This window comes from Aedes aegypti, chromosome 2, assembly GCF_002204515.2.
Source record: "Aedes aegypti strain LVP_AGWG chromosome 2, AaegL5.0 Primary Assembly, whole genome shotgun sequence".
NCBI lineage: Eukaryota > Metazoa > Arthropoda > Insecta > Diptera > Culicidae > Aedes > Aedes aegypti.
In genome coordinates this window covers 233425699-233497787 of record NC_035108.1, presented here as the reverse complement: position 1 = coordinate 233497787, position 72089 = coordinate 233425699, and the positions used below count along the sequence as shown (strand labels likewise).

At 37.4% G+C, this 72089-nt stretch overlaps 1 protein-coding gene across 2 annotated transcripts; it reads right to left on the bottom strand.

Annotated features, from left to right (window-relative positions):
• Positions 1-16398: 16398 nt before the first annotated feature.
• Positions 16399-58917, bottom strand: LOC5569115 (putative ammonium transporter 2). 2 transcript variants are annotated; one of them, XM_021844469.1, is made up of 6 exons: positions 58590-58917; positions 58324-58525; positions 23147-23542; positions 22857-23089; positions 17105-17361; positions 16399-17045 (listed from the first exon to the last, which is right to left on the bottom strand). In XM_021844469.1, the coding sequence occupies exons 1-6, from the start codon at positions 58828-58830 to the stop codon at positions 16617-16619; spliced, it is 1758 nt and encodes a 585-aa protein (XP_021700161.1). In that variant the 5' UTR covers positions 58831-58917; the 3' UTR covers positions 16399-16616. The 2 variants fall into 2 exon arrangements, with proteins under 2 accessions (XP_021700161.1, XP_001652714.2); XM_001652664.2 differs by lacking the exons at positions 58324-58525; positions 58590-58917 and adding an exon at positions 48934-49484.
• Between the last annotated feature and the right edge of the window lie 13172 nt (positions 58918-72089).

The following is a 72089-nucleotide window of genomic DNA, read 5'->3' as shown; positions in this document are numbered from 1 at the left end:
AAACGTCTTTGCGAGCCAAAATTAGACCAATAACTGAATGTAGCTTGTTTCTTGGTTTCTAACCAGTTTTTCCAAGCCTGCTTATTATTAGATGATGTCTGAACAGATTATTTGAATACACTTCCATTACTTCCTTACAATGGCGTCTTCGGCAAAGTTGTTCAGTAGCTCAAGGACTATCATTATAAAAGTTATGAGATTCAAAATTTTGCCACCAGGCGGTGCTAGTGAGCATGAAACTTTTGTTTTGCGGATATCTCAGAATCCTGGCCACTTAGAAAGATGGCGTCTTCGGCAAAATTGTTCAGTAGCTCAAGCGGTATCATTATAAAAGCTATTAGATTCAAAATTTTGCCACCAGGCGGCGCTAGTGAGCATGAATTTTTGTTTTGCGACTATCTTAAGATCCTAACCACTTAGAAAGATGGCGCCTTCGGCAAAGTTGTTCAGTAGCTCAAGGACTATCATTATAAAAGTTATGAGATTCAAAATTTTGCCACCAGGCGGCGCTAGTGTGCATGAAATTTTTGTTTTGCGGATAGCTCAGGATCCTAACCACTTAGAAAGATGGCGCCTTCGGCAAAGTTGTTCAGTAGCTCAAGGACTATCATTATAAAAGTAATGAGATTCAAAATTTTGCCACCAGGCGGCGCTAGTGAGCATGAAACTTTTGTTTTGCGGATATCTCAGAATCCTGGCCACTTTGGAAGATGGCGTCTTCGGCAAAGTTGTTCAATAGCCCAAGGACTATCATTATAAACGCTATGAGATTCAAAATTTTGTCACTAGGCGGCGCTAGTGAGCATAGAATTTTTGTTTTGCGGATATCTCAGGATCCTTATCACTAAGAAAGATGAAGTCCTCGGTAAACTTGTTGAGTAGCTCAACTTTGCCCAAGACGCCATGTCTATGTAGTCAGGATCCTGATATATCCGCAAAATAAAAGTTTCATGCTCACTAGCGCCGCCTGGTGGCAAAATTTTGAATCTCATAGCGCCGATAGTCCTTGAGCTGATGTACAACTTTGCCCAAGACGCCACCTTTTTGAATAGTCATAATCAAGAGCTATCCGCAAAACAAAAATTATATGCTCACTAGCGCCGCCTGGTGGCGGTATTTGAAATCTCATAGCTTTTATAATGATAGTCCTTGAGCAACTGAACAACTCTGCCGAAGACGCTATCTTTCTAAGTGGTCAGGATCCGGAGCTATTCGCAAAACAAAAGTTCTATGCTCACTAGCGCCGCCTGGTGGCGGAATTTTGAATCTCATAACTTTTATAATGATAGAGCTTGAGCTACTGAACAACTTTGCCGAAGCCGACATCTTTCTAAGTGGCTAGGATCCTTAGATAACCGCAAAACAAAAGTTTCATGCTCACTAGCGCTGCCTGGAGGCAAACTCTAAAATCTCTTAGCTATAATAATGATAGTCTCTGAGATACTGAACAACTTTGCCGAAGACGCCATCTTTCTAATTGGCCAGGATCCTGAGTTATCCAGAAAACAAAAATTCTATGCTCACTAGCGCCGCCTGGTGGCAAAATTTTGAATCTCATAGCTTTTATTATGATACCGTTTGAGCTACTTAACAACTTTGTCGAAGACGCCATCTCTCTAAGTGGTCTGGATCCTGAGATATCCGCAAAACAAAATTTTTATGCTCACTAGCGCCGTCTGGTGGCAAAATTTTAAATCTCGTAGCTTTAATAATGATAGCCCTTGAGCTACTGAACAACTTTGCCGAAGACGCCATCTTTCTAAGTGGTCAGGAAAGCACAAACAAAAGTTCTATGCTCACTAGCGCCGCCTGGTGGCGGAATTTTGAATCTCTCAACTTTTATAATGATAGCGCTTGAGCTACTGAACAACTGTGCCGAAAGCTCCATCTTTCTAAGTGGCCAGGATCCTAAGATAACCGAAAACAAAAGTTTCATGCTCACTAGCACCGCCTGGTGACAAAATTTTGAATCTCATAGCTTTATAATGATAGTCCTTGAGCTACTGAACAACTTTGCCGAAGACGTCATCTTTCTAAGTGGTCAGGATCCTGAGCTATCCGCAAAACAAAAATTGTATGCTCACTAGCGCCGCCTGGTGGCAAAATTTCTAATCTTTTGGTTAGAATAATGATAGTCCTTGAGCTACTGAACAACTTTGCGGAAGACGCCATCTTTCTAAGTGGCCAGGATCCTGAGCTATCCGCAAAACAAAAATTCTATGCTCACTAGCGCCGCCTGGTGGCAAAATTCCGAATCTCTTGGCTAGAATAATGATAGTCCTTGAGCTACTGAACAACTTTGCCGAAGACGCCATCTTTCTAAGTGGCCAGGATCCTGAGCTACCTGCAAAAAAAAAATTCTATGCTCACTAGCGCCGCCTGACGGCAAAATTTCGAATCTCATAACTTTTATAATGATATCGCTTGAGCTACTGAACAACTTTGCCGAAGACGCCATCTTTCTAAGTGGCCAGGATCCTGAGCTATCCGGAAAACAAAAGTTTCATGCTCACTAGCGCCGCCTGGTGGCAAAATTTTGAACCTCATAGCGTTTATAATGATAGCGCTTGAGCTACTGAACAACTTTGTCGAAGACGCCATCTCTCTAAGTGGTCAGGATCCTGAGCTATCGAGAAAACAAACATGCTATGCTCACTAGCGCCGCCTGGTGGCAAAATTCCGAATCTCTTGGCTAGAATAATGATAGTCCTTGAGCTACTGAACAACCTTGCCGAAGACGCCATCTTTCTAAGTGGCCAGGATCCTGAGCTATCGGGAAAACAAAAATTCTATGCTCACTAGCGCCGCCTGGTGGCAAAATTCCGAATCTCTTGGCTAGAATAATGATAGTCCTTGAGCTACTGAACAACCTTGCCGAAGACGCCATCTTTTTAAGTGGTCAGGATCCTGAGCTATCGGGAAAACAAAAATTCTATGCTCACTAGCGCCGCCTTGTGTCAAAATTTTGAACCTCAGCGTTTATAATGATAGCGCTTGAGCTACTGAACAACTTTGCCGAAGACGCCATCTTTCTAAGTAACCAGGATCCTGAGCTATCCAGAAAACAAAAGTTTCATGCTCACTAGCGCAGCCTGGTGGCAAAATTTTGAACCTCATAGCGTTTATAATGATAGCGCTTGAGCTACTGAACAACTTTGTCGAAGACGCCATCTCTCTAAGTGGTCAGGATCCTGAGCTATCGGGAAAACAAAAATTCTATGCTCACTAGCGCCGCCTGGTGGCAAAATTCCGAATCTCTTGGCTAGAATAATGATAGTCCTTGAGCTACTGAACAACTTTGCCGAAGACGCCATCTTTCTAAGTGGCCAGGATCCTGAGCTACCTGCAAAAAAAAAATTCTATGCTCACTAGCGCCGCCTGATGGCAAAATTTCGAATCTCATAACTTTTATAATGATATCGCTTGAGCTACTGAACAACTTTGCCGAAGACGCCATCTTTCTAAGTGGCCAGGATCCTGAGCTATCCGGAAAACAAAAGTTTCATGCTCACTAGCGCCGCCTGGTGGCAAAATTTTGAACCTCATAGCGTTTATAATGATAGCGCTTGAGCTACTGAACAACTTTGTCGAAGACGCCATCTCTCTAAGTGGTCAGGATCCTGAGCTATCGAGAAAACAAACATGCTATGCTCACTAGCGCCGCCTGGTGGCAAAATTCCGAATCTCTTGGCTAGAATAATGATAGTCCTTGAGCTACTGAACAACCTTGCCGAAGACGCCATCTTTCTAAGTGGCCAGGATCCTGAGCTATCGGGAAAACAAAAATTCTATGCTCACTAGCGCCGCCTGGTGGCAAAATTCCGAATCTCTTGGCTAGAATAATGATAGTCCTTGAGCTACTGAACAACCTTGCCGAAGACGCCATCTTTTTAAGTGGTCAGGATCCTGAGCTATCGGGAAAACAAAAATTCTATGCTCACTAGCGCCGCCTGGTGGCAAAATTCCGAATCTCTTGGCTAGAACAATGATAGTCCTTGAGCTACTGAACAACCTTGCTGAAGACGCCATCTTTCTAAGTGGCCAGGATCCTGAGCTACCTGCAAAAAAAAATCTATGCTCACTAGCGCCGCCTGGTGGCAAAATTTCGAATCTCATAACTTTTATAATGATAGCGCTGAACAACTTTGCCGAAGGCGCCATCTTTCTAAGTGGCCAGGATCCTGAGATATCCGCAAAACAAAAGTTTCATGCTCACTAGCGCCGCCTTGTGGCAAAATTTTGAACCTCATAGCGTTTATAATGATAGCGCTTGTGCTACTGAACAACTTTGTCGAAGACGCCATCTTTCTAAGTGGCCAGGATCCTGAGCTACCTGCAAAAAAAAAAATCTATGCTCACTAGCGCCGCCTGGTGGCAAAATTTCGAATCTCATAACTTTTATAATGATAGCGCTGAACAACTTTGCCGAAGGCGCCATCTTTCTAAGTGGCCAGGATCCTGAGATATCCGCAAAACAAAAGTTTCATGCTCACTAGCGCCGCCTTGTGGCAAAATTTTGAACCTCATAGCGTTTATAATGATAGCGCTTGTGCTACTGAACAACTTTGTCGAAGACGCCATCTCTCTAAGTGGTCAGGATCCTGAGCTATCGAGAAAACAAACATGCTATGCTCACTAGCGCCGCCTGGTGGCAAAATTCCGAATCTCTTGGCTAGAATAATGATAGTCCTTGAGCTACTGAACAACCTTGCCGAAAACGCCATCTTTCTAAGTGGCCAGGATCCTGAGCTACCTGCAAAAAAAAACTATGCTCACTAGCGCCGCCTGGTGGCAAAATTTCGAATCTCATAACTTTTATAATGATAGCGCTTGAGCTACTGAACAACTTTGCCGAAGACACCATCTTTCTAAGTGGCCAGGATCCTGAGCTACCTGCAAAAAAAATTCTATGCTCACTAGCGCCGCCTGGTAGCAAAATTTCGAATCTCATAACTTTTATAATGATAGCGCTTGAGCTACTGAACAACTTTGCCGAAGGCGCCATCTTTCTAAGTGGCCAGGATCCTGAGATATCTGCAAAATAAAAGTTTCATGCTCACTAGCGCCGCCTGGTGGCAAAATTTTGAACTTCATAGCGTTTATAATGATAGTCCTTGAGCTACTGAACAACTTTGTCGAAGACGCCATCTCTCTAAGTGGTCAGGATCCTGAGCTATCCGCAAAACAAAAGTTCTATGCACACTAGCGCCGCCTAGTGGCAGAATTCCGCAATTGAATGACCGCCACATGTTAGCCCTTGAACTACTGAACAATTTTGCTGAACATCATGATCCTCTATTTTGAATACTTTTCAAGATAATGATCATTTATAAAAACGGTCGTTAATCTGAATTTCGGTCGTAAAAAAGTGGTCGGAAAAAGAACCGTCGGTAAAAAAACGGTCGTAAAAAGAGGTTGGAGTGTATTTCGAATTCCTGGAGTACGTTTTACTGAAACCATTAAAAATCACTTGGTTCAGTCTGTCTGAACACCGACCATTTGGTCATCTTTATATTTTTCTTGGAGAGGTAATGGAGTGAAAAGCAAATAATGAAAGTTTCATTTAGATCGAAACATATTCCAACCTCCTGGAATTTTTAGAACATTTGTATGGACAATGAGATTGAAAACTTCTTAGTCAATTTTCTCAATGCCTAATTTTCACAGATGGATCTGACTTGCGATTTGCGGCAGTTTAGGTGTACTTTCAAATTTGTTATCTCAGCATAGGCTTATAAGAACAACTAATGTTGAAAAGAAAAGCATTAAAACTTTGCAACTAGACAAATAAAAATATGTGTTTCTTACTTGGTAAATTAATCCTTTCATGAAAATAATTACTCGTTTATTCTCTTTTTCATTATGCTATTCTACTTTATCAAATAAGGTTGATAGTGAGGAAAAATGTCATTGTTTTTCATTGAAATTTAGTGGTTTTCCTCGTATTCTACGTACATTTCGGGAATCCCGGGAATCCCGGGATGTCAGAAATAAAATCCCGGGAAACGGGAAATCCCGAAATTTGTCAAATCCCGGGATTTTTTGTCTCGGGATGTCCCGGGATGGACACTCTACTAGAGAGGTTGTATTGATCTTCTCCGATCGAGCTGAAATTCAGAGGAATTGTTCTCCTATATGAAAGAAGAAATTTCGCAAAATTTCAGATTTTTGTATTAGGGGGAAGTGGTACAAAACAACCACCAATGATTTAATATATAAAATATACAAAATCAATTAAACTGCTATAGTAAAAATGCAAGAATTTGTGTAAAATTTGGCATGTTTACTTTATGTTATATGAAATTCAAAATAAGCATGGTTCTTCTTCTTCTTCTTTCTGGCATTACGTCCCCACTGGGACAGAGCCTGCTTCTCAGCTTAGTGTTCTTATGAGCACTTCCACAGTTATTAACTGAGAGCTTACTGTGCCAATGACCATTTTTGCATGCGTATATCGTGTGGCAGGTACGATGATACTCTATGCCCTGGGAAGTCGAGAAAATTTCCAACCCGAAAAGATCCTCGACCGGTGGGATTCGAACCCACGACCCTCAGCATGGTCTTGCTGAATAGCTGCGCGTTTACCGCTACGGCTATCTGGGCCCCCGCAAAAAAATAAGCATGGTATTTGGATTAAAAAAAATGTTACAAATCGAAAAAAAACCTGTTTTTTATATTTTTGTTTTTCAAATCGACTTTTTTTTTGTCAACTGAACTAGGTTAAAAAAAAAACTAAATAAGAAGGAGCTTTCATTCGCGGTGTACCGTAGTGAATCAAAATTCGGACGGTACCAATATTCGGACACTCTGATAATATTTACCAATAAAATGCTAAATTGAAGGTTAATATGTTTATTTTATATTTTTTTTGTTATAAACATGATTGATCATTTTACACGCATTTTATTATTATTGATAAATAATTAACAAAAATTAAAACGTTACTCCAGACGAACTTCTATTCTCCGTTGTGAACTTAATGATAGTGCCGACGAATACACCCACAACATTTATACAACTATATTAAATGAAAAATATGCTGTTTTTTGTAGTTGTTACGACGTATTGGCCTTCCGGAGGTCTTATTAATGTCCCCGATGAGATCAGCTCAAAGCTATAAATTTATTGGTTAGAGATATTCGTATAGCAGATTTTTGTTACATGCATTTAGTCTCTTACTAGGCAAACAAATTCAAATTTTTAAATTTAATATAGTGTAATTCAGGGCGCGATCTGTAATTATTTAGTTTTAATAGAGATATAGTAATAATATAAAGATTATAATTCACATAATGAACGATTTTGCATCCACATCGATCTATCAACAGTGACAAGGTATTTTTATCAATTCTCATTAGTTTTTCCCCCAGTCATGCGCATGGGTGGTATCTATTCGTTCGAGTTACGTTTCGATGGAGGCAATCGTCGCAACAGTAGTGATTGTAACATAATAATGTACAAAGTTATAGTTTAAAAGTTTAGTGACACCACATTGCAAAAATATGCTGTAAATACAGTTTAAAATAGTAAAAAAAGGCTGTCCGGAATTGGAGCCAAATGTTTTTTAATCCGGACATTGTATTGGAATCGTATGTTTCGATGCCGTAAGTACACAATTTTCAAATAAAACTGAAATAATACTTTGAACATCATCAACACATGAGTAATATGTAATAAGAGCAGTACTGTGCGTCGTTTAATGCGGATTCATTGAACCAATCAGTGATGATTGCAGTTCAAACCACCAACATGTCTGTCCAAACAACTAAATCACAAACATTGCTTATTTTTGTATTTTTAAACGAATACAAAGCACATGCATTCTACTTCTTATTTAAGGATTGATATATTTAGTTAATTTTGAAAAGCTATGCATGGTTCAATTTTACAATTTCATGTTAAAACATAGTTGTTCGGATTTTGATTTGAAAAATATCCGGATTTATAGCCATGATTTGCTACATTTTTCGTTGTAGTGTTTGAACTTAGTCAGGTAACCAAGTTACGATAAGCAAAATTCAAAGCTTGTTAACTAACTCATAATAATCTATAGTTTTGAAGGTGTGTTTATTACTATTCAAAAAGAAACCCATTTGGCAGAACTACACTTTTCATAAGAGAAAAGTGGGTCAAAATGACCCCCAATATTTGAGTGTCGAAAAATACACAAAATCACAAGAACTATTGTAACGTTTAAACGGATTTTACTGAAAAATATGTTTTTTTTTTATAAAAATACACCATTCTTGTGGAAAAATGCAATTTTCGAGAAATTTGCAAAGTAAAGGTCAAAATTCCATTCAAGATATAAACAGTACATTGTCTCATAGCAGCCATGTGTGCAATCAGTCTAAACTAAGCTAAACTCCATTATTTACCAATTAATCTCTAGCAATCATACCATCATATAAGGTATACACATATATGTGGCCCTCCCAATCAAACCCATCAAAACATTACCCAAATTAAAAAAAAATACGGTAGTTGATTCCCAACCAAACAGCGTGAGTAGAAACAACGCTTACTACTGAACCGCCGGGCCTGCTAAAACATTGGTACAATGCCCTTTTGTTTTCCACATCATCACTTGCAAGGAAGTGACATTTCTTTCAGATATGGCAGCAGCAACACGGTATGATATAATCGGTATTACAACTACCGACAAGAGGCCTTTATACGCTGCTCGTATCGTCCGGATTTTGATTCACCACGGTACACCGCAAATGAAAACTTCATATTTAGTTTTTTGACCAAAAATAAGTCGATTTGAAAAAGAAACTAATTTTTCAAAATAACAGGTTTTTCTCGATTTGAACAGGTTTATCCAAATACAATGTCCATTTTGAAGTTCATATAACATAAAGTAAACATGCCAAATTTCATACAAATTCGTGCATTTTTACTATAGCTATAGCAGTTTAATTGATTTTGTATTTTTTATATATTAAATCATTGGTGGTTGTTTTGTACCACTTCCCCCTAATACAAAAATCTGAAATTTTGCAAAATATCTTCTTTCATATAGGAAAACAACTCCTGTAAATTTCAGCTCGATCGGAGAACATCAATACAACCTCTCTAGGCAAGGTGGTTGCGGTACTCGCAAAATGGCTCAAGTTCAAACACCAGCCCGAAAAAAAATTTTTTTTCGAAAATTTTTGAAACGGCATATCTGGATTACACCTCAATTGAAAGTCCATGAGTTGCCCTACAAAACGTCATATTTAGTTTTTTGACCTAGTTCGGTTGGTAAGAAAAAAATCGATTTGAATATCACTAAATTTTATATGAAAAACTTGTTTTTCTCGATTTGAAGTACTTTTAAAATGCATATACCATGCTTATCTTAAAGTTTATATAACGTAGAGTAATCATGCCAAATTTCAACATAATCCGTGCAGTTTTACTATAGTTATATCAGTTTTTGTGATTTTGCATGTTTAGTGACATGAAATCATTGGGGGTTATTTTGTCCCCCTAATATAAAAATCTAAAATTTTGCAAAACATCATCTTTTATATAGTAGAACAATCCCTGAAATTTTCAGCCTGATCGGAGAACATCAATACAACTTCCCTTGGAAAGGGGGTTGCGGTTCTCGCGAACTGGCTCTTAAAAAGTCTCGTCTTTTTTCGTTTATTCACTAAACATGGTTGCAACTACAAACAAAAGGAAGGGTGAATCTGAAGATCTCTGAATTCACAACATCCTTCCAAAAAAGTGGGGTTTAAACGTGGCAAGAATGGAAGAAATGACGTTTCTTCAGAATGCATACTTCCAAGGGTGAAATGGATAATGTTGATAATTGCATCGAAATCAAAACCAGTTCGATGCTCTACATCAATTTTCCGAATTGGTACTGTTGGAAAAGCGTATGTGAAAATTTCAGCTCACTGGATCGCATAGAACTGTCATCCAGTGAGGTTAAGTAGGTGGATTTCTTATAAATTAATATTTCTTCAAGAAAGTTTCGTCTCGGCATCACAGGAAAAAGTTAACCATGAAATATATCAGTGTAAAACTGTTGATCTATTGTTGGAAAAGCGTCTGTAAAAATTTGAGCTCACTGGATCGCATAGAACTCTCATCCAGTGAGATAAAGTACAAGAATTTCTAATAAATTAATATTTCTTTAGGAAAATTACAAATATCGTCTCAGCATCATAAAAAAACAGCCATGAAATAATTTCGTGGAAAACTGTTAACCTCCCAAAAGGGGCTGTGAAAATTTCAGCTCACTGGATCGCATAGAGTTTCCATCCAGTGAGATTGAGTACGCAGATATCTAATAAAAAATAAAATTGTCGTTGATTCGCGTTGAACCATACTTAGATTGTGCAATTTCCATGTGTTTTCATATTATATGTGACTCCGGAACTTGAATTTCCATGCTGTATATACTCACTGGATGGTGTGATACTGGATATCTGCCTGTTCCAATGAACTGGTTAGAAGTTAAGTATCTATGACTCATGCTAGATAAAATTTAGCTTTCAAAAATCACATAGATAGCCCCCCGCCAAAAGTTACAAATAAATAGAATATTTGTATCCACTTATTAACAGAAAATCGAAACTTTGTCTGTTTATAAGACTTAATGTCCAAACAAATTTTCAGTCCAGCTATGTTGTATGCTGTACCAATATGGATTAGCTGTTATTATAATACCAGGAATACCAGGGGCCTTCCTTAGCCGGATGGTTTGAGTCCGCGGCTACAAAGCAAAACCATACTGAAGGTGTCTGGGTTCGATTGCCGGTCGGTCCAGAATCTTTTCGTAATGTAATTTTTTTTTTTTGACTTTCCTGGGCATAGGTTAAGATCATTAAAAAAGTGATTGTTTTCTCTTATAAGTAGGTGAATTCAATTCACCTGTAAAAATTCTGAACTGCTACGGCAAATGTAATGCAATGCGTTGTTAACCAAATTTTAACATATAGTTTTACCAAACTAGAATGATAGTGCTACCTAATACAGGCCACCTAGTTATAAGGAATGAATGTAATGTTTGAATTAATTGGTACTAATGAAGGAATCTAAAAATAAATGTGCTAACAGTGGGGACATGCCGTACGGAAGCTAAACGCATGATACGTGGGGGTTCTTTCCACGCTAATGACGTACAGTACTGGATAGAATAAAGTACGGATTAGTCATTTTTTACGCAAAATGGTCAAGTTTGTAAGCTTGGAGATTGACTTCTAGTACTTCGATTGATTTGAAATTTTTACCACAGCTTGGAAATTACTTGAAATTTTTTCAGCTGGAAATTCACAATGTTGAGTTATTCAAATCTCTAATTTAATCGAAAAGGTGAAGTTTTGAATTGGCAATAATTTTTCAACAGATCTATAATGAGCAATGTACCTTTTTGTAAGCTTGTCACGTTTTTTGTAAAATTATTTGTTTTCCAACAATTCCAAAACGATAATTCGGGTATTAAATAACAGACTTGCAATAATTAAAAAGTTTGATAAATCACTAGACATCAAGATCCTGGCCTCTAAAAGAATACCAAAAAGTTTCCATGTGCAAATTGCGGTGGCAACCATATGTCCAACTTTCGGAATAGCCTTTTAAACGAATTGTGAAGGCTCGTTCCAGGCAAATAAGTGGAAACGTTGATCGTACCCGTAATTCTGTAGGTAGAATCTCTAACAACTTTCATTCTTAAATTGTAACGTTCCGTTCAGTTCCTTAAGCTGACGGCATAAGCTCCTTACAAAAAAGGATCGTCAGCTCAGCTACATTACTCGGAAGAGACTGCCTTCCTCAGGGCACATCAATTACTGGAACGAACCGATGCCGAAAATTAAGGAAAGCCCAATTTCCTAACCGTGTATGACGTTTCATATTCTTAATTCTATCTCAACCCGTATCAGCCCAGTAAATGGACAAAGTTAAAAGTTCTGCCATTTTGTCATTTGTTGACCTTCATTCAAGCTCCAATGGAATCATTTGAATGCCTAGTTATTTTTTAAGGCCGTTGGAAGTTTTGAAAATGTCCACCTATCTGAAGTTATTCCGTTGGATCACTGAGTCAGATCGGGTAAAAATGAACCCAACTTCCTTTTTCGTCAACATTCACCCTCATTGGTATAAATCTGACTCCAATTCAACTTGTTTTTATAGTTTCGACTACGGATGTTATGTGAGAGAAATATTAGACAATGGTACCAGCTTTGGTCATGGTTACTATCGGACCTTCGTGGAACCGGTCACAATTTTGTTTCTCTTCTAAACTGGCAAATTTGGATGTCAAACTTCATTTTTCACAAAAATAAGATTATAACTGACTGAGATAAACCATTTGGACACCCAGACAATGAAAAATAATCATCAAAATATCCTGAGGTCGGAATCTCCCTATTTTGAAAAAATCTTGTTCACAGCAAATTCACTGGACTTGCCATCTATGTGATATTGGTCACTTGGAATGAAACTATAAAAACAAGTTGAATTTGAGTCAGATTTATACAAACAAGCTGGGTAAATGTTGGGGGGCATTTTTTTATGTTCTACAAGTGTTTCATAGACTACTTTGATGAGATATGAGAATTAAAAATGCTGGAGAAATTGCGGCGGGAGGAAGGTGAGTGGCAGCGTCTTATATGAGACCTGATTGTATACAGCCTTATTTATTGTGAATTAGTGTTATTTGTTGTTGTTGTTGTAGATATTTATGGTTTGACCATAAAAAGTATCAAGATAAATAACAAAATTCGAAATAATGCATCTTTTAGCATGTTCTTCATGAAATTTGTATATCGTGAGCGGAAAAGTTTTTCTCGATTCAATAGCTATTTTATTTATTTTAACGCATAACTTCCATTATATGAGCGGAATCTGGTGCACTGATAGTACATGTTTTATAAACAAAATAAACACTTACATTATAATTGGATTTGATTATTTTTCTTCGTGAAACAGTGATTTTTTTTTTCAAAAATCGGTATCAAAGGTAACTTGAAGATCTGCCATTGTGAGCTTCCTGTATGAATATGATGATGATGGCCATTTCATGACATAGCATATGGATATATGGGGATTTTTTTTATTTCCGTACAAAGTGGGCCGAAGGGTCTCAGATTTTCATGAAACTTTTTCCACAGGCAGGGCTCATCAATATATGAATAAAAAAAAATTGAGAAAAATTCAGGGCTGCTTATTTTCCCGGAAAACTCAGTTGGATTTTTTTTGTTTTCCTCTGACACTACTTACTTTGAAAAATCATAACTCAAGAACGAACCATCGTAGAAACAAAGTTTTTTTATGAAAATGATAACAAATTTTCTCAGGAATAACAAAAAAATATTAACTGGAAAAAGTTTTCCACAAAATTTTTCACCGTTGAGAAAATTCGTAAAGAAAAGCCGGAAAAACTATGCTCCAACTCGTGGAAAATTTTCAGAAAAATATTTTTGAGAAGATAATTTCGTAAGCTTTAATCGCTGAAATTTTTGAAATGTACTTTTTTTCGTTTTTGAGTTATGGCCAATTTTGTAAAAAATGTGCAAATGTGCCATTTTGAGACTTTTCCTTTAAAAATCGTAACTCAAGAAAGAAGCATCGTAGAAACAAAATTTTTTTATTAAAATGAAAACAAATTTTCTCAGGAATAAAAAAAAAATATTAACTGGAAACAGTTTTCCACAAAATTTTACACCGTTGAGAAAATTCGTAAAGAAAAGTGGGAAAAAATTTGTTCCAATTAGTGGAAAACTTTCAAATATATATTTTTGAGAAGGTAATTTCATAAGCTTTAATCGCTGAAATTTTTGAAATGTACTTTTTTTAGTTTTTGAGTTATGGCCAATTTTTATATATACCATATAAGCCTTTTCTTTGAAAACCCATATTTCAATCGAAGCATCGGAAAAACAAAGATTTTTTATCAAAGCAATTGCATATTTTCTAAAACATCTTAAAATAAAAAATATGGGATTGGTTTTAATGAAGTAAAAGTCGGAATGGATGATATTTCTCATGAAAAATTACACCGCTAAGAAAAACTGAAAAAAAACTTTTTCTGCCTCAATTTTTCATTACACTGAAAAGGGATTCTTTCTTTTCTATGGAACAAATAAAATTATTATTATTTTTTTCAATTTTATTTATTCAATTATTCAGTATATAACTTACATTTTCATCTTAATACTATCTATTTTTTTCAACCGGGAGGATTGTCTTTGGTTGCTAACACCAGAAGATTTTCGTTTCTGGTTAATCATAATCATGCACTTCATGCAGATTTTCATCTTTTCCGTAATCCACCGAACTCCATTCGAATGAAACTTGGTCATGAGACCATGGCTAATCGAGCGTAAATTTGTCCTTACTGATTTGTGGCCGTCCAGTCCGAAGGGGTTACCGCATAGCGAATAGTATTCGTAGTATTGAACTTTGTCCATTTCAACAGCTTCGGTAATAACGAGTAATATACAGCTGACAACACTTGCACTTTCTCACTGCTCTTTGTTAGTTTTTCGGTAAACTTATGATTCTCAAGCCATTTCAACGCTTTAAACCAGAATTGGTAAATACCTAATTGCCATATTGTCTACCCATTGATTTACCTGTCAATTTTGTAGTTACCTAACAGGTAGCTGGAAAAAATGCCTACATTATGATTGAAGAAATCTTTGTTTCTATGCTGTTTCGTTCTTAAGTCGTTTTGTTTATAAACTTATAAATTTGAAAATAAGCTTTATAAATGTATAAATTTGTAAACAGCTCATCTTGGCAATATTTGATCATGTTTTAGGAACGAAAAATGATCGTATTTAAAAAATGTTTAGGATTGGAATTTATTAATCGCTCTTTTCAAATATACTTTGTTTGTAAGCTGGAATAGCTAATCGGGTTATCATTATTTATTTTCCTTAACGGTGAAAAATGTCCTGGGAAACTTATTCCATTTCAAAAAATCTCAAAGTTTTGAGAAAATTTGATTCCGATTTGACAAAAAAAAATGTTTCTGTGACGCTTTTATCTTCAGTTATGATTTTCGAACGAAAAGACTTGTACGAGAAATCTGGACATTTTTCACAAAACTATGACCAAACGCAGGAATTAAAAAATAGTACATCTTAAAAATTTCAGCGATTAAAGCTCATTAAATTATCTTCTCAAAAATAATTTTCCACGAGTTGGAGCATAGTTTTTCTGGCTTTTCTTTACGAATTTTCTCAACGGTGGAAAATTTTGTGGAAAACTTTTTCCAGTTAATATTTTTTTTATTCCTGAGAAAATTTGCTTTCATTTGCATGAAAAAACTTTGTTTCTACGATGCTTCGTTCTCGAGTTATGGTTTTTCAAAGTAAGTAGTGTCAGAGGAAAACAAAAAAATTCCAACTGAGTTTTCCGGGAAAATAAGCGACCCTGAATTTTTCTCAATTTTTTTTATTCATATATTTAAGAGCCCTGTCTGTGGAAAAAAAAATTCATGAAAATCTGAGACCCTTCGGCCCAAACCCGTACGGAAATAAAAAAAATTCCCATATGATACCTTGCTTTGGTTAAAATATGTATAAAAAATAAGTTAGGTGAAGCATAACCTAAAAACCATTGTATTTGTAGAAAAAGTCGAACGAAAATATTTGAATGGCTATCCGTGAAGATTGTAATTCTTCAGAATTTTATACAATACCATTTAATACTTCAACGATTCAACGATTTGTTGGGGCATGCCAATTTGTCTTAATTTATTTGCAATGGCAATCATTTTAATTTGCATAATTCATTAAGATCTGATATTCAACATTTTAATTGAAGACATTATAATTGAAGACCAGACGTGGCCAATCGGACTTAATGCCCTTAAGAATCGCCATAGATACTAAACAGTTTCAATTTTCTATAAGTAGAGATCAAACACAATAGTTCACTAAAATGCGTTCCCATAAACATGACACAGATATAAATAATATATAATATATAAATAACAATTATTGACCACTTTATCGTAAATTTAAGGCGTCATTTGAAGGATTAAACAAATGCAGGACACATGGTTATCCAATTCAATCGTTTCTCAGAAGATTTAGGCTGATGCGTTTTTCTAAAAATTCCTTGATATTATCCTGGCCAATTCCGGAATTTATCTGTGACTTGAAATTTGCATACCTGCAGGGGGACAGAAGCTCAGCACCCTTCTTACCCGACCTGCCCCAGTGAACCACCCGAAAAACTCCGACCACATGAACATTCACGAGATCCTTTGGTCACTTTTAGAAACTAGATATGTGTACTAGATATGTATATTTTTAGTTCGTATACTTTCACTCAGGCCAGTAAGTACCAAGAATTAAACCGAGATCTCTTCAGCATGGATTTGCTATACAGCAGTGGACTTTATCGGAAAGCGAATAAAAGCTCTTAATTGAAACGTTTTTTTAATTATGTTTTATTATTTGTTAAAATACCTGTAGAAAAGTACACTGTTTGTTAAGTCACTATATTATAACTTCATCAATTTGTATGGGAACTTTGTCCTACTACTGTTATGTGATATACTATGTGTTGCCACACATGCAACGAAATTGAGTCTTTTCTGCTCATAGTATCATCATGTTTAAAATGAGTTCAGCATTCAGTTGCCCACTTATTGTGTGATCTCAATCAATCCATGCAAAATTTTGATCATTTCTTTCACTTTGATTATTCTCACCAGATTTCGTCATCGTGAACAATTGATTTCCTCCAACTCGTAATCCATTTTCCGCCCCACTGGTAGCATGAGAGTATTTTCCTTCGTAACCGTGATTGTCGGTACCATTCCTATTTTTACGATTGATGTTCCGAAGCTTGAATGAATTCTTTCCAAGACCAGGGTTATCCACGACTTTAGGTTGATCACTTGCTTTCTTCTGGGGGGACATTTTATCCATAAATGATCGCCACTCATACAATTTTTGACTTGCAGCTCGCACTTCATCAATACATTGCTCATGGCCGGGGTTTCGTCCTATCGGTGGGGCATTTATTGCATCGTCTAAATCGATTTTCAGCGGAGCCAATGCAGATAAGGCTCTTGAAATTCCAATCTTGAAAATAAGAAAGCAATTAAATACGTATGGATTTGAATAGCATATCTATGTTTTACCTGAGAATGTCTGATCCTGTGCTCCATCAAGTCTGCTCCAAGAAGTTCCTCGTTGGGATCCATTCTAATCGGTACAATTTTGTTTATAATCCATAAGAGTGCCAACGTAACGCAAATGCCCCAACAAATCAAACAGAGTGCGGACAACGATTGGACTCCTAGCAAATACCAGCCGCCACCTTTGAACAATCCAGATCGACCATTCGTTGTGTCCAGGGGAATAGGGTTATCAGCAAACAATCCTACAGCTAGGACTCCTTTGATAAAAAAAGGATTGAAAATAAGTTAATTAGATGACTGTTAGCAGTCAGACAGTAAAATAATAGTGAAATGAGTGGCTAAAATGAGCAAAATGATGACTGAAGAGTGACTTCAAAACATAATCATTTGTTCAAAGGGGGGCATATTATACCGTGTTACCCTACAAAAGACTTAAAAACTTAACAACTAGTATTCGAAATATCTTTATACAAGTATCTACAATAGGAGATAAGAATCGTGATGCGGAAAAGTCTGCCTAAAAGATATTGCATTGGACATCTCCCTTTTTATTTTTCTGCTGGGTAAATGTAAGCTAGGCATAGGCTTTTTCCATAGAAAAGATTGGGAGGATCCTAGTCGGTACAGACCTATTAAAAATTTTAAATCTTAAGCATGGAATTTATGGAAGAACTTTTAGTAGAACTTTTAGAAATTTTTCAGTGTAATCTCTGTCAGAATCCAGAAAAAAATGCAAAGAAATCTCAAAGGTCCCAGCAGGATTTTCCGGTGATGTTTCTGGCGTAATTTTAAAATTATGAATATGTTTCTAACACGATTTTTTTTCAACGAATAACTGATTATATCTTAAGAAAAAAAAAATAGATGAAATTTTCCAACGAGTATTGGAAAAAATCCTTGATTTTTTTTTGGTTCGAACTGCACGGGAGTTTAGTTAGTATTCCTTCAAAAGTTTCGCGGAAGATTACTCTATAACATCTGCAATTCAGTCAAATTCGTTTCAAAATTGTGCATGATATTTCACCACAAATTTCTCTAAGTATTCCGGCAATAAATTTCAGACATTCACTACAAATGTCTATCCTGAATTCTCACTCTAATTATTCAAATAGTTCGCTTGGTGGTGGAAAGAATCATGCCGTTTACGCAAAATGAACCAATATTAAGCAGAATCCACGTTCACACGCTCACGAACCAACAACGACCGATTTGTTCACAGATTCTTGCTTCGGAGAACCAGAACAAAACAAATGTAAAAAGAGCGTGATTGCTGGATGAGCAGAGTCTGCTCACAGCCGTTCTTTTTTTCCGTTCATAGCTATTTTTGTGAATAATTGGATGGATTATGATTATAATAGATAGATTACAAACTAATGCACGTCAGTATCTTGAAAGATGACCGATATAAGGTGTTATTGTAGAAATATCACAGGGAATCGGATGCTTGAGTGCATGTCAAAATGAAATGATGCGATGCCCTTTACAGTATATGTGTTCGGGCGATCGTGAGCAAAGAAAGCAAGAACGTAATCGCACAAAATGAACCACCGATGCGGTAGCATTTTTCTGGTGTGCATGAACAGACTCTGTTCACCGTTTTACAGCACTGGTCTCTAGCACAACGAAAATCTATGAAGTATAATTGCTGTTGATAATCTAACTCAGATAGTTTTTTTATCATCAGAACTCAAAACACTGACTTTAGTGATCATTTTTGTTAACCCGTATCCGCACAGCAAACGGAAAATAGTTCAAATTGCTGTTATTTCAGAAATTCATTGTCATTGGCTTTTTTACATTTTGGAAATGTGCTCTGCTTTGAAATTATTCCGGTGGGTCATTGGGTCAGATCGGGTAAAAATGAAACAGACTATCTTTGTAATCAACTTTTACTGTAGGCTGACCATACGTCCCGTATTTAACGGGACTGTACCGTTTTCATGACCCTATCGAGCTGTCCCGTCGTTTTATTGACAATGCTCAGATTGTCCCGTAATTTTGACCAAATGTATGAAAAAGCACGGCTCCGAAATATTGCGAGTCTTATGACTTATTCACCTTTTTATGTTCAGATTTGATTTGCGATATTTTTAAGCAATATGCACTTCTGATAGATGTTCGGTGTCATCCACTAAGATAAAATTGTTGAATAGCGATAAATGAGAGATATTCTCAATTTTCTCAGAACTCAACCCCTGATCATAGGATTTAGCTACTTCTTTATGTTTACTAGAAGAAGAATGCTTCACATTAAATATTTTAAATAATCTAGAAGATTGACTACTCTGGAAATAATTATCTATGATGAGAAGAGAATGTCAATCGTTAGGAATATTATAGTAGACAAATTTAAACTTTAAACGACATGATTAGATAAATTTTCAGAAAAAAAAAATAAATTTCTCGGTCGGCTAGTTTGGTAAACCTAAAAATACGTAGTACTTTAGTTATGACCAGAATTTTCATGAATATGTAAACTTTTAATGAAAATACGCACAATTGCATGCAAAATATATATAAAGCTAAAACAAATGTTCTAAATTTTGATTTTGAAGCCAGATATCATGTATATCAGGTATACGCGCTTTACATCAAGAGCTTGTGATTTGTGCCATGAGTACGAAAATATAATCGCGCTCTCGGGCACGTGCTGTTTTGAGACACATTTTTTTTTAGATCTCAGGTAGCAATCTACTAGCTCAAACGATCACATCAGCACTGGCTCATGCGCCGTCTCATGAGAAAATCTCAATGTGACAGTGCATTTGAGACTCGCAGGCTAAAGATTCAGAAGCAAGGGACCATGGATTTAACTGTCCGCAGGCAGTTTCAAAGGGCTGAAATTTTCTTTCAATGCGGTAACGATTTTTGCATCAGAATTGATAAACTTGGGCTAGCCATCAAAAAATAGGGATAGACCAATGCCATATGCATCAGTGGGACTATTGCACCAGGCAAACATAACTGCACAGATGTGATTCTGGTAAGCGCATGTGACGAGCCTCACGAGACGTCTCATGAGACTCGCTCATTAACCCTCTAATACTCAAATTTTTATTTTCAATCTAAATATCATTTTTCGTTATCTAAAATCGTTCTAAACACGTTTTGGGCAATGATTCATTTTTATGCACGAATTTATGATTTTTGGTTTTTGATTTTTATAATTTTTGTTTAAAAAAAAAGACAATTTACACCGTCTTCAGCCAAAGGCTGCACAGACTGAACACAATCACGAACATTAGGCAACGGACAACACAGAACACCCAGTAGCCCAGTGATGGATTTTTCGTTTGACGAAAAGTTTCCACCGACTGCACTGCACTGAAGTATGCAGTGCGGGAATAGTCATTACGCAACTGAAACCAGTGCTGTAATGATTCATTACGCGACTCAAAATAGTTGCGTAATTAATCACAGCACAACAATTTTTCAGAAATTTTAAAATGATGGTGAATGTATTCCAATATAATTTCTGATACCCTCGAGTGGTCTTCTACGAAAGCCTCGTAGGATAAATTTGCGACTCTTAGGATAAATTTACGACTCGTGCTGTAAAAATCATCATTCTGCAAATTGTTCCGTAAACTATATTACGTATCTGCATCTCGTGCTTCACATAATCTGCGAGATGCGATATGAAATATCGCATGGTACACTAGCTCATTTAGGTATACATGCGAATTACGACACTCTGCTTGAAGCTGCAAAATTAAGGAGACGATTTTTAAACAATATATAGGGCCCTATTTTATAAGTCGAGTCGATCAAAAACGACTCGACTAAAGTCACTGTCGACCAAAAATTTCGCTCGACTTGGCTCTGTCACTCGAGTTTATCGACAGTTGTCACTCTATGTGACTGGATTACTATGGGAGTCGAAGCGTGACATCTGAAATATGCATGCTTACTTTGATCGACAATGACTACAGACGAGTCACGTGAATTCGGTCGAATTATAAAATAGACCCCATAAATTCCTGTGATTATGGGCCCTACACAGAAAGAAAAATCCATGTATTTTTCAGCGAAAAATCATGCACATAAAGGGAATGCCAGATATGTCGCAAATTTACACGTCACATCGTGTATAATTACAATAACATCATGTAAGTCTCCGCTACACATCGTGTAATCTAGTATGGACTCTAACTGATTACGCGACAATTCGCATAAATTTACATGATGTTGATGTAATTTTACACGATGTGTCATGTAAATTTGCGACATATCTGGCATTCCCTTTATGTGCATGATTTTTCGCTAAAATTTACATGGATTTTTCTTTCTGTGTATTTTAAAAGTCGAGTCGATCGAAAACGGCTCGACTGGAGTCACTGTCGACCAAAACTCTCGCTCGACTCGGCTCTGTTACTCGAGTTTATCGACAGTTGTCACTCTATGTGACTAGATCACTATGGGGAGTCGACGGGTGACATCTGAAATATGCATGCTTACTTTGATCGACAATGACTACAGATGAGTCACATGAAACCGCTCGATTTACAAAATAGACCCCTATATTATTTTTCCGTTTGGTTCATGCCTGATTTTCACGACAAACGAAAATTTTCATGACTTTCGAATTGTCTCGTTTTTGTTTTTCATTTGTCCCGTTTTTATCTTGTTAGCATATGGCCAGCCTAACTTTTACTCAACTTATTGGTATAAATCTGACTACAATTCAATGTTTTTTATTGTTTTGAATATGAACATCATACGCTAACTATTGTGGCGCTAACTCTGAAGTGAAGTCGCTGGTCAAATAATTTACCTCCACTGTTGTTACTATACGTTAAACAAATTGTCGGAAGTAGTTTGCTGCATTAACCATCAGATGAACTATACAGCGCACTACTTACGATGTTATGTTTAACGTATAAAAACTGCAGCAGACGTCAACGATCAGAAATCGTAATGCAATTTAGTACTAGATCAACAATATATTAGATAATAGGACCAGCTTTTTCCTAGGGTAATTTTTCAGTGTTTTATGGATCATCCATGGAACCAATCTCAAATGGGTCTACATATATTATTTAACTTTTCAACTAGCATATTTGGGTGCTAAACTTAATATTTTAAAGAACCAGTTCAGACCTGAAGACTATTCTAAGTATATTACTACCTAGAAATAAAAAAAGTTAACGATATTCTCTGTGTTCGAAGTTTCCCAATTTTCTACAAACGAATCCTAATTCACAAATAAGTCGCTAAACACGTCATTTAGGTGACCAATATCCTCCACATGATTCCCCAAGACCATGTCTGAGTTAGTTTGTGGAAATGATGAAGTTTGACACCCAAATTTAACAGTTAAGAAAATAATTGACTTATCTTGGGCTAAAAAAATACCCAGGGCCAAAGCTGACCTCAATATCTGATTCAGTTCTCACATGTGGTCTTTAGCCGAAACTATAAAAGCAAGTTGAATTGGAGTCAGATTTATACCAATAAGTGGGTTAAAGTTTATTAAAAATAAAGTTGAGGTCACATTTACCCGATCTGACGCAGTGACCTACTGGAGTAACTCCAAAACGGTGAACATTTCCAAAAATTCCAATGACCCTCAAAAACTAGACATCCAGACGATTCCATTCGAGCTGCAACGAAGGCAATCAGCCGAAATGGTCAAAATGGCAACAATTGGAACTTTTTTCCATTTGCTGGGGTTAAGAAAGTGACTTTTTGTTGCGAATAATAACTAAACTAAGAAAAACTGTAATAACTAAACCAGCGTATAGATACAAACCCCAAATTCCAGCAACACCATGTACAGCACTGGCCCCAACGGGATCGTCAACACCCATTCTGTCAAACAAGGGCATACTCAAACAGCACAGGGCTGATCCTATTATACCAATTACAATTGCTTCCCATGCGTGATATAAGAAACAACCCGCAGTTACTGAGACCAGTGACGCTAAAATGCCATTGATGAGATCCACGATATCCAAACGGCCTTCGTTTCGAACCATAGAATATCTAATGGGATAAATCAGTTAGTCAAATTAACTATATATATTATTCATTCAAACCTACATTATACTGAAGCTTCCTCCGCCAAAAGAACCCATCATAGTCATTACTGCTGCCCTAGCAGCATAGATCCACTTGGCTCCACTTACACCGTATGTGCTGCCTGAGTTGAATGCAAGCCAACCCCACCATAAAACAAAAAGTCCCATGCATGCATTAACGGGATTACCCAACGGCAACGGATCCGTCCCTTTGGCATAACGTCCAAGCCGTGGGCCCAGCATCATGGCAGAGGCGAATGCTGAAGAGCCTCCAATCAGGTGTACGGGTCCACTGCCTGCAATGTCCACAACCCCCAAGTTACTGAGGAAACCATGTTCACCCCAAACCCACCCGGCCGGAATGCAGTACACAATCGTATTCAGAAACGAGAACAGGCAGTACGCCTTGAAGTTGCATCTGTAAAAGGAAAACAGAATAAAACGGTTAATTCATCATAATAATTAGATTCCTATTTGCATTATTATATTTTATGATTTACATCACTATAGTTGTAGCACTAGATAAACATACATAAAGATAGTGTCAATATCTCAACTGATTAGAAAAACTAAGCTTAAATTGCTTCGCCATATTAATATGTTGCGATTAAGTTATCATCCCAACCAGCCAACATTTTATAATCAACGACATCGAAATTCAGAAACAGAAAAATGAATTACCAACATTGGCGAGCGAGCATCAACTGACGATAAAAGTATAATCTAACTTATCTTCGCATCTCTCAAGACGACGCAACGTGTTTTGCACATGTTTAGGGAAGAACGTTCCAAAAGAAGGGAAAATGACTCTAGATGAGCCATCTATTGGATAACCAACTCAAACCACCCAATACCGGATATCATCGAAAAAATGGAGCAATCATGGTCAAATCAAGACGGTGTATTGAACGAAAACAAAGCTTTTAAAAAGAGCAACATTAGCATAGAACCGTGGTCGCCAAAGTGTGTCCCGCGGGCCGCACGTCATATCTGTATCTCTCAAATTTGATAAGTTACGATTTTGTTTTTCTTCGGGAAGCTGTTCTACTCCCAATCTCCATCATTTACTATTGTTTCGTTGATACCACTTGAAGGAGAACTATGTTTTTGGTTTTCTGACAGCTGAAAAAGCTATAGGAAAAAATGTCCACTCGGGGTAAGATCGACACTTTCATTTGTGGTAAAATCGAAGCCTTTTCTACTCCATAATCTAAATTCAGGATATCTTTCTTGTCGCAAAACTTTCTCTGTAGTTTATGTAAGTCTTTTTTTTTTCGAATTCCAGTGATGCTCACGGAAGGCGAATCTGTTAACATGTAAAATATGACACTATATGACTTGCCACCAGAGCCGGATTTACAAATGTGGGGGCCCTTTTCCCAGAAGAACATTTTGATACTTTATAATAGACTAGTTATTTTTAATGTTCTTTGTAAGGTTTTCATTATCAGGGATCAAACTATTTTAACACGTTTTAAAATTTTTTTTAATCCCTTATGAACGTAAACCAATTTTTATTTTAAATAATGCAACTAATGTTTTTTTATTATTTTATGTATGTTTAATGTTTTTATATGTTTACAGGATAAATTCAATATTTGTGGGGCTTTTTCGTCAACGCCAAATTTTATTTTAAAATTCTCTTCTTATTGGCACATTAATTCAAACTATGCTTATTCTATTCATGTTTCAATATTAAAGTTGTTGATACATACAAAATCACTTGCCAGTTTTGAGTTGAAGAAGTCTCTATTTTAATGAAAGTCTTTCAAGTCAGTCTGTGTGCTTCGTGGCCTTGCGGCTAGCGGCGTCAGTCGTCTAGGCGTATTGTGCCACGTGGTGTGGGTTCGATTCCCACCCCAGTCGGTGAAAACTTTTCGTCAAACAAAAAATTCATCGCTGGGCTACTGGGTGTTTCGTGTTGTCCGTTGCCTTGTAACTTGCAGGCCGTGTTACTCCCAGCCTAGATGAGACCCCCGTCTCCAAGCCTCAGGGTCGGCGCTACGCTCGTGACACTCCGCGAAAGAAAACACTTACAGATTGGCTCAAGTAAAACTCCCTCTATTTCGTGGTCTCGTGTACACTTATATTTCCACTTCCTTGACGTCCTACTTCCTGTACTTCTCCTGACTTTCCCTTCTCTATCCTTGCGTCCGTCCTCAAGAGTAGTGTTTGATCTTTCGATCTTGACGCTTGCTCCTGCGGGGGCGAGCGATGAGGGCAGGATCAAACATGTCGCGCGTCGGTAATGAAGCAGTGAAAAAGTGATCGGTTCGTTAGTAGTGTTTGATCTTTCGATCTTGACGCTTGCTCCTGCGGGGGCGAGCGATGAGGGCAGGATCAAACATGTCGCGCGTCGGTTGCTAGGAGTGAAAAAGTGCGCGGTCCGTTAGTAGTGTTTGATCTTTCGATCTTGACGCTTGCTCCTGCGGGGGTGAGCGATGAGGGCAGGATCAAACATGTCGCGCGTCGGTTGCTAGGAGTGAAAAAGTGCGCGGTCCGTTAGTAGTGTTTGATCTTTCGACCTTGACGCTTGCTCCTGCGGGGGCGAGCGATGAGGGCAGGATCAAACATGTCGCGCGTCGGTAATGAAGCAGGGAAAAAGTGATCGGTTCGTTAGTAGTGTTTGATCTTTCGACCTTGACGCTTGCTCCTGCGGGGGTGAGCGATGAGGGCAGGATCAAACATGTCGCGCGTCGGTAATGAAGCAGTGAAAAAGTGATCGGTTCGTTAGTAGTGTTTGATCTTTCGACCTTGACGCTTGCTCCTGCGGGGGTGAGCGATGAGGGCAGGATCAAACATGTCGCGCGTCGGTAATGAAGCAGTGAAAAAGTGATCGGTTCGTTAGTAGTGTTTGATCTTTCGATCTTGACGCTTGCTCCTGCGGGGGCGAGCGATGAGGGCAGGATCAAACATGTCGCGCGTCGGTTGCTAGGAGTGAAAAAGTGCGCGGTCCGTTAGTAGTGTTTGATCTTTCGACCTTGACGCTTGCTCCTGCGGGGGCGAGCGATGAGGACAGGATCAAATATGTCGCGCGTCGGACGAGTAAAGTGAAAAAGTGCCGCGTTCGATTAGTCCTTATATGTTTATATGATTTTTCAAAAAACTATGAATGGTTCGTCACTGTGAGTGTCGACATAAACTCTGATTCATGAATTATTAATATTTAACTTTTTTTTTTCAAAGCACCCCTTTCTTTTTACCTTTATTTTTGGAATTAAAAAAACTTTGAATGGTTCGACACTACAAGTGTAGACTTCCGAAAGGTTCACTTTATTCAACAAACTTTGGATGGTTCGTCACTGTAAGTGTCGGCATAAGAATAGGAGTGTTAGGAATGTTACATTTAGGTATTTGTTCAACAAACTTTGAATGGTTCGTCACCTCAAGTGTCGGCATAATCATGTTTATATCTCACAAATAATTATTTATCATGGTCTAATCGCTTATCAAAGTGAATCCTGTGACCCAACGATCCTCCCCATTAACAAACATCCCTCCCAGTAACCTTTGTGGAGATGCAGAGGCAAACACGGTCTCCAAATAGCAAAGGTTACACACTAACATTCCTTCCCCCAATCCCACCTGACTGCAAGGACGTGGCCGGCGCCGTTATTGACCATGTATAAATAGAGGCACTGAATTATGCACACTGAAGAAGATTATGGCCAATCCCAGTCAAACTTCTAGTTGATTCTTTGTGCATTTTCACTGACTTCGGTCAATCACGGAATAGCAACCATTGATATGTGTAGTCAGTCTAAGCTAAGCTAAGCTAAGCTCTATCCTTGCGTCCGTCCTCAACACCGGACGACGCCTCCCACTTTCTTATCCTACTCCTACCTTACAATTCCTTCACTTCTTCGGGGCCCCGCGCACTACAGCACCTTCTCCACTCCTCCTTCACCGACCGCTCAGACGTCTCCTTCTCTTCTGGCCAGGGGCGACGATGACTCCTTCCTTCTCCTATTTCTCCTTCGTCTGCAGCCTCTCGTCGACCTCGTGCCTGTCCCGTGCGCCCCTCGAGTATGGTGACGGACTCGAGGCTTCAGTGATCCGTGGATTCACTGGAAAGCCTGGGTTTCCAAGCGCACTTGGTTGTCGTTCTGGGGTACAGGTCTTCACGGATTCACAGGGTCAACGCAGGTAGGCTACGGTGGAAAGGCTCAAACCGCAATGGCGTTTTTAAATAAAAACCGCGAGGTCCTGTGGGCACGACGAGGGTTCAAAATGGTGGGTTAGGCACGATACGGTCGAACTAGGTTCAGGGTTATTTTGGGACGGGATTTACCTGGATGTCCAGTTTCTCACTCACTTCCTCTCTTCTTCCTTCTGATCTATCTTTCCTCTTACTTATTTTCACTTCTTGAACTTTAAACAACTGCTGTAAAGCGCGACTGTTCTCGTTGAAGATCACCAGACTTATAAAGTGTCTTGCTGGTGAACGTTGACCCCGAATCTTTGGCCGTTGACCCATGTCCATCTACGTCATCGATCCGCCTCATCATGGCCACCCATTTCGCCACCCCCATGGCCGCCCATTCGTGTGGTTTAGCGCAGCCCTGGTGGTGACTAGCGGTACTACACTCGTCCTTCTATTGGGTGAAGCTGTGTTGGCTGCGTTCGTGGGAGCTTTCGGGACATCTTACTTAAACCTATCTACAAACGTTTTCTTTTTCTCTACAATACATTTACGAAAATAAACGCGACAAATCTCATCAACACTAGACATCACACTGACACTGGTTACACTCTCCCCCCGCTCGGGTAAAAAAAATATTAGTGGAGCTAATATTTTTTTCATTTACACACTCAACACTCTGACAACTTAACACGTACCTCTGAACCTGAAATTCACAAACTTCGTTGACAGACACTTATTTTTTTACAATGAAATAGACAAAATCTTGACACACTGCTCCACTCCTTCAATTTCAAAAATCCACCTGGGTAAGAGAGCATTTTATTTTAGCATATACATGGGACAGGGCATGATAAGGCATCATCGTTGGCTTAGCCAACTCCACGCAATTTAAAGGTTCAACCTTCTACTGACCATCAACGTACTAAGACTCCGGTCTCCAACGTACCCAAGATACTAAATTTTATTGACCAACATTGATGAGAAACAATTTAAAAATATTTACAACGAATTAAAAAAAATATCTATCACCAAATAAAAATGTTGCCTATACAACTTTAAAAATACTACACAATCTACAATTGAAACTACATGCAAAATAATCAAACTAAATTCCGGAATTATTATTTACAAAAACAACGTTGCAGAGATACCCTCTACTATGGTACGAAACATTTCGTTTAGTACTTTGCAATATTTCTCAGTGTCGGAGTTCACTGTCGATCGTCCGATCTACTATTATATACGCGCGTTATCGTTATCATGATCAACTGTGTGCTGTTCGGGAAGATCGAGCTATACTTATGGACTGCATATGTGGCTATTGTTAGGACTTGGTAAGTATCCAATGTGGTTCTGGCTAGGAAAAATTTGTAAAAATAGGCATTTTAGAGCGTTTTTATCATTTTAATGACATTTCGTCGACGAAATTTTGGCCAAATGATCATTTTGATGGTTCAATTCTCATAAAAAGGCCTAGTTTTCCAGGTTTATTCCTGACTAGAAGCTCATTGTGGTGCTTGCCATGAGGCATGATTCCAGGTAAGTACCTTTCATTGTACTGTGCACCGTTAAACTATTGTGAGCGTTTAATTGGTTATCCTAAATTTGTTTGTCCATTGATGTGTTTCCTACAATTATTGTGGTAATAGTTTCTGTGACTCGATCTTGCCTAGCCCATTATCTATGGATATACTTTTTATCATGCTCACTCTCATCTATCACGAGCAAAGCAACCTTAGACTGCTTCATTTACAAGGAGGCTAGCTAAATGGTAGAATGTACTTTGCAATCGATTACATTTCTCATTCTATACTTTTACAACACTTACGCAGTTTAAAACAAACAAATTAAAAAAGCAAAAAATGAAAATAACACATTAAAATTTTACTTCACAAAACTATTAAAATATTCTACGGTTTCCTAGGATATTCGAATGGATGCGACACCTCGTTCATTGACGATGGGCATTAATGAATGAATGCATCTGCAGCTGCACACATTTGAATGTGTCCGTTTGTTCCATCCCCGAATAGAGCTTATGCGAATGGTATCTGACGTGACTTCCTGATGAGGATTTTACGGAAAACCTGTCGTCAACCGATTCGACCACTCAATTCTCAAGAACAAGACGTACCATGGAGTGTTGACTACGCCTTTAGATCTGCCGACGAAAAGACGCCGAGAGATTTTCCATTCATGTCGGAGAGTTCGTATGAGCTGGATCCCTTTTTGGCGACAATGATGCAGGGAGTGTAGACTGGGCCGAGCTTGGCGTTGTAGTCGTGCCCAGCTGAGGATTGTCGGAATGACCTCTTATACACTCGCTGTCCTACATCGAATGTGGGTGAGTACCTCTTGTGCCGTGAATCGTACTGCCTTTTCGTACTCTCGTGTGTCCTTTTTAGGTTTCCTACAACCATCTCCCACACCTTTTTGGACACACCTCTCATCTTCTCCATACGAACTTCATCGGTGAGTTCCTCGTTACTCTCTAAACGGTGATCAGATCCACGAGTCATGATCTCATTTCCGAACACGATTCGATGTGGAGAGAATTTGGTTGACGAGTGAACTGTGTTGTTCAACACGTATTCCATCCCCGGCACTTTAGTGTCCCACAGACGTTGATCTGATCGGACGTATGATCTGATCATCGCGTTGATTGTACTGTTCAAACGTTCCGCAGGATTCGCCTGACTCCTGTGACGAGCATTCGCCCAGTGTTGAATCTCGTACTTTTTTAACAGATCTTGGAACTCTTTCGACAAGAACGTTGTTGCATTGTCGGAAATCAGATATTGGGGCACCGACAACTTTCGCAGCCACAACTCTTCCACGATCTTGCACAGACTAGCGGACGAGATCTTCTTCACCGGGACAAGCAGGCAATACTTAGAGAAAATGTCAAGAATGACCAATAAGTGTGCATTTCCCTGCTTGCTCCGGGGTAAAGACTGAATGTAGTCCATACAAATGATCTGGAACGGCTTGGTTGCGATTCGTTGTTGGCCCATTTGAGGTGCAGTAGAAATTGTCGACGGTTTGTTTTCTTTGCACGAAACGCAGTTGCTTATATACTTTTTTAGGTTGGCACTCATTCGAGGCCAGTAATACCGTCTTTTGAGTTTTTCCACACATTTTTCGAAGCCGATGTGCAAGTTATCATCGTGCTCCTGCCTCATGATTTGTGGACGAGATGATTCTGGAACGCATTCCTTCCACTGGAAGCTGTAATCCAGGACATCTGATCGGGCTGACACTAGTTTGTATAATTTGCCATCGTCTATTCGGAAATCCATATAATTTTCGGGGTTTTCTTCGACAGCATTGTACAAATTTTTGTACCACTCGTCATAATCCTCTATTTCTAGAGCTTCGATAGATCGAGAAAGGGCATCCGGTACAATGTTGTCCTTCCCTTTCCTGTGCTTCACTTCCATGTCGTATTGTTGTAGAGTAATACTCCACCTGCTCAGACGTGAAGATGATCTCCATTTGGCCTTCATTATAAAGGTCAAAGCTGACGAATCGGTCATTAGAATAAAGTGTGTGCCTTCAATGTAGCACCTGAACTTATCAATGCAGCGTAAGGCGGCTAGGCCCTCCTTTTCCGCTGCATGATAGTTCAGTTCTGCGCCCTTTAACTTTTCGGAATGGTACGCAATCACCCTTTCCTCCCCATTCTGGACCTGGGTAAGAACTCCAGCGATTGCCGTGTCACTTGCGTCTGTTTGGACACAAAAAGGCAGACTAAAGTCTGGGTTGGCCATCACAGGCGCTGATATCAGCCTCTCTTTAATGGCCTTAAAAGCTTCATTTGCTGCGTTGTTCCACTGCACTCTCTTCGGCTTGTTTTTAAGCAAGTCGGTGAGAGGTGCAGTGAGTTCACTAAAATTGTCGATGAACTTACGGTAGTAGTTGACCATACCGAGGAATCGCCTTAATGAACGCACCGAGTTTGGGACCTCAAAACCCAATATCGCTTGGACTCGATCTGGGTTAGGTCTAAGACCTGCTCGGGATAAAATGTAGCCCAAATAGGGCAGTTCTTGGCAGCAAAAGTTAGACTTCTCAAGGTTTATGTAGAGATTTGCCTCCTTGAGACGTCTCGCAAGTTCTCGCAGTTTTTGGATATGATCCGCAAACGTATGACTGGCCACTACAATATCATCCAGATATACAAAAATGAATGGTTCCAGGGCACCGTACCCTAAAACACGGTCCATAAGTTTGCTTAAGGTGGCTGGGCTGTTTACCAGTCCAAACGGTAAACGTGTGAACTGATATAGACCCTTCCCTGGGACTGAGAATGCCGTAAATTTACGAGATTCTTGCCCCAAAGGCACCTGTAAAAAGGCTTGGGATAGATCTATAGTGGACAGATACTTAAATGGTCCTAGGTGGCTCAAAATGCGATTTTGGTGGGGGAGGGGGTACGCATCCCTTTTTGTGCGCTCGTTGAGCTTTCTAGCATCAAGGCACAACCTTACTTCTTCGCTGTCGCGTTTCTTTACTGGCACTACAGGTAGAGCCCAGTCAGATTCAGAAGGTTCGATGATGTTGTCTTGGAGCATTTTGTCGACGGAATTATGGATTTTCTTCTGTATTTCTGGACTCCAGGGGTACGGATTCTTCCGAACAGGTTCCGCTCCCTGAAACTCCTCCTTAAAATCTATACGGTGTTCAATAAGATCCGTCTTTCCAAAATTCCCTGGACTGGCTACCAAGAACAACTTTTTCACTTCCTCTAACTGTTCAACCTGCTCTTCGCTCAACTGTTCTTCTTCTTCTAGCTCCCTGTTAGTGTCTTCGTCAACGGACTCGACAGACTGGCTAAACGTCGGACGAATCCCAAATTTTCGCCAAAAATCGTACCCTAGAATGCATCTACGATTGAGTTTTGGAGCAATCACTACGGGTAAGATCTTCGTTTCACCGTTAAAACTAATTGGAATGTCTGCTGAACCAATCACCTCTAACCTTTCTCCAGCTGCTGTTCTCAGATTTGTGTTCGTGGGTTTAATTTTCAGTTTTAATGAACTAATCAGCCTCCTACTTCCTACACCTAATACAGTCCTCTCCGCACCGCTGTCTAACAAACCTATCACAGAAATACCTAGAATCTCAACCTTCGCAAATGGTCTCGGGTCGTTACTCAGCGTGACAATGGTTGCGATCTCTTCACTTCCTGAGTTCTCACCGAGTACCTGCTTATAGCCGAGTTGGTTCAGTATTTCTGGAGGTTGTGACGCGACAATTTCTTGAGGACTTTCTACGTTATCTGGGAGACTGACTTGCCTCACTGAGCAGTCTCGTGCATGTTTTTTGATTGGCAGTATGGGCAGTTTTTCAATGTGAATCCAGGGAATCCACATTTGAAACAAAACATATGTTTCTCCTTAGGACATTCCTCAAAACCGTGGTCATTTTCATGGCAGTTTAAGCAAACACCCTTCTTAATTGGAATGTAAGCCTTGACAATGCGCTGTAAGGCACTACTTCCACTCGGTCCCGGAGTTGGTCTTTTCTGTCTATGGGGATTGTGAGTTTTGTTGTCTGATTTCTCAGATTTCTTGTACTCATCCCTTTTTTGGTTTTCCTCACCTAAACTGCGCTGTTTCCAAAAGCCTTTCTGTCCATTACCTTTATTGAAATTCTGCCTGAAATTTCCCGATTCCTTCCTCCTATCTGGTTCATTTTTGTTGTATCTATCCTGTCTATTTGGGAAATTCTGTCGGTGGTAATTAATCTCATCTACCCGAATTGGCCTATTATTAAAAAAATCTTTCATTTCGCTGGTATAGTTGCCAGTTTATTGCATCAAACTTCTTACCGAATTCTTTCATTTTAGCTACGTCGGTCACGTTGGCAGCAAGCATGGCGATACGCACGTCCTCACGCGTATTGCGGAAGAGCACATCAAACTTGCGCCTATCATCCCAGGGGTTGGACACACCTCGGAAAATACGGGCCATGTCCAAGTAATAGTCCTGAAACTTTTCCTTGGCGCCCTGTTTCCGATTATACACCTGTCTTTCGTAGACGTAATCGATGTCAATCGGTAAGAATTCGTTTTTAAGTTCGCGAACTAACACTTTCCAAGACCCTAATTCGTAATCACCATTCACCTCCATGAACCAAGCTCTGGCTTTGTTAGTGAACAGGTGATGAGCACTCTGAAACAGTTCATCTTCAGAGAACCCTTCTGAACGAGCATTGAACTCAACCTCCTTCACAAACTCATTCAGGCGTTTACCGTTGTCCATGCCGTCAGACCGGATCGTCCATTTATGCACCGGCAAACGGTTGTTGTTTACCTTCGACCATTCTCTCTCTGACGATTTCGGTTGGCTAGGATCAACTACTACCTTTCTCTGTTCTGCTAACTGCTCTGAACTATCCATTGAACTGTTTCTGTCTTTCAACCACTCCAGAAAATCTGTCGGTTTTGACTGAGAAGATTTTGGTGGAACCTTCTCAGTTTCGCCTAAGTGGGTGTTGTTGAAGGTTTTGGCTTGTTGTTCTTGTATCGCTCGCTTTGGTTGCTGAGCCTCCAAAACTTCGATACGTTGAAGCAACTGGCTGACTACCTCTAACAATTGCTTGTTTTCGGCGGACAGCTTTTCCTGTTCTTTCTTCAACTTTTCTACATTTTCGTCTTCCTCAAGATTTCCTTCAACGGCATTTTCATTCTCATCTACTCTTTGCGTCTGCATTTCTTTCTCCGTTACCGCCATTCTACGTTCCTGTTCTCCTACATTCTCATCTCCATCTAAGTTGACTAACTCTCCTATTTCTTCTTCATGCTGTTGATTTCCTTCAACTAACTCGTCTCTCATACGATTTAAACTTTAGTTTACAATCGCTATCTCGGCTGCTCTAACCTCCGGAAGATGTGAGGTGGCAGAAAAGTATGTGTTTAATAATCGCAAGCACTCCCCAGCAATTACAGCCAGGCTATTCATACACTCTTCGCTCAACTCCCGATCTTTCAATCTTTCCATACGAAATAGAATGTGAAATAACCTGCTCTTGAAAACCTGGTCTGGAGCTTTCTTCGATCGTCTGTTCTCCAAAAACGCCTTGATCGAATTCAATTTATCGTCACATGTTTCTAACTCTTCAACAACATTTACTTTGGCAAAATCGTATGAAACATTTGACTGACTATCCTCTTCTTTCAGACGACTACGCAACACTCTCTCCAAACTGGCGCGAGGTGCAAGTTTGTCCATGCGGCGGATTACTAACTCATGTTCGAGTTCATCCACGGTGAGGTGGGCAGTATTCAACGTACTGTACTGTGCACGCAACACTGACATCTCCATGATTGTAGCTCTATCCACCGGAAATCAGTAGAATTAAATTAAAAAGAAACCTATTTCAGCACAAAGCTGTAAAATTTGAAAAAAAAAAAAAACTAGTTTTGTAAACGCTTTCGTTTTTCGAAAGCTAAGTTAATTTGAAAAAGTACCTAAAATTTGTTCACGCTTCCTAGCAAAAGCTCTAAATAATTTGAAAATCCTAGAAAAATGCTGACCAAGTCTGATTGGTTCACTCGGTTAAAATTGAAATATAATTCCTAGATTTGCTCGGTGTTTCTCTACGCTCTTCTCCGAAACATACAGGTCAAGATAACTTCCGGAATTCTATCGCGAAATTTTACAAATTACTCCGATTCTGTTTTAAATTCGTTCTCAACAATGATTGGTAGCTATCTTGCCACTTGGGAATTCCAAGACCTCCGTTATGGTAACAATGATTACAAGTTCTGAACAACTCCAAAGTAGTTCGTGACGTCAATTTTGTAAGTGACTTCGGGATGTTTTCCCAGAGACCTCCGCAAAGAAAAGTTATCAAATCTAAAGTGTTTCCCTAGCACGGAATGCCAAAGACAATTCACGTTGGGTGCCAAAGTATAACTTGCAGGCCGTGTTACTCCCAGCCTAGATGAGACCCCCGTCTCCAAGCCTCAGGGTCGGCGCTAGGCTCGTGACACTCCGCGAAAGAAAACACTTACAGATTGGCTCAAGTAAAACTCCCTCTATTTCGTGGTCTCGTGTACACTTATATTTCCACTTCCTTGACGTCCTACTTCCTGTACTTCTCCTGACTTTCCCTTCTCTATCCTTGCGTCCGTCCTCAACACCTCACGACGCCTCCCACTTTCTTATCCTACTCCTACCTTACAATTCCTTCACTTCTTCGGGGCCCCGCGCACTACAGCACCTTCTCCACTCCTCCTTCACCGACCGCTCAGACGTCTCCTTCTCTTCTGGCCAGGGGCGACGATGACTCCTTCCTTCTCCTTTTTCTCCTTCGTCTGCAGCCTCTCGTCGACCTCGTGCCTGTCCCGTGCGCCCCTCGAGTATGGTGACGGACTCGAGGCTTCAGTGATCCGTGGATTCACTGGAAAGCCTGGGTTTCCAAGCGCACTTGGTTGTCGTTCTGGGGTACAGGTCTTCACGGATTCACAGGGTCAACGCAGGTAGGCTACGGTGGAAAGGCTCAAACCACAATGGCGTTTTTAAATAAAAACCGCAAGGTCCTGTGGGCACGACGAGGGTTCAAAATGGTGGGTTAGGCACGATACGGTCGAACTAGGTTCAGGGTTATTTTGGGACGGGATTTACCTGGATGTCCAGTTTCTCACTCACTTCCTCTCTTCTTCCTTCTGATCTATCTTTCCTCTTACTTATTTTCACTTCTTGAACTTTAAACAACTGCTGTAAAGCGCGACTGTTCTCGTTGAAGATCACCAGACTTATAAAGTGTCTTACTGGTGAACGTTGATCCCGAATCTTTGGCCGTTGACCCATGTCCATCTACGTCATCGATCCGCCTCATCATGGCCACCCATTTCGCCACCCCCATGGCCGCCCATTCGTGTGGTTTAGCGCAGCCCTGGTGGTGACTAGCGGTACTACACTCGTCCTTCTATTGGGTGAAGCTGTGTTGGCTGCGTTCGTGGGAGCTTTCGGGACATCTTACTTAAACCTATCTACAAACGTTTTCTTTTTCTCTACAATACATTTACGAAAATAAACGCGACAAATCTCATCAACACTAGACATCACACTGACACTGGTTACAGCCTAATGTTAGTGATTGTTCAGTCTGTGCAGCCTATGTGCTGAAGACGATGTAAATTGTCTTTTCAAAAGTCTCTATTTAAAATGGAAGGTCTCCATTTATTCAAAAAGGTCTCTGGAGTCTTGTTTTTCCTTATTCTGATTGCAGTGAATCTTGATGCAGCATTCTACAGGCTCCAGAGAAAAAATCCAAGAATATAACGCGGCTGTTCAGCAGGTTCTTCAAGAATTTCGTCTTACATGTCTCAAGGAAAAAATTCAAGAAATCTTCTAGTGATTTGTCCAGAAATTTCATCTGGAATACTTTCAGAGAGTCATACAGGAATCTCTTCAGAAACTTTTCTAGAGATTCCTCTACCAATTCTCCCACAAATTATTCCAGAGATTTTTTAAAGGATGCCTAGAGGATTTTCTCCAGGAAAACTTTGAACACGCCTACGGTACTACCTGCAGTAATTTCCTCAAGGATTATCCACATTTTTTTTTCAAGGACCATACTAAGAACTCCTCCAGTTATTTTTTCACTAATCTTCTTCTTCTTGGCATTAACGTCCTCACTGGGACAGAGCCTGCTTCTCAGCTTAGTGTTCTTTTGAGCACTTCCACAGTTATTAACTGAGAGCTTTCTTTGCCAAAGTTGCCATTTTCGCATTCGTATATCGTGCGGCAGGTACGATAATACTCTATGCCCAGGGAAGTCAAGGAAATTTCCATTACGAAAAGATCCTGGACCGACCGGAAATCGAACCCAGACACCTTCAGCATGGCTGTGCTTTGTAGCCGCGGACTCCAACAACTCGGCTAAGGAAGGCCCCTCACTAATTCTTCACTAATCCTTCATCCAAATTCTACATTTGCTGCTCTAGGAGACCTTACAAAGATTTTTAGAAGATGTTCTAAACGTTAATCTTAGAGGATGTACTAAGAAAATCTATGGAAGAATCTCCAGATAAAATCCCGCAGAACTTAGAGCTTCCTTGAAAAATATTTAAAAAAGACTTAGGAGAAATTCCTAATGAAAACTCATAGGTAATTTCTTTTGAGAAACTAAAAAGTAGATTGGAGTATTTTGTACCTTTTCCGCCCAAAATGCAAATCTTTGACAGATTCGCATATTTCGACAACCACTTGCAGTCTTCTTCAGTGTCAGTTACTGAAGAAGACTGCAAGTGCTAGTTGAAATACACGTATCTGTCAAAGATAACCATTTAGGGCGGAAATAAAAGGTACAAGGTACTCCAATCTACATTTTAGTTTCCCTATTGAGATTCTGCTCAGAGGATTCGAATACATTAAAAAAAGTTAATTTCTATTGCTATCCTTGGAAAATTCAAGGTTATATCCAAAACAATATTTTTGGAGAAATTCATTAGGAAAACTTTTGGAGGAATTCCACAGGATATATACACTTAATGAACTCCTGGAGTAATTAATGTTCGGGATAATCTCGGAATCTTTGGCAAAATACCTAAATTCTCACGAAATTCCTAGAGAAGATCAGGAAAAAATACACACATTATTACGAGCAGTTATACTGTCGTAATGTCTCGAGAAATTACAAAAAAGAGAAATGTCTGGCTTGATTTCATTTGTTTTCTTTTTCTATTCGGTCCATTTTGGTTCCTTTCTGATTTTTTTAAAAGCTAGAGGCCTCCAAAATTCCTATATTTAAGTGCCATTACTTGATCTGCAGATATATAAATTGCATTCGAACCTAGTCTTAAACTAAGTTTAAAAAGTTTTCGTTACAGTTGGAAATGTAACGTTAGAAAATTGTTAGAAACTTAAGCAAAAGTATGGTACTCTGCTTGTACACTACCCGGCATAAGTATGGAATCGCGTATTGCAACACTCATACTAAATATTGCAGCACCTTGAAAAGTGACCCATGACCCCTCGCATAGCCACACCACCCCCCCAGAAAGGGGCCCTACTTGTCAAAATATATTAATAAGTATAAATAATTGTACTTCTATGTTATTACGTTTAATGCGATCTTATGTGTTCCGTCACATCCCAGACAACCAAAATGTACGTATAACGAAATGACCCGGAGGATTTGTATGTGCAAAATTTCACTTATAAGATGTCGCGAAAAGGCTTTCTACATACAAGTGGAGGCGATATGCGTGCATATATTATGTGATGAATAATAACATACAATGCGAGTGTATAAATATTTTTACGAACTAACCTATGATCTTATGCGACTTAACTTATGATAACAAATGTTGATTTGACAGCTGCTACGTATTGATTCGACTTACTTTGTACGAGTGTACGGGACGAAGCAAAATGTACAAATGAACTCAGAAAAAAAGTGTTTTATGCGAGGAAACTCATCAATCTGACAAGTTTAACCACGGTGTTTTGCGGGTATGATGCAATTAGTATGAATAAACGAGTTATAACGTGAACTTTCATGCGATTTCTGGTTGTCTGGGATATGCATGTTTGAAATGCAGCGCAATAATTAAAGTGATGACAAAATTTTTCAACGAGAATCGAATCATGTAGTCCATCTAGACACCTGCATAATGAGGCGAAAATAGTTATACCGTCGCACAGTGCTTCCAAGGGCCTAAATTCGTGATCGAAAATGTTTTGCACCAGAAAAGTTGGTTTTAGAGGTATGGTGTCTTCAGAGAAGTTGTTCGGGATGTTGAAGCCCTTCTTAAGAAAGAATTATTTTTGTGATGAATCCACCTAGCAGTGAGATAGATTTTCACTTTTTTGCAAAAGTGGAGATACAGCAATGGTGTCTTCGGCAAAGTTGTAGATAATTTTACTACATGAAAATTTGCTGAAGACACTTTAGCTCTATCTATTGAATTTTAAGAGATATGGGTCATTTTTTGTGAACGACCCCTTAAAACTAGTTTTTTCGTTATATCTCTTTCTGGGTATTTTTAAGATTTTTCACATGTTCTACAAAGTTGTTTTAATTGATAAAATACGCATTTCTTTAGAAGTCATAAAAAATGTATCTCTTATATTTTCGGAGTTATATGATATTTTATGTTGAAAAATCGACTACTTCACCTTACTCTAACATTTACAGGGGCAAAGTGGAGCAACATTTTTAGCTTGCATATGAAAGAGCAATTTAATAGCTATCAAATCCATGGTAACTGACACGTGGCACTGCTTTCCTTGACTACAAAATATGTTCCGTAAAATGTTGAAAAATTAAAAGTATGCAGCTTTTAATACCGTGTATTTTTAAAATACGCCATTTTTCATGGGTCTGGGTCATTTAGCATAAAGCCATTTGGCATAAGTTCATCTGGCATCAAGCCGTTTGTCATAAAAGACATTTGGCATAACGGTCATTTGGCATAATGGTCATTTAACATAAACACATTTATAAAGAACAGGTATATTTTGAAAGAAAGGATTTTATTCTAGTTATGCGAAATGACCGTTATGACAAATGGCCATTATTTCAATTGGAGTTATGCCAAATGACCTTATGCCAAATGACTTTAAGCCAAATGAACCGTTCTCATTTTTCATGGCTGAGTGGAAAATTTTCAGGTCTTCTAGGATATGATATATTCGGTTATGACTGTAAAAACGTGATCTCTCAAATACTAAATATTTTTGAATATTGTTAACGTGAAATAGCTAGTTATCTTAAGTAAATATTGCACTAAAATTTTTAAGACACAAATCTGGCGAAGTAGGCATCGAACAACAGTGATTTTTATTTTAGCTTTGTGCATTAGTAGAAAGTATAAAATAAAAATATAATGCTTGTTAATTCAATATTTGTTCAGTTAAGTGCTTTTAGAATGCGGACAGAGATATGGTATAAGTCGGCCATTGAGATGACCATCTCTAGATTCCGATATGTTTCACTTTAAGCACAGTGGATAATGTAAATAATCAATTCGCCTAAGACTTCATATCATCATATGAACACTTTTGTAATAATAATAGTTAAAAGATAGTCTTTTTATGGAGAAAGAAATTGTTGAGAGAGAGGATCAAAGAAATAATCTACATAGGCAAAAATATTGAGATGTGGATAGTCGACTGTATTATCACAAAAAGGGTCTTATTTTAAATTTTCTTCTTCACATTCACAAAAAGTAGTATTAAAAATACACATAACAGCGAAATATATAGCTTGTTCATGGTAACAAATGATAGTCCGTTTGAAAACCATTCTGTTCGTATGTCACGCCACTTTAGTTTTATTTATATGGAAAGATGGATAGATTTATAAAGATTATGTTCTCTTGTAAATACAAAAGAGCAAAATACCAAAACTAAAGAAAACATTCTTTCCTTTAATATTGTTATTATTATTATCATTACTATTATTATTATTTTAAGCTTAAATAGGATGACTTCTGTTTTCAGGCAAATAAATTACTAACATTATTCTATATGCTTTATAATACGTTCATTATAGAGCTGATGTTACGTAATAAAGGCTATCTCTTAGAATTCATACATCTAGTTTTCACTGTAAATGAGAAGTATGACGTTTGATATCAAGATATCCTATCTTAGGCAATATCAGCATTAGCCAAACCGAATATATCATTGCGTAGAAGACCTGAAAATTGTTACTCAGCCCTGAAAAATGGCGTATTTAAAAAATAAACGGTATTAAAAGCTGTATAATTTTAATTTTTCAATATTTAACAGAACATATTTTGAAGGCAAGGAAAGCAGTGCCACGTGTCAGTTACCATGGATTTGATAGCTATTGAGTTACTCTTTTATATGTAAGCTAAAAATGTTGCCCCAATTTGCCCCTGTAAATGTTAGAGGAAGGTGAAATAGTCGATTTTTCAACATATAACTCCGAAAATATAAGAGATACATTTTTTATGTCTTCTAAAGAAATGCGTATTTTATTAATTAAAACAACTTAGTAGAACAAGTGAAAAATCTCAAAAATACACAGAAAGAGATATGACAAAAAAACTAGTTTTAAGGGGCCGCTCACAAAAAATGACCCATATCTCTTAAAATTCAATAGATAGAGCTAAAGTGTCTTCAGCAAATTTTCATGTAGTGTAATTATCTACAACTTTGCCGAAGACACCATTGCTGTATCTCCACTTTTGCAAAAAAGTGAAAATCTATCTCACTGCTAGGTGGATTCATCACAAAAATAATTCTTTCTTAAGAAGGGCTTCAACATCCCGAACAACTTCTCTGAAGACACCATACCTCTACAACCAACTTTTCTGGTGCAAAACATTTTCGATCACGAATTTAGGCCCTTGGAAGCACTGTGCGTCGATGGGGGTGACAATGGGTCTAAGGAGTGAGATTGGGTCAAAACGAAAAAATATGATTTATGAAATATTTCAGCTATTAACGCTGAAATTACTAAAATTAATAATTCATATGTTAGGAAACATATTATTACACGTAATTCATCACAATATACATTTTAAGAAATAGTAGTTTTTGTTTTCTATATCAATAAACTATAATAAAGATAAAATTTACAGCATTAAATTTCTCCTGTGCAAACCATCATGCTTGTACTTTAACCTCTATCTCTATTAGTAGAAGGTTGAAAGTCTTTTAATTACACTTCACACGTATTTTCCGAAATCTATTTGATTTTTCCACAAAAATTTCATTATTTTCGGTACGGTGTCTAAAACATCAAAAATGGGGGTAAGATTGGGTCAAGCAAGTACAATAGTAAATGAAATTGCAAGTCCACTTTTTTGACATTTAACGCTGCCGAGTATTCTCTTTTTTCATTAACATGTGTTTATTCTTTCTAAATACAGCATCTATGAAACATCAAATAAGTCTACTTGAGTAGTCCGTGCATTGAATAACAATGCAACGCATTTTGACAACTTCTCAAACCAGCAACTGTGTTTTGTGCGCAGCAACATTGTAAAATTATATCAAATGGATTTATTTTTTGGAATTTAATTATTTGTCTGTATTTTTATACTATAGAAACATCTTACGGAAATACAAATGAGTTGGATCGCTGAAATATTGGGATTATGAATTATGATGATTATGGGATTATCTACCTGAAATGTATTGATCGTTGAATGTAGCACCGAAATTTAACTATTTGCGAAGGTTTAAAATAATCACTGTTTCAGTACACCTTTGGAGAAACTGAATAGGCTTTATGGCAATGGGGATGAGACTTTGAAGACAATTTGAGGGAAAAAACAAGATTTATGTAAACTTAACGATAAATGATGGGTTCACATATTTTTTCTCATAGCTCTTCAATTTTTTGGTATAATCGTTCTATAAGTGGGTTTATCATACCTGTGAAACATCTTAGATATCTTTTCGTCTTGTTTGCATCGTATTTTATCAATATTTTTCAGCTGTGAATGGTTTTGCAATCATATTCTCAAAAACAAGTTATTTCAATTACTGTGACTCAATGTCACCCCCTCTATGGGGTGAGATTGGGTCATTTTTAATTCACTTGTGGTGCCGCTGTGAATAAATATTTTTCTTTCATTTTTTGAACAGTTATTAATCTACCATCAAAGTACATACCCACCAAATTTGAAGTTTATTGGAGTTAAATTACGATAGTTATTCAATAAATAAATCGTACATATCCCATTTTAACCCATTCTCACCCCCGACGACGGTAGTAGGTCTTCGTTACTATATATAGCTTATAAGCAGTTGTTTCACAACTTGGATACCGATGGCGAGCCGTAGTGCCGAGCAACACATGAGACGAGTCTACCCGGGAGCACACGCTTTAAGAATTTTCGTGAGCCTCCGGCTAACGCAGCACACTAGGATTCCGATGAGCTGAGAGACGGTTTGATTGGAGGCTCGTCAGTACATTTCTGTGCTCCTGAGAAATATGTAACTCTAATCTCGATACCGAGTTAGAGAACCATAGTAAAAGTTGATTTTCATGGCTAATTCGATGGTCACTTGGGTCTCAGGTTTTGTTTTCCATAACTCGATACCTCCCTATCCCGATACACGAAAATGACTACTTCTAGAAAAGTGATTATGATAATCATTATGGTTCAAAATGATTTCGAAGATTTTTGTTTCATTATCAGAACATATTTATTTCAACAAAAAAAATCGACCTAATGTTTTTCTTAGAAAAACTTTTTTATTTAAAAAAATATCTCCATCATGAAACTTTGTCCCAAACATTTTTTTTTCTTATCAAGATTCGATGGTAAAATCTTAAAAAATAATAAAAATGGGGTTTTTGTGCAATTTGAAATTCACGTTTTATGTTTTAATTTTTCATGACAAAAAAATTAATATTTTTTCAGTGTATTTTTTATAGCCCCAACGATTAATTACAACTTCTCCAGGGTTTATTCATAAATTCCATAACGCCAAAAATGGCCATTTTTGACACCCACCCACCCCCTCGTAACGCAATTTGTATGACCATTTTTCAAATTTCGTATGAGCTGTAACATCTTCAAGACACCCACCCACCCCCTTCAGCGATATGAAATTTGTGAATCGGCCCTCCATAGAAAATGTTTTCTTGAAAATCAACAGTTTCGGAGCTAGAATTTTTCAAATAAATTGCATGCTTAAACTAATAGGCCATTTTTTGAATTTGTTCCTTAGTCAAAATGATCGATGTAATTATGGAAAACATTCATTCTACCATATGGAAAACATGTGTAAAATTCAATCCAAATTGGCGATGTTCCAGTTCTGTGGTTCTGTGACCGATTTGACATGGAATTCGTCTATTCTTACGGAATACTGGGCAGAATTTTATAAAATCTTGTGCAAAATAAATTGCAAACTTGTGCAAGGTTCTCACAGAATCCATAACATGATTTTCACTGAAATTTGTATATAAATTTTAGATAATACTGATATTTTTTCAGAATTTCTGGCCAAACTCTTGGAAAAATTTTAATTATATTCTACACAGAATCCAAAGCAGGTCTTTCAAAAGTATTCTGAAAATAGAATTATGATTATGCAATTCTAACAGAATTCAGGATAAGTTTATAAATAACTTATTCACAAAACTCTGATCATGATACTTAAAATCATGTATCTATTCGTAAATTTCTCAAAACGAGCTTTTTTTTTAATTCTTGACTTGATATTTTTGACGATGTTGGAATTCAAAGTGCTCTAAAACAATTTGACCTGCCACACGGCTTGTCTGGTAGAACAATATTATCACATAAAAAGAGACATCCCTGAATCTTTCGTCATTTGAAAATATAGGTTATTAGCTTTCACATCAATTCTCCGAAATAATAAATAACGTGCGATGGATGGCAATGCTTGTTTTTAAAAGTGTAAAATTTACAATATTATGATTTGAAAATGATTTTTTTTTTAATATTAAAAAAAACTGGTCAATGTTATTCCGGGTTACGGTACTCCTGAATTTCTGAAGTATTATTTTCTCGAACCCATGATGGTGGATCCGACAAGAATACTTTTGGAACTAATGTTAGGAATTAAAGAGGAATTAAAGGAGGCCTTCTTGAAGCAACCCCTGGAAAAATGTTCAAGGAGTTCGTAGAAACCTCTGAATAAACTTCTGAGGAAATTTATGCCTGAAAAAAATCCAAGAGAAGCTTCTGATAAATTTACTGTTAATATTTTGAAAGAGTTCTTGTAAAAGATCTTAGACCGATCTATGGCGGACTTTAAATAATCTGGGAAAATTATCTAAGTGACGAGAGCAGTTAATGGTTAACCCTCTAATACCCAAACATGTATTTTCGATCTTAGTATCATTTTTTGATATCTAAAATCGGTCTTAATACGTTTTGGACAATGATTATTTTGTATTCGCAAATTAATGGATTTTGGTTTTTGATTTTTCTTATTTTTTTTTCTTGAATCCTCTTCCGGGTACCGATTTTTGACAATAATAAAAATTGAGTTTTTGCAGTATTTTTAAAAATATAAAATTTCATTATTTTTTTCTGATACGTATTTTATTTTCCGTGTAACTGACGGTAAAATCGATTTGAAATTACTTCAATTCCACCTGGATTTTCTTCTGTGATAGGTTGATTGTATAAAAATATAAAATGTACAAAATTTTGTATTACACGTTATATTAGGCCCAGGCATTTGTTGGTTATAAAATAATACAATTGTCAAACATGTCAAACATTTTCCATAAATATACAAATGTTTCAAAAGTCGTATAAAACTTTCCTGATATGTGTGTTATGGCCCAAAGTTTAAGCAAAAAAAAACATTCTGATTTCCGAGCTAATAAATAATACACAAAATTATAAAAGGTACCGTGTCTAAAGGCGGGGTTGGGTATTAGAGGGTTAATAAAGAAAAATCCTAGAAGGAAACTTTTAGCATGGTTTTGCTGAACATTACTGTTTTCATTTCGTTATTTGTCGCGCAAAGAAAGTTTATGTGCTCAAAAACGAGATAAATGTTAAGGGAGTTGTGGTAGTTTTTAAATTTTCGGTTTCCCAAATATTTGGTTTTGACAAAAAACGTCACAGTAGACATCACGAAGTTTTTCGGTTTGATTTGTAGGTGTAATCATTTCAGCCCTTACGTGCCTCTCACTACTAACCTAAAAAAATAATCATGTTTGATTTGCAACTAATAAGTTGAATTGATCTTCAGTTTTTCAACTTATATTGACTCTAAGTAATACGCTTGTGTTGAATATGATTGTACCCCGTTTGGCATAAGGTCGTTTGGCATAAAGCCGTTTGGCATAAAGTCGTTTGGCATAATGGTCGTTTGGCATAATGGCCGTTTGGCATAATGATTGACTTGAAATAAATATCGGCATTTTTTAAGCTTTTACCGAGATCAACACCACCGTGCCCACAGCAAAAAATTTTGATAGGTTCTAAACAAGCGTGGTGTTCGTTCAGAGATTATCCGAGCTAAGAATTTCAAAAATTGTTGTGACATTATAGAGCATTGCTAAATAAAACTCGTGACGAGTATCTACATCTCAGAACATAGAGTACCCTTGAGCTTGTTGCGATATACATATTTGAAAACAGTAAATTGGCAAGGAAAGTTCGCAGTTATTCATCAAGGGAACGCTCATAGAATATTTCGCTGCATATCAAGCTCTGTCCCAGTTTGGACGTAACACTCGCTGAAAATTTCTTGATAAAAGAATGATTTTTTTTTTTGCAAAATATCAAAAGCTCTAATCAAAAGATCTATTAATGCGACTTGATGCAAAAATAGCCTTTATACGAGAGCAGATTATTTTTCGTTTAAAATGTTTCAGACTCTAACGCAAAAAAAAATCTTTTCACAGCACAGCTCAAATGAACAACACATCTTAAAAAAAATATATTTGTGGCAAAACTTTTCAACGGTTCAAAATAAATTTTAATTTTGGAAGTGTACATCAAAAACACCGTCTATTATCGAGAAAAGGGAAAATTTGTTATTGAAATAATATATTTTCCAGCATATCTCGTAAGGAGATCACGCGTTCGCCCCAAAAAAGTATATATTGAATATTGGCAGGTTCTGAAATAATTATAATTCTAACAACACATCTGGCAAGAACTGATAATAAAAATGGTTCACAATTAGCTTCACTAAATAATAAAATTTATAACAGTATAAACATAAAGAACAGCCTATTTTTAAAAGAAGGCAAAATTTACAATTAAACCAATACAAGAATTGACGCCAAAAATTATTGCGGCAATGACTGGTTCCCCCGAAAAGTGGTGAAGAAAGAACGATAAACAGTCAAAAGAAGGAAGTATTCTGTCATTCTCGGCTATACAAATGTTGGCAAAAATGCTGAAGACGGTAAAACTCGAAAGAACCGCCAATTAAAGAAAGAAGGGTGCATATTAGATGGTCAGTTCGTTCACCCCCCCTGAAATGTATATAGTTACGACAATTATGGGTGCTAAAAATTTTCCGGGGGAGTGGGCTAGTCGAGGAAACGGGATATTCGGGAAATGGCATTCGGGGAAACGACATTCGGGGAAAAGTAGCACAACCCATCAAAGTAACTGCAGTAATCGATTTCTCTTTTCGCTGATAATTTGAGCAGATCAATGTTATCGATTGCCGCCCTTTTTTCAGTTGTATACAAAAATACTTAAAAAATATAGCTCCAAAGAACAGCCTATGCATAAAAGAAGGAGAAATTTATTGAAATTTAAAATCAACAGTTTTCATATCTATAATAATGGTTACATCATATTTAGGAAAAAAATAGAACAATTAATAGAAGGGTAAATTTGTACTAAATATATAAAAATCTTCAGTGCAAAAATTTGTTCCAATAGCGAAACTCAAAAGAAGAATTAATATATGAAAGAAGGGTAATTTCTGGATAAATAATAAAATACTATTGGCAATAACTTTCCTAATATGCTTAAATTTATTCAAGAGCGAATGATTGTTGAATAGAGTGCCATTTTGTATCAATTGACTCCAAAACAAGCCTTGTGTCATCAGAAAGATTCAATAGAAACGTAAAAACGAAAATTGAGAAATTCTTGGTTTCAGACTCATTATGCCAAACGACTATTATGCCAAACGACCATTATGCCAAACAACCATTATGCCAAACGACTTTATGCCAAATGACCATTATGCCAAACGACTTTATGCCAAACGGCTTTATGCCAAACAACCATTATGCCAAATGACCTACCACCGTTGAATATATTAACCCCTCTACCGGCAGCTTCATTTTTTATCGCTAAAAAAATATCTTTTTTGTTTCTCGATATTTTTGCACCATTTTTTCACAAGGTCTCAAAAAACTCTTCTAGTTGAAGAATCCGTGTCTATATTAATCATTGGTGATCTAGTTTTGAATAAATTTCAATGTTCCTTGGGGGACCGACATTCTCCATATAAAATGTCTTTGGCGGTCATTTTGTTTTTGGTCAATTTATCAAAAAATTAAAATGTGTACTACACAATGCAAGGTAATGGGCGACTCTGAAAAAATCATACGAATCGGTGCAGTATTCTTGGAGAAAGATAAAAATTACGTTATGAGGTTTTTAAGAGTTTTCAAGATCTTTATTTGTCCAGCGTGGTACCAGAAACATAAATGCTCATTACTCAAAGACTGCTGCACCAAATTGCTCAATTTTTTTTACAACATACTCGCATTAATGTATCATTTCGTGGAGTGAATATCCGAATACGATAAAATTTCTGTAGCCTGAGATATTTAAATGGGTTATGACTATGCGTCGGTCCCCCAAGGAATTTTGGAGTATCTCCGGATCCAGATGACCAATTATCAATATCGACACACATTTTTAAACTAGAAGAGTTTTTTGAGACCTTGTGAAAAAAAAATGTGCAAAAATATCGAGAAACAAAAAAGTTATTGAGATTTGAATATTTTTTTTTAACGGTAAAATATGAAGCCATCGCTAGAGGGGTTAATAATATAAGAAGGGTAGAATACCTTTTATTCGTCATTCTGTTTTTACAAGGCAAAAATCTGCAACCAGACCAGAAAAAGTAACTCAGGGAATGTGGGGATACCGCACCACCGATGACCCACTAAAACCAGCCCTTGCACTGTATGTGGTGCTTTAGACCCTTTTTTTCCCCGGAACCACCTTACGGTATAATTTCGGATATTTTTACCTTTCAGCGATAGCACCTCCAACGATAGTTGTTGCCGACGCTGAAAACGTCATTTGAAACAGGTAAACTGCCATTAACTGACCCATTAAAGGATCGTTTACCGATGCATCTGTTAAAAAATCTCCCAATCCGATGAATGGATTTCGATACACACTTCTGCCTAGCATAAACGCGAAACCGAACAACCAGAACGATACTCCTCCAAGAACAATATCCACCACGTTCCTCAGCATCATATCAACTTCATTCTTTTCACTGACACATCCTGATTCTAGAAGAGCAAACCCGGTTTGCAAAGTCACTAGCAGAAAAGCACATATCATAATGAAAGTGCCATCATTTTCTCCAAAATCATATAGCTTTGGAACTAAAAACGTGCTGTTAACAGTGCCATTGTCAAGCAAATTGGCCGCAATCGTCACTATATTTGCCATAGCTTTGTTGTCTGTTCAAACTTAAACGAAAAAATCCTTAAAATTAGTCAAATCTCTAAAGCTTCAACTTTTCTCCTGTCCATCTTAATTCACTGCAAAATGTTAACTGATTGCACACCTGTTGCCATTCCCAACCTCGAGCTAATACGGCAGCACTCTTTACCTCTTTGGCGTACTTTTACCTGTTCATTAGTATCAGACATACACAATATACACATGTCGTCGGTCGTGAGCTTTAATAATCATAATTGCCGGAAAATCGCCACACAAACAATTCAAATTTAATGTTCGGGCACGCGATTCTTTTTCAAGTGAGTAGAGTAGGAACAACAAACAATATTCATGCACGAGAGGAATATCTATCAATCCGCCACCTGTAATCACGTGCGAACTTTTATTGCGTGATGTGAATGAAATTTCAAATTTGGCGACAATTTTGAACACTAGCTTTGTTCGTGTTTGAATTACTGAGCTTCTCGAACTCGGCAGTATCAATCTCGGTTTATGAAAATAGATGAGAGTATTTTCTACTTTCTTCCCTAATTGCTTATCTTTTGACAGATACGCGTAATTCGATTATTTTCAACTTGAAGTTTTCCCAAGTGTTAGTTACTCGTATCCAGTATAACAGAATTATAACAACTGGTGTTATGCATTTAAAAAATGTAATTAAAAAAAAGATTATTAGTTGTTAAAATAACAAACACAATCATCAGACCAAACACTTCTGATATGTTTGATGATTAGATAATTCGATTCCACCATCTATGTATTATAGCAAGGCATCTGCCTATAGCACTGGAATAATCTGAAATGCGATTTGATCAAGATTGTACTGTTGTTTTTGAGCAGTCAGTCTCCTGTATGAAGGGCCGAAAATGGATAAATGCGGACCCACACGCAGCGACACTTGCACGAAACCCGCGTCAGGGAAAGAAGAAAGTTTTCACGAACAACTGTAAATCTGTAAAACGATTGACAGATTGCTCCCAACAGATGGGCTTTAAGAGCCCGCTCTCAATCCACGAAATGTTCATAACAGGGAGGAGGTAGGCCCAAGCTCCCTGTCCAAATGACTACATTCGGGTGCCCTGGTGGTCCCAGCTCTGCCCAAAACACATACAATAATAATAGAAACACCGTCAAACGGACGTAACACTGTTGAAATTTCCATAGGCCACTCATTCAATGATCATTTCAAATTCGCTATGATTCAAATCTCACAACCAGAGGAGCGCGCATCGTTTTTGTTCGCGTTTGACATTTCACACTACCGCTATTCGCCGGTCGCGCTGTACAAAACCAATGTCTTATAAAACAGTTCCGGCTCTTAGTATGTGTGTGCTTGTATTAGTCACGAAAAAGATGTAAACATAATCATCAGCTGATGGTGACGCCAAGCCTGCCAAAAATTTTGTTTGCAGGTTGCTCAACATGATGTCATCTTCGGCAACTTCGTGAACTTTCGGCTTCGAAGTTGGCATTGCACAACTACCACTTTAAAACTGAAGATATCACGAATACCAACTTGATGCTTCGGTCTCACCTCTAAATACCCCACATCAATACAAAACAGCAGTGATCCTTTACATGAGAGATAAACGGAAGTAAAATAGAATGGTTTGACAACAGACCAGCAGTGCTGAGTTTGCTCGGCGTAGAGAATAATATTGCAAAAGGGACGTGACTTCCTATGTAGTGCTAAAAAGCTAAAAAGTGTATTTTTTTTCGTTATAGAATTTTGAGCTACGTTCCCAAACAAATAAACATAAAAAAATCAACAACTAAATATCGCATTGGCAATAATTCAAAAAAAGTAAAATAGTTCATATACTTTTCTCTATGCTTAAAAACTTTTCCCGAAAAAACTTCAAGGGGATTACATTTTTCCTCAAGAGAAGTTCAAAACAAACATAACGCATGTTCGTTTGGCTTACGTTTTGACAGTTCTTGCTGCTCAATTGGCTCACATTTTGACAGAAATGTCAGCTTTTGCGTATCTCTCTTATAAACTACAAAACAGTAACTTATGGAACATGCTCACCATATGATGGTGGTGTGAACTGGGCGATGGATTTTTAAGAAATTTATTTCATTTGTTACGTCTGTTTGCCTGTGATAGAAAGTATAATTCTATCGTCATGCAAACTATTAGTTTATTGGATCAAATTACGCGTAATCCAAAAAAAGTACTCCGGTGACGCGAAAACGAAAAACGTTCTCCAGTGATGGAAAGCATCATGCCGTTTACGCAAAATGAACCAATGTTAAGCAGGATACACGCTCACACTCTTACGAACCAACAGCGACCGATTTGGTCACATATTCTTACATCGCAGAACCAGAGCAAAACAAATGTAAAAAGTGCATGGTTGCTGAATGAACATAGTTTTTTTGCAGCCGTTCAGACCCTTACATGAACATCTCAGCAAAAAAGTATTGCGTATGCATCACACCAAAGCATAAATAGCGTTTTGAATTAAATTTTCATGACAAAAAAAACATAGCAGACATTAGAAATAACTAGTGTTGTGTTTAGATATCAGCATATTTGAAGAAACTGTTCCGCTGTATGAGGTTCTTAATAAAGTTTATTTCGAGTACAATACTTTTCACTTTATGAGCCATACAAATGATGCGCTGCTTTTGACGTTTCATGAAAACAGAATCTGGGCTGCATATGACGTTGTTTTTTTCCTCTTCGCTAGTCTCGTCTCAAATCGCAATATGAAGAGAGAAATTATATGCAAAATGAAGGGACCGACGAAATGGTTCCGACATAGAGAGAGATATCGAAATATAGAAGATCAAGATGTGGAGAGTCGACTGTATTTTTGAATAGTTAACTGGTCAATTATTTCTGAACTAGACAAACTACACGGGTAAAAATGTGTTCACGAAACCACGAAAATTATTCATGAAATCATGAATACCCATATTCATGGCACTCTTTCCCATACAAAATCGGACCATGGATATGGATATTCATGATTTATTCATGATTCCAGGAACAGTTTTTTTGTGTATGTATAATCAGTGTTGATAGACTCACACAAGAAAGCTCAATCAATGAGCACTCCCGTGAGAGCAAACTCATTAAAGATTTGCTGCTCAAATCTCATGTTTCAGATTTTCATGCAAAATCACTCAGTCACACCCAAGCCGTAAAAAACGCTTTAGTCATAAAACCCGCACAAATCCGCGAAAATCGAATGTTGTTGTTTAGAAATAATTCAATAATTTTCCCAGATTAGTAATTAATAATTGTATCAATTTTGTTATGCCTTTCTGATCAGGCAGATGGTGTATTTCCATATTGAAAAAATAAAAGCATTACAGAATTTCAGCCCACAACCAGTCACCCTATCCTTCGGTAACAAATACTAGCAAAAAGAGTAATCTGTGCAGTGATGCTAAATATATATGATCGGCGTTAAGTCAGAGTGAACCAAGTGACATTTTTCCATATTTTGAGAAAAATGGGCTTAAAGTCTAACGCTTTGTAATTTTTTACCTCGTAAAAATTTTGGTTCAATATTTCTACACATCTTTGTGTTGTTTTCAATCAAAATAATGTGAAGTGATAATCATGAAAAATCATAATCCAAACTTCTGATAGAACGATTTTTTGATGGACTATGTGAACTTGGTCCACTCTGATTGAACTAAGTGGTTCACTCTGACTGAACAATTTCTAGGAAAATAACAATCATTTAATGCTTGTATGGTCAAACTGGGTGCATATCTCTAAGATAAACAGATTATCATAATCGTAAATTCTTCAATAATCCATATCGTCAATCCCGAAATCCAGAAATATTCAAATATGCGTTCAGTTAGAGTGAACCAAGTGATAATTTTGAGTACCGACCAAAATATACTGGTCCAATAAGCGGGTTCTAGGACATTCCATACATGAACCAAAGAACTACCATAAACTTCAATCGGACTCCGAAATCTTGACTCAAAAAATGCAATAATCAATCAATTTATTGCTTTTCAACACTTGGTCCGCTCTGTCTGCACAGAATTTTTTTTGCAATTTCTGACCACCCATCCAATGATGGTAAATATGTAAAAATAGAACTCAAAAGCAAGTAGTAGCAAGTAGAAGAATCATTCGATGTCGAAAAGTCTGACAAATCTCTTGAAATGTTTTTCATTTCCTCGCATTCCTCCCCGAGCAGAAGAAAATAACTACTGAATACCAAATTGAGGTATTCCATAACAGATAATTTCCAATACTTACAACCTGAATGAGCCCTGCATAAGAGGTAAAATACCTCAAATAATATCTCAAGCATATTCTACGAACACCAAACTGATAACTAGATCAGGTATTGTAATACCTCAATAATACCTGATGGATTTTCATATAAAAGTCAAATGTTTCAATAGTAGTTCAATACCTCCAGCAGACCTCAATAGCTATCGAATACCAAAATAAAGTGTTTTTAATTGTTTTAAAGATTTTTTTCAATACCATTTTAATACCAAATTGAGGTATTGACAACTGAACAATACCTAATTTTGGTATGATACCAAAATATGGTATGTATAAGCAGTGGCGCGGGAAGTGGGTAGGACAGGTAGGACATGTACTACGCACAAAAATACCTGGGTAGGACATACAAAGGATTGTCCTACTCACGATTCTCACCAAATATATGGAGAATGGAAGACACGATAAGGTTTTTATGGCATTTTCCAAAAGTTCTGGCACATTAGAAGAACGATTGAGAATACCTATATTGAAAGTCCTGGGAACTGTAATAATTGCTACAAACTTCTTTGACCGTCAGATGAAATGAAGAAATCCTCTACGGCATTTCTGAATGAATCAATGGATGGTTTCCTAAAAATATCTACGACCAATACTGTATATGTTCTCGTACCAATTGCCGTGAGCATTCCTGGAAGTTATTCTTGAGAAGTTACTGGAACATTCATAGAGAACTGACAGAAGATTATTGAAGAATATTTGGACGAAGTAATGGATTAATCTGATACCAGTTGCATTGCGTAATACACAGCACGAGTTTGATGGTGCTAGCGATTTCTGAATGTGCGATCACCCTTTTTCTAATCTATCAAAGCATCGCTGAATCTCTTGATAATTTTCAAAGCAATTCTATGGAACATTTTTCAAGCATCTTCAGTTTCTCCTGAACACTTTTGCGATTAGCTGGGTCACTTATGTGCAATGAAAAAAAAATGCACACATTTACAGAATTTTTGCTGTTAATTAATTTTCTATCTAAAAATAGATGAGGAATTTAGAACAATCCCATTGGTTGTAAAGGCAAGCATTTCTCTATGTTTAATGAGAGCTCTCTAAAGGATCTATTTTAACCAAAATGGTTTCAAATCAAATGGTCTCTTTTTTTCCTGATTCTGCTTGCCTTACATCCTGGTGAAAAATTGTACATGCTCCAAAGATACCTTCAGAGACTATAAGGGATTAAACAGGATCTTCGAGAACTTCGGTCTAAGATTTCTTCTTCAGGAATTATCATAGTGAATTTATTTAGAATACTTTCAGGATCTCCTACAGGGATCTCTCCTGAAATTCTTCTAAAGATCTCTCAAAAATCCTTCTAAAGATCTCTCAAAAATCCTTCCAGCAATATTCCAGAAGATGTTGAAAAGATGCTTTCTCCAGAATTTATTTCTTAAAATACTTGCGAAATCCATAGCTACTACCTCCAGTAATTTCCTCAGGAAAATCTTTGAATTTTTTCCAAAGCTATCATACGATTTCCTCTTGACGTTTTTCCATTAATTCTTCAACCGAATTCTTCAGTTGTTACGCGAGGAGATCTTTTGAAAATTTATTTAAAGTTTCTTCCGAGGAAATCCACCAATGTAAAAAGCCTTTGTGTTTGAAAAAAATGCTTCAAGGTTTCTTCAAGAAACACTGCAAGAATTTCTCCGCCTGTTCATGTGGATTTCTTCAAGAATTAACCTCGTTTCCACCCAGAAATTAAAAATTCCTTGACTGGTTTTTCGACCAACCCTTTGTTTTCTATGTATTTTTCCAGCATTTCATCCAAGTAATCCTGCAGTTTCACCAAAAATTCTTATAAAGTTTCTCAAAAAAATCCCCCAAAATCATCAAAAGTTTATTTGCGTTTTCACACCAGTTTATTCTACAGCATTTTCCCACTAATTACTCTGATTATTCCTACACAAACTTATATAAAGATTCTGTCCAATGTTATCGATAAATTTCTTTAGAAAATTCCTGCGGGACACTATACCGAGATTCGATTGATTTTTTTTTTCGATTATCTTAGCAAATTATCTAGGAAATCCTCTAAAACTTTCTCAACAGTCTAGGAGTCATTTCAGAGATTCTTGTTCATTGAGGGTGTTTTTAAAATTACTCAAAGTTTTGTCAATGTATACTCTGCTAAGGTTTTCTTTACAAATACCTCATGAATTTATATTTCAAACAATTTTCCTTGGCATTTCCTTGGAGACATTCCTGGAAGAATTCTTAAAAAAAACATTCTAGACTAACTTGTGAAAATCTCAAAGAATTGTTGGAGGAATTTCTGTAGAAGTTTTAGAAGAGATCTTTAGAAAAATCCATAATTGTATTAATTCTGGAAGGCAATTTTGAAGAAAATAGCCAAAAATTTCTGGAGAAGTTATTGATTGAATTTTAGAAGACGACGTTTTGACTGCTGATCTTGGAGTGTCCCAGGGAATTCGATGAATAAATCTTGGTCACGTAGGAATCTTTTGAAAAATTCTGGACGAATTTTCGGAAGAATTCATCTGGTTTTTGAAATATTCTTCGAAGAAATTTCATTTCTATGGTTCTCCTTGGGAAAATCCAAGTTGAATTTTTTAGGTATCCTAAACAAAATTCTTGAAAAAATTTCTTAGGAGTTAATTTTTATATGAAATCGTTCAAAAATTTCCGGATTTATATCTGATGTCACGAGGAATTCTCATAAAAAGTCTTAGAGAAATGTCTGCATCAGATATGGAAAAAACTTTTTTGGCTCCTATTAGGATTCATTTTCTTTTTTTTCTTAGTTAAAGTTTATTTCGGCTTTTTTGTTACTTTTAGCCAGGCTTGATAAAACTCCTCAACATCATTAGAGTTTGGTGAAATACTCTAGAGCAGCGTGCTGCCTTTGCCTCTTTGCGAAGGAGAGACAAAATGCTAAGCAGAGAGGCAACGAAAAATGGAGGAAAGATGCAGCACAAAACACAACAGAGTTAAATTCCATCAAAAAAGGGTGCTCTCATAACTCCTCGAGGACTGTCTTGTTCGGACGGCTTGCTCAAGAGTTCTTTTGAAGTGTAAGTAAAGGAGAGCATCGCAACAAGAGAGAGAGAGAGAGAGAGAGTACCTGAACAAATCCTCGCATATTTTTGCACTCCCACTCGAATCGCTTGAGGATCTGTGTTGAAAATTTTGAGTTCAGTTTTTTCTCCTCAGAAAAACGGCAAAATCACCCCCTCTTTGCATCGCAGAGGAGTTTCTATCAAGCCTGCTTTAAGGTGCTTTTAGGTCTCTTTAAAGTCTCATTTTTCTGGAAAGAGGTCTTCATTTTCCTATTTCTCAGGAACTCACTCGTTACATGCCCTGTAAAAACCAAAAGCTTTCTAAGTCTTTTGGTAACGACTGGCTTGAAAATGAGGAGGTTAGAAGCAAAAGGGTGTCAGTGTTAAAAACCTAGTTTTGAGAAAACCTACTTTGAAGTTTTTTCATTCCATAAAAAATGTATGGGGGTCAAAAACAAGAATTATGTTATTTTTTCTTTGGAGCAGAAACGGCGCCTGAAAATATTGTTAGAAAGCTTGAAAACAGTTGCATTTCCTCAACTTAACTCAACTCAAAACCGACTAAAATGTCACTTTCACTTCTTTGCGTGAATATAAGAACTTTCAATTTCCAGTCCAAGGTTAAAGTTTTGTTAGCTTTTCTGTGCACATAGTATTTGCCAACGTTTGTCCTACCTATGGTTTCAAACGTGGACGCGCCTCTGTGTATAAGTTATTGGGGAGTTATTTGTTCCTCCTCGGGTCAGCACGCTGATCATTTTCGATATTATGGTAATAAGCACTTGGTCCACTCTGACTGCATACTTTTATAGATTTTTATGAATCATCCAAAGTAAATTAATTACTTAGGATTAAGTAATTTATTGATGAAAGAATAATCCAATTTTCCCAATTTTTTTACTTAGTTCCCTCTGACTTAACATCGACCATATCGCATGCAGAAATTTACTAGCTACTTATGAACATTTGTATGAGAAGACAAACTTTGTCCGTCGTTTCCTCAATGTCTGTGTTTCCCATATGGGACAGTAATGTTTTTATTAGCAGTAAAGAAAAAAAAATCTCGGCTTCCCAGGACAATATCCGACACAAATTCAATACATTTCCATTTCTCTAGAGATGGAAATAAATGGGAACAGTTTATTATAGGTGCCATAAATGACAGGAATGATATCAACTGAGAGAACTGGCAGTGATCTGTTATTGGTGTTGCAGTCTGTACAAATCAATAGCTGATTTGTTTCAATATCCAACGTTTCGATAACACTTTTTTCAAGGATTCTACAATCGGTGGCTTACATGAACATCATCATTGATATGGTATTTAATCATTGGATAGTTGTTTTACCAATTTGATGTGAAAACAGTGTCCTGTACGAATATAAATTTTAGTCACTACTGAATGATGGTGATAAACGGGTCACGGATTTAAATTCTATTTGTAAAACACTCAGATAATGATGTCACCTTTCTCAATACGAAAGTTTGTAGAACGATTTAACTTCAGCATTTTCAATTCTGTTTCGATTAGTAGGGTGAGTGTTCTTATCACAAATAATTACGACCCTAGTCTGTATGTTGCTTTAGTTTAGGTTTTTGGTGGTGATCTTATTATTTCACTGTTTCTGATACTTTATATCAATAATAAGCTTACCTTTCTGCCATGGCACCACTAACGATGGTCGTTGCAGTTGTCGAAAACGACAACTGGAATAGAAATGCAGCAAATATTGGACCAAACAGAGGATCCGTCACACTCGGGTCGATCAGGAAATCGCCTAACGCTACGAATGGGTTGTTCAACTCGCCTCTGCCAAATGACATAGCATATCCGAATAACCAATAAGTAAAACCACCTATGTTTCAAAACGTTATTCAATTAGAAAAATGTTCAAATTAGCTGAATTTGTCGTCAAGTACCTAACACTATATCAATTATATTTTTCATCATTATATTGACTTCATTTTTAACTGAAACACATCCTGATTCCAACATCCCAAATCCGGTTTGCATTGTAAAAATAATGAACGACGATGTGAGGACCCAATTTGTGTCCTCAACAGTCAAATCATAAACACCCGGAATTACATAACTATTATTACGGGCCCACGATTGAGAAGGGCCGACTCTATGAGATGGCGTTGAGTTTGAATCGGCCATTTCTCATTGGTTCTGTTTTTCTTCAAATCACTTTAGATAACTTCATCAGATTTTCGAGCCTTGATCAAATAGCAGTCGAGTAGAGACTATCCATTCGATCTTAAACCGCAAAGTTCTCAAGCAGTTCGAAGCTCAATGTCAGATGCCATTGATAGGTTAAATCAATTTCCCTAATTTGTCTAAATAAATACATCGTTAGCTCATTACTGTTGAACATGCAAACCAAGATTTGCCCTCAAATTGTTTTGCTCATGCATGTGCTCGCTCTATTTTTATAGTCCACGCACGGAAGGCTTGATAATTGAAGTCCGCCGTATCATTTCAACATTTGTCGCGGATCTGTTGCGACCAAGAAAATACTCATCTAACAAAAACAAGGGAAACAAATATCCGGTGGAAACTAATTTATTTTTGCTGTAGCGAACTCCAATAACCATTTTTTTTTATCTGGTCTCCACAGGCTTGATTATCTTATGGTCTGAAATATTTGTAAACGCTTTTGAGTTCAATGGCTTTAAACCAAAGACAAATTAAAGACCCCCATGTCCCTTGCAGTTGCCCAAAATTTTATGGCTCATAAGGTAATCTAGAATGCCGTTCAAAGTGTACTGCGATCTGTCAAACTTGGGTACCTTTTGCACTACCGAGGGACCAAATGCAGTACTAGAAGTGGTACCCAATCTGAGCCCGAGTGGGACGGACCTGTTTAAACCACCTGTGATTCAGCTACATAATTTATTATGAAAGTTTAAAATAACGATTTCAAATATTTTCTCTGTTACACAGGAGTCTCAACTTGCGAACTAGATCGGGGGCTGTAAATTAAATTCAATCGTAAATTAAATCAGTTCAACACCTTGTGAACGTAACATTTTGAAGGACATTTGCGACTCAAATTCTCGACTGGGTAATGGTGTCAGTTGACGGTTTGGAACATTTTAATAAGCATAAGTTGATAAGTTACTTGCGGTATACGACAGCTAATTAATTATTGGATAAAATTGATCATATCTTTATAAATACTGCAACGAACGAAATTTGACTGTACAGCCATTTTGACTCAGGAGTAGCTTCTGAAAAAGGACTGAATATGCCCGGAGCAACTCTAGCGGAGTACAGTTTTTATGTATAAGGTTGATTTAGATTTTGAAAAATAGCAACTAAGCAGCCATTTTTTCTGATTAATCGATGTAGCTTTGAATCTTTACGACAATAACAAGTCAATCTGTCAATTGATTTTCCCACTCCAAGTTTGAAATTTTTTATCTAATATTTGTAATAAGCATATAAAATCAGAATTTTATACCTAATCTCTCTATCGGCAACTTAGTTTTTTTTTTCACAAAAGTATTCAAATTTCCATTACCTTTTTTGCTCATTTCTGCGCCATTTTTTCACATGTCTTCAAAATCTAATCATTTTTGGTTGATGTATTATGTTGATATTTAACATTGGTCATCTGCATTTGAAGATATATTTCATTATATCTTAGGGGACCGACACCTTTAACATAAAATGTCTTTGGTTTTAGTCAATTAATCAAAAAAAAATGTGAGGTAATGAGGAGCTTCTTTGGAAAAATCATACGAGTTGTCTACAGGAAATCCAGAAATTACAATATGATGTTTGATGAACTGCCTATAACTGCATATTTGTCACATTCGACATTTTTGACAATTTCGAGTTAACACCGGGGAGTGTCATCAAATATCAAAATACTTTCGATCAACTTACTAAAATCTGTGAGATTGTTCTAAAAAATTCGAAAAAAAATACCAAGTTGTTTTGTCACATTGGTAATTGTAACCGCATAACAGTCACATTGAGATTATACATGAGCCTTGTAATGTAGTAACAATTAAATTTCTATCAGCAATTATTTTTTTTTTTTTTTTGACTATTTACCCAGTATGCGATAAGTTGTACAAAATTTCAGCCAAAAATAAGCACTTTTGAGATCTTGGCAATTTTTAGAAATTTTAGTTTCCTCCCATACTGCCATAAAATGCACACTTGGTATTCCATTTACTTAATGCCTACTTCTGTCGAATGTTACAAATATGCAGTTATGGGCAGAGAAGTTTTCAAGATCTTTTTACGACGGAGAGGTACCAGAAACATAAATGATCTCGACTCAAAACCGATTGCACCAATTAGTTTCATTTTTTCCACAACAGACTCTCATCAAATTATTGATTCGAAAACTGAATAATCAAACATGAAAAAAGTGGTAGCCGTAGACATTTACGTGGCTACGTTTCTGTCAACCATAGAATTTCGGAATATTTCCGGATCTTCTTCTTCTTCTTGGCTTTAACGTCCCCACTGGGACAGAGCCGGCTACTCAGCGTAGTGTTCTAAGAGCACTTCCACAGTTATTAGCTGAGAGCTTTCTTTGCCTAAATTGCCATTTTTGCATTCGTATATCGTGTGGCAGGTACGATGATACTCTATGCCCAGGGAAGTCAAGGAAATTTCCTTTACGAAAAGATCCTGGACCGACCGGGATTCGAACCCAGACACCTTCAGCATGGCTTTGCTTTGTAGCCGCGGACGCTAACCGCTCGGCTAAGGGAGGCCCCTTTACCGGATCTAGATGACCAATTATCAAAATCGACATACACTAAAGTTTTTTTTTTACACCATTTTTTCACGTTTCTACACGGTTCTGTTTTTTGCACGAATTTCGGAATTAACACGGCTTTTTTCTTATTTACACCGATTTCGGAAGTAACACGTTTTTTTTTTATTTACGCAGATATCACAATTAACACAGTTCTTTTTGCACGGATTCCAGAATTGCCACGGTTTTTTACATAAATTCCGGAAATAGCACGTTTTTTTCTTGCGCGGATTTTTTTTGCACGGCGCGTATCCCCCGTGTAAAAAAAATCTTAGTGTAGTTCAAAAAATATTTTTTTTTGAGAACTTTTGAAAAAAGGTGCAAAAATATTAAAAAAAAATAATTTTGTGATTTGTTTTTTTTTTTTTTTTGTCTTGGAAAAATAATGCTGTAGTTTTGTATATACAGTGGCTATTATGATTTTCACAGATCTTATAGAGTTTGAACGTTTTATGCGTTAACAAGAGGATAAACTAAAGTAAGAGTGAGTTCACTTATTGAATCAAAGTGCATATAGATCAACTTTTGCTTAATTCATCGCTGTTACTATAGATGGATTCCATGTCAAATCGGTCAGTCGCAGAACTCGACCATCTTCAATTTGGATTAAATTTTGCACATGTTTTTGATATGGTAGAATAAGTGTTTTCCATAGAAAAATTGATCATTTTGACTCAAGTGTAACTTTTGAAAATGGCCTATAAAGTTTTGCATGCAACCTATTTGAAAAATTCTAACTCCGAAACTGTTGATTTTAGAGAAAAATGTTCTATAAAGAAGTTGTAGTGAACCGTTTGGACTATAAGAAAAAATATACACTGAAAAAATATTTCATTTACAGAAAAATCAAAAATAAAACTTGAATTTTAAATTTCACAAAAACCCCATTTTTAATATTTTTTAAATTTTTACCATAGAATCTTGATAGTAAAAAGATGTTTGGGACAAAGTTTCATGATGGAGAAATTTTTAATGATAAAGTTTTTCTAAGAACAACTTTTGGTCGATGTTCAAAATTTTGATTTTTTGTCAAAATAAATACGTTTTGATGATAAGCATAGATAGTAAGCATCTTGAAATGATTCTAAGCCATAATGATTATATATTAATTTCTCTAGAAGTAGCCATTTTCTAATTGTATCGAGTTTAATGCAAAAAATATTATTTAAATATGAAAATAGGCCATTTTCATAAGTTATTCGCGTTTCTCCATTAACAATAATACGTTTTTGAGAGTAAAGACCATTTTTCTTTCCACTTACTGAAAATGGCCTATTTTGATATATAAATAAAAAATTTTGTTTCAATCTCGATATAATTCGAAAAAAAGCTACTTCTAGAGAAATTATTCATACAATCATCATGGCTTAGAATCATTTCAAGATGCTTACTTTATCATCAGAACGTATTTATTTTAACAAAAATATTAAAATTTTGAAAATCGACCAGAAGTTGTTCTTAGAAAAACTTTTTTATAAAAAAGTTCTCAATCATGAAATTTTGTCCCAAAAATCTGTTGACTATCAAGATTCTATGGTGAAAATTTAAACATTATTAAAAATGGGGTTTTCGTGTAATTTAAAATTTAAGTTTTATTATTGATTTTTTTATAAAAACAAACACAATATTTTTTCAGTGTATATTTTTTTGTTATAGTCCAAACGGATCACTACAACTTCTTCATAGAACATTTTTATCTAAAATTAACAGTTTCGGAGTTAGAATTTTTCAAATAAGTTGCATGCAAAACTTTATAGACCATTTTCAAAAGTTACACTTGAGTCAAAATAATCAATTTTTCTATGGAAACACTTATTCTATCATACCAAAAACATGTGCAAAATTTAATCCAAATCAGACTATCGAGCACGATTTTTATTTTTTTTTTCAACTCATTCTGGATGGAATTCGTCTATAACACTGTTTATAACTCTTTTATTGCCGTCGATATTTGGATATAGTAACACATATGGACTAACACCTCTGCTTGACTTTTGATTTTTAATTCGCCAGACATTTACCAAAATAAAGTGGCAACCCTACTTTGAGCGAAATTGATTCCCATATAACAAAACTTGTCTTATTCACTAAATTTGATCCCCAAATTTGAAAAAAAAATATTAAAACTCCTACAACTAGTAAGTTGTACCAGATAAACTTTGGAAATCCACACAATACGCATAAGGAGTGTGACTTCACTAAATTCTAAAGTTTTAAATATTTGCAAGTCTTTTATTTTAATCGCATAGTATATTAAGCAATTATAACTAAAGGAAAAATATTGAACAAAACGCAAACCAAAACTCATACCCAAGAAGAAGCCCTTCAAAAGACTGTTTTGCGCTTAACGACGTGTTCTATTGCGCTCCCAAGGTGGTCGATTGTGGAATTTTCCCACATGGTCGACAGGATGATAGTCGAACTAGCTAATCGGCAGCCAGTAGTGATAGCTGATGACTTTATTGCAAGTTGGGTATCCGCTGCACCAACCTCAGAGGCCTACTATTGTTGAAACCCCTGGCCACATTGAATGTAGAATTGGCAAATTTGGGTACTGTGAAAACCTTCCGCGGAAATCGTGTAGAATCGATTATTGATGTGACATTATGTAGTCCTAACCTGAGAGAGACTCGCGAAGAGTAGAAATATCAACGTCATATGCAGCCCAGATTCCCCTGTCATGAAACGTCATATGCAGCCTGCCGTTTTTATGGCTGAAAAAGTGTTGTATTCGAAATAAACTGTTATTAACAACCTTAGTCGACGAAGCAGTTTTTTTTAAGTTGCTGATAAATCTTAACACTAGATTAGTTATTTCTAATGTCTGCTACGTTAACTGGGATGAAATTTTACTCAAAAAACTGTTTATGACTCGGTGTGATGCAAACGCAATCATTTTTTGCTGAGAGGTTCATGTGAGGGTTTGCACGGCTTGCGCATGATTGGTATAAACACAAAGTGGAATAAGAAAAAACTCAGCAATCACAGAAAAAGAAGACCGTCTTCGCGAGTCTCGTCTCAGGTCCTAACCTTTTATGCACCATGAACTGGCGCGATGATGGTAGCTATCGTCATAGTGATCATCACGCGATTCGCTATAGTAGAATGTTTAGCGGGCATAGGGCAGCGCGTTGTAACTCAACCCATGTCCGAGGTTTGAAAATAGCGCGCTTCGATGGCGAAGTATTCACTGAAGCCCTGAGGCGCGAACGAAACACTCTGGACAAGGCGATCAAAGCAAGTGAAGAAAAACATCCCATCTGTTGCGGTCCACGCTCGGCAATGTATCACAAAATGTAACAAGTGTGATAAATAGATGCAGCGAATGATAGCCCCAAAGAGAGAGCGATGATAAAATCATTTTTTCTCGCTTGTTTACCGTTGGGGGTAGGTGCTTAACTTTACTGGCACAATAAACAATCCACGTGCTTCCAATAGCAATAGTGTCCCCCAGGTTTGGAGCTTGTTAAGAGGGGTTTTATCATGCACTACTACGCCAAAACCTTAATTAAGAAAATAATAATATTTTCACGCTTGAGACAAAAACGTGTTCCGCAGTGTTATTGGACTGTTCTGCAGGCATCACTGGATATATGCAGTAAAACATAGTAGCCATGATTTGTGCGTGCTATCTTTCGCGCCAGGTGCAGCAATGTTGCCTGTTCAGAAGTTTAATGAACACTGCTGAAGAATTTGTGACTGGATAAAAATCAATAATTAATTGCTGAGGCGTCCGATTTGAAAACGGTCTTCGGCAAAGTTGTAGCTGATGAATGTATCTCACAGTATCAACGTAGCTTTAATTCCCAAGAGCACATAAGCAAACACTATTACCGATTGAATGAATTGTTTGCTTTGATCATAGTAATTCCCATATAAACTTCAAAGGGCTTGTGCAGTCTCAGTTTTCATCCAAATGAGCTCAAATTTTGGGAGGGCACTCAGAATTTGATCTAGAATCGAATGAGCGATGTGAAGCAAAAACCATTTTTTGAACCACTCTAATATATAGTGTGTCAGGAACAGAGTTGGGAATGGTAATAGTAGTAGGCTTGAGTTTTTGGGAAAATCACGTGGCTCTTCTAATACAGTAGTTCAAAATTGTGAATCTCAACAAGTAGCCTATATTGGGTACATGAATTTTCTAAATCAGTAGTGTCATTGAAGGTTATAAATGCGGGAAATAGAACATTTTTCTACAGTAGTTTTGGGTTGCTCTTAGCAACGGGTGTTTTGCTATTTTCAAGGCACTTTGCCTACAGCAGCAATAGGCGTGAGTTTCGTGCAATTTCAGAACTTTTCCCTACTCTGGTCAGGAACAATGATACTTTAGGGCCTGGAAAGTCGACAAAAAATTTCAAACCGAAATTGATGCTTCTTTAACACATAAATATGATTACATATCTTAAATATCCGCGAAAAAATTATGTTGCGCATATAAGATCTTTGGGAAGTATAAATAACCAATAGAAAAACCAAAAATATCGAAAATCAGCTCTTTGGCGTAAAATTTTGGGTCTGATAGACAAGCCTCGTTGTAAATGAAGCCCATCCTTTACTATTGTAGTTATTACAAAAACTTTTACCGGAAGACGACTGCTAATGGACCCCTTTAAGCTTAGAATTCTCCTTGGAAACATTTCTACGACGCTACGCAACTTTTTCTACGGGAGGGGCATATTGCCCGGTTTGTTTTGAAACGTCAATATTTGGACCATTTACAGAAAACATCTTCTACTCTTTTTAGAAGCCACCTGGTAAGAAAAAGTTGCCTGCAGAGCATGACCAACTAAGTAAATAACACTTTGACACCAAAAACTAGAAGTAATGCATTTGCCACTGCGATCGAGCAGTTTTTCCTTAGGGGGGGGGGCGTATTATACCTGTTTACCCTATATAACACAAAGTTTGCTTATTTTTGTCCTCCTTCCTCTGTTTCGGCGTTACTGAATATGTATACGTAGTATCATCACTTTGACACTTACTCAAAGATCTTCAATAATCTTACCTTTCTGCCATTGCGCCACTAACGATGGTAGTTGCAGTCGTCGAATAAGACAACTGAAACAAAAACGCGGCAAATAATGGTCCGAAAAGAGGATCCGTTACATCCGGGTCGATGAGGAAATCTTCCAAGGCTACGTAAGCATTACTCTTCTCACCTCTTGCAGACGATACTGCATGTCCAAATAACCAATAAGTGAAACCTCCTAAGTATGAAGCATTAGTTAATCATTAGAATGCAACCATGTCAACTATTGTTACCTAACACTATGTCAATTATATTTTTGATCATTATATTCACTTCATTTTTTGCTGACACATATCCAGATTCCAACATTCCAAAACCAGTCTGCATTGTGAATATAATGAACGATGATGTTAGGACCCAATTCGAGTCCTCAACTGTCAAATCATGCACTCCCGGAATCACGCGTCCAAATGACTGGGTCGATGTTGAGTTAAAGTTTGCCATTCAAATAGCTCACTGGGAATAATTTCGCCAAATTTATAAATATTAGTGAAATAATGTTTGAGTAACACTAAACCGGTGTTCATCGACTACTGAGTATGTACTCAAGCCGATCGAATCTTTTAACTCAGTGAAGGGCTCTATTGATAGAATAAATCAATTTCCTCCCTTTTCAGACAAAAAAAGCACATGGTTAACTCATTACCGATCAACATGCCATCCAATACAAATTTGCCCTTAAATTGTTTGCCCATGCATATGCATGCTCTATTTTTGTTGTTCTTCGAACAGTTACTAGCCCACATTTGAAGGGTTTCGTAATTGAAGTCGATGGAGGCTGATTCAAATAGTAATTCTATTATAGCTTAAAGTTTGCTTGTTGTGGTAACCGTTTGCCACCAAATTTAGCATTCGAATTGCTCAACAGGTGCCAACAGGTAGCTTAAAGATACAGTACCGCATATATAAAATGCACCAAAGCCGGTTTCCCATACAAAATTGTCAACTTCAAATGGATACCTATATCCACCAGTTTTTAAACGATTCTTTTATATTTTTTCTGTGATGAACTACAAATTACCTCAATTTTTGATAACTATTGAGAAATTTGTGTGAAAAAATATTGATTTGAAAGTCACAGAACAAAATAAAATGCACCAAGATAAAATGTGATACACCAGAAAAAAAAATGCGAATCGTATTACCTTGATGCCTAAGGCAAATTTTTTCGTTATCACATAACTTATTCAACAGTTTTCTAAAAAGGAATTAAGGAATGAAACGAATCTTTTAAAAAACGACTGAGACATGGCTATCTGAAGTTAACCATTTTTTATGGGAAAACGATTCTAATGAAGTTTATATTTCAAATTTTGCAGGTACTTGGTTTATAGCGTTTATTTAATCTGATGATTGTTTCCCAGAAACCCATTCCCTGAAATGACATTCCCTAGAATGTCAAGGAGTGAACAAGCTCACTGTTAAAGAAAATCGACCAAATGGAACAAACTTTAGAAGGCGAATGGACCTGGTGTTTTATAACTTCTGTAAAAAAAAACAAAAAAAAAATAAAAAATGGTTCTCATTACATTTTTGACCATAGATTATTGATTCGAAGATTCTCTTATCAAGAAAATAAGTCTACAACAAACAAAAAGTCTATCCAATTACAAACAAAAGTATACATCAAGATAAATTTAATTCGTTTTCCCCAGGGGTGAGACGAGCAAAAAAAAATCATTGTTAAGATCACCTATACTGAAACAAGAACACTGTTTTGCCGACATTAAAAAAGACATAGGGTTTTTTTTTAAGAGCTTCCAGAAATTTATGTTGTTCTACGAAGCGGTCATAAATCATTTTATACAATATCCGATGACAAATACCATCAGAAATGTCGAAATTAAATGTGTTTGACTAGTAAAACACCGTCAATGTTATTGTCGTTATTGACATTACTTCAAAAATCTAAATTAAGGATTTCTCCGCATAATGAGAAGCCACTACTATTTAAATGATTATATGTACATAATGAGGACTTTGCAATTATTTATATATTCGTGTACAAGATTAACTAAAAAAAATAATATTTTATTTAAAAGGATTATAGAATCTGTACATTTAAAGCAATATATCAGGATTGTTGATTTTCAATTCAAAAAGATTCTCTGTTCAGAGTTGCTTCACATGCTCATAAGCCTACATTTGGTATGTGGATATAACAAGTTTTTGTAGCGGCATACCAAATAAATACTTATGATACATTTTAAATTATAATGTCAATTTCACAAAAAATCTCTACCAAATAACGAACATGTCACTTAATATCACAAAACTTAATGTTTCAAATATGATGATGATGATGATTATTTAGCCACCATCAGCGCAAGGATTACCTATGGCTGCAGAATCATACCGGGATGGTATGATCTACCTGATGGTTTGTTGTAGCAGGGCTAGTTAATATCTTTGAAGACCTTTGGAAGACAACACTAAGGCTGTTTTCTCATGACAAAAGGCTGGCGACCCCACGCACTTTCATCCAGTCAACAGTTCAATTAACTCCCTTAGGCTACCCCTCCCCAATACCCAATATATAGTAATATATCATATATAGTGTTATTAAAGTATCTTACAGTAAAATTATAGAAAAAGAAATTAAAAATTATACTCAGCTTAATCCAAATAAACTCAAAAACAACTTAATTTTCCGGCAACGCAGTCTTTATTAAGGTAAAACGAGGTGCTTATTTGCCCGACGTTTCGACACGGGTATTGTGTCTTCCTCAGGGGGTAAATATAGTTTTCGTTCTCTGTCCTATGTTTAAAACTTAATGTTTCAAATATTCACAAAAAAAATTATAAATGAATTACTCGTGAATATTTTGTTGTTTCTTCATTATTTTCCTATTCTCTCAATCTATATTTTAGTGCTAAATCTGTAGAAACTATTGAAGACCTTGTGTTGATGCTAATGACATATGTAAGAGTAGCTTATGTTAATCAGTTAAATACTTGTTAATCATTTTTTTTTTTGCCCCTGGAATGTTGGTCAGTGCACGTTGTGGGCTGTCCATGACACACGTCGTATTTATTTTTTCTTAACCCCACCTTTCCTGTCCTGGCTTTTCGTCTATACAAACATTTTAAAATTTGTATGGACCATGGTCTTGGCTAGACTCCTACCGCTCCCCCCATAATTAACCACGTGGTTTATGTTCGGCGCGTTAGATGATTTGCATCGATCTACAAATGTTATAGAAGGCTTCCGCAATAAATTCAATTTGTTCTTGAAAGGTGAAATTCCGCTTTTTTTTGTACTATAAATCCGTAATTAAGACATTTTTCATTATTTTTAACCAAAAAAGATGTAGAAATAATTATGTTTGGTTGATTAAGTGCCGATGTCTGGGATGCAAATTACGACAAAAAAATATCCGAATTTATTTCTTTCCGCTCTTCAAAAATCAATGAAAATAATTCTGGGGAATATCCAATCCTGGGAAAAAAATTTCTGGGAATGTCCCCCTCTGGTGAATGGACTTCTAAGGAATGCCATTCTAGAGTTTGATTTTCTGGGAAATGCCATTCAACCAATTTGATACTAGACAGGGTTGGTGGTCTAATGGCTCCGAAGGAGGAGGCGTTGCGAGGCCGTTGGTGTTCTGGTGGAAACCTCCATCGGCCCAATTAACATCATCGCGGCGTACTGCCAGAAGCAAGCCACCATCAACGACGGAACATCGGCGGCCCTAAAGCAAGACCTCACCAAGCTGACACGACGGCAGGGGTAGTTCATGCTGGCTGGCGACCTGAACGCAAGGCACGAGACCTGGGGAAACCCCCGGCGAAACAGGAACGGCCTCATCCTACAACAGGACCTGGAGGAAGGCCACTACACCATCCTGAGCCCGGATTCACCCACCCGCCTGAGCCGGTCCGGGGCCCATCGATGTCTTCCTGACCAACATGGCCGGCAACATCTCCCAACCGGTCGTTCATCAGGACCTCAGCTCGGACCACTACCCGGTGGTGGCAGAAGTTGGTTCCCTGGTCAACCGGCATCGGGTCACCCGCCACAACTACCACCGTATCGACTGGGGCCAATTCCAGCGGTGTGTCGACGCTAACATCCGGTACGAGGCTCCTCTGGCATCCGTGGAAGATATCGACCGGCAGCTGCAGAGCGTCAAAGAGGCCCGATAGCAGCATGTACCAGCGGTCAGGTGAGCAATACCATTTTTATCGATCGTGTTACCAAAGATCTCATTCGTTTACGGAACACCAAACGCAGGCAGTACCAACACACTGGTCTGCCTGCATTAAAAAGCGAAGTTAATCGCATATCCAAAATTGTCAAGGCCAGAATGGTAAACCTTGAGAACGAAGACTTTTCCAAAAAGATCCGCTCTCTTCCAGATTGTACTAGGCCATTCTGGAAGATGACCAAAATTCTTAAAACCAAACCTAGACCAATTCCACCGTTTATCTGATTAGACAACACTGACTCAAAGGATCGCTTGATAACCCCTGCGGAGAAGGCTGCTGAGATAGGTCGGCATTTCGTCAGGTCCCACAATCTAGAGCTAGACATTCCTAGCCCACACGAAGCTGTTGTTTCCGATCACGCAGCTAACCTAAACCGATCTTCCAACGACTTCGCGTAGGAGTTGGAGATCACTGCTGACGAATTGCTGGCCTAACTCAAAACATCCAAAAACATGAAGGCCCCAGGTTTCGACAACATCCTGAACTTCAAGCAATTGAATCTCCAGTTCTACCAACATCTGGCACTGATTTTCAATCAGCATTCGACAACGTCTGGCATGACGGCCTGGTGTACAAGCTGCACCGATACAATCTTCCCACCTATTTGGTGAATATCATCAAAAATTATCTGATTGACAGGACTTTCAGGGTTTCCCTCAATGGAGTCAACTCAGACCCACTCAACATCCCCGCAGGTGTTCCACAGGGTAGTATTTTAGGTCCCCTACTATACAACCTGTTCACCTCGGACATGCCTCAGCTCCGTGAGGGCGGCTCTCTATCGCTATTCGCTGACGACACCTCAGTCGTCTACAGCGGTAGATACACGAGAGCGCTAACATCTCGACTTCAGAGAGGCCTGAATGTCTTGTCAGATTATTTGAACAGCTGGAAGATCTGTATCACCGCGGCGAAGACCCAGGTCATCCTCTTCCCCTATTCCAAATCCCCCCGACTTGTTCCGGCTAAAGATTGTAAAATCATCCTCGGTGGATCAACGGTGGAATGGTCTGATGTAGTCGACTACCTTGGTTTAACGTTAGACAGCAAGCTTCTCTTCAGACAGCAGGTTGACAAAACGGTCATTAAAAACAACATCTTGCTAAAAGCACTATATCCACTCATCAACCAGAAGTCAACTCTGTCTTTGAAGAACAAGCTTGCTGTTTACAAACAGGTCATTCTCCCAGTCATTGAATATGGCTTACCAATCTGGGAGAGTTGCGCCAAAACCCACCATCTGAGGCTCCAGAGGACCCAGAATAAGTTCCTCCGGATGATCCTCAACAGTCCTCCGAGAATGAGGACAACTGAGGTCCACCGTCTGGCCGAGATAAAAACACTAGAGGAGCGCTTTGGTGACTCGATCGATAGATGCAGAGCTCGTTGCCACCA

What these genes read in the sequence shown, in the direction of transcription:
- LOC5569115 (XM_021844469.1), bottom strand. Translation starts at nt 58,830, where the DNA reads ATGGCCGATTCAAACTCAACGCCATCTCATAGAGTCGGCCCTTCTCAA. An exon ending in TATAATTGATATAGTGTTAG is followed by an intron (nt 58,526 to 58,589) that starts GTACTTGACGAC and finishes TTTGAAACATAG; the next exon opens with GTGGTTTTACTTATTGGTTA. An exon ending in AGTGGTGCCATGGCAGAAAG is followed by an intron (nt 23,543 to 58,323) that starts GTAAGCTTATTA and finishes TTCCTTTTACAG; the next exon opens with ATGCAACTTCAAGGCGTACT.